At 34.5% G+C, this 72,089-nt stretch overlaps 3 protein-coding genes across 4 annotated transcripts; all 3 read left to right on the top strand.

Annotated features, from left to right (window-relative positions):
• Positions 1 to 11,131: 11,131 nt before the first annotated feature.
• LOC120150218 (MADS-box protein CMB1-like) lies at positions 11,132 to 13,715 on the top strand. The gene is made up of 8 exons (XM_039162909.1): positions 11,132 to 11,479; positions 12,303 to 12,381; positions 12,527 to 12,588; positions 12,701 to 12,800; positions 12,917 to 12,958; positions 13,145 to 13,186; positions 13,307 to 13,410; positions 13,484 to 13,715. Exons 1-8 carry the CDS (start codon positions 11,295 to 11,297, stop codon positions 13,563 to 13,565), a joined length of 696 nt encoding a protein of 231 aa, XP_039018840.1. The 5' UTR covers positions 11,132 to 11,294; the 3' UTR covers positions 13,566 to 13,715.
• Positions 13,716 to 35,481: 21,766 nt separating this feature from the next.
• LOC120150610 (agamous-like MADS-box protein AP1) lies at positions 35,482 to 42,081 on the top strand. Its single transcript, XM_039163258.1, has 5 exons — positions 35,482 to 35,690; positions 36,043 to 36,134; positions 36,218 to 36,309; positions 41,803 to 41,885; positions 41,988 to 42,081. Exons 1-5 carry the CDS (start codon positions 35,482 to 35,484, stop codon positions 42,079 to 42,081), a joined length of 570 nt encoding a protein of 189 aa, XP_039019189.1.
• Positions 42,082 to 49,240: 7,159 nt separating this feature from the next.
• Positions 49,241 to 56,169, top strand: LOC120150427 (nucleolar protein 14-like). Of its 2 annotated transcripts, XM_039163115.1 has the most exons (15): positions 49,241 to 49,501; positions 49,589 to 49,723; positions 49,992 to 50,133; positions 50,673 to 50,755; positions 51,375 to 51,434; positions 51,539 to 51,751; positions 52,092 to 52,220; positions 52,545 to 53,210; positions 53,461 to 53,653; positions 53,749 to 53,942; positions 54,329 to 54,433; positions 54,586 to 54,725; positions 54,893 to 55,171; positions 55,296 to 55,580; positions 56,158 to 56,169. In XM_039163115.1, the coding sequence occupies exons 1-14, from the start codon at positions 49,295 to 49,297 to the stop codon at positions 55,561 to 55,563; spliced, it is 2,814 nt and encodes a 937-aa protein (XP_039019046.1). In that variant the 5' UTR covers positions 49,241 to 49,294; the 3' UTR covers positions 55,564 to 55,580; positions 56,158 to 56,169. The 2 variants fall into 2 exon arrangements, with proteins under 2 accessions (XP_039019046.1, XP_039019045.1); XM_039163114.1 differs by lacking the exon at positions 56,158 to 56,169 and having other exon boundaries at positions 55,296 to 55,757.
• The last annotated feature ends 15,920 nt before the right edge of the window (positions 56,170 to 72,089 follow it).

Raw genomic sequence — 72,089 nt, 5'->3', positions numbered from 1 at the left:
ATTCGAGCGGGCGGGAAGAATAATTATCTTGATGATGTAGGAAAAGAAACCTATCACCATACCTTCTTTGAAATATTAGGGAACTGATCTTTTGTGGACTATTTCAAGAAAGAGGCAATTGAGTGGGTTTGGGAACTCCTCACTAAGGTATATATTTTATGTATTTTTTTGTTATTGTCATTGCAAAACATAAATAGTTTATGAATGTGTGTTTTTCATATCTTGGATAATATTCTGTTTGTATATCTAATTTGTTAATGATTTGATCAGTTTGGGTTTGGAATGTTGGGTGTTTGTTTGTATTGTTGATATGCTGATTTCCCCCCCCAATTTTCAAACTTGTTTGTGGAACTGTAGGTTTATGGCCTGCCTACAGATCGTATTTATGTCACTTTGGTGATGAAAAAGATGGTCTTCCTCCTGATAATGAAGTTAGAGATTTATGGCTTAAGTTTCTATCCCTGGACGTGTACTGCCGTTTGGTTGCAAAGTAAGTTTTCCCTCGAGTCTTTTTTCCCTTAATGTTTGTGCATGTGTGTGTGTGACGTGTGGCCATGATAAGTCTTAAATTTTCTAAATTTTCTGCCACATTAAGGGTATATTGAGAATCCTTCTTTACATTATTATATTTTATTCTTCTTTGCCAATAAACCAAACTATTCTTGGTGCGCCTTGTATACTTCAAAACTTATCCTGAATTTTAATTTGGATTTCATAAACCCTTATATACATATGTGTGTGTTTATGTTTTATTTGCCATGATCTTCTGCTTATTATGAAACATTAATTAATTTTTTTAATGGTCTATAACACTGAAACTGTAGGAATTTCAAAACGTGTTAGTTTTTAGAGAGTATTTATCCTATAACTTTCTTCTGCCTTGGTAATTGCATATTTGTTTTTTCTCCTTAATCCTTAGGTCATGCTCAAAGAAATAGACTTGATAGAAGTTTTGAGTGACTAGCCTCATCTAATTCTACGATCTTAGCAATGTGCAACGCATGTTTGAGATGTCTTTTGTCACAATGCCTTCAACGTTTTACATCAATTACTAGTATGGTGCATTTATGGTTAGAAATAATAAATGTTATTGTTTTCAATTTGATGGCTTGAAACAAATTATGGATGGTTACACATGCATACACTCATATATTATATTACACGAGTTGGGGCCTGATGAGAGATTAAGTTGGAAAGTGACATGTATAATTCAAAAGTTAGCATGTTATTCTAACAATCACACGTTTGCTTGCTAACTCAGCATATTACAGTGACATCTGTGTATAATTCAATTGCTTTCTAACTCTTTGATAGTAATATACTTCACTTTAAATAAGTATAAATTATATACTTATTTCATATTTTTTACTTAAGTTGGTGTTGAGAAAGAAGAATACACGGATGATGACATTGATGATATTCGCAAAGAATGGGTATCTTATGTGGCAAACTTTATTATGCCGTGATATTTTGTATCGACATATGATTACAATATTTTTAATAACTTAATGTTAATATATTGTATGCAAATGGATTGCTTATATATAATATGATATATATATTTAGTATTATGAGGCATTAAATGTGATTTAGTTTGATTATTTGTCAATCTACAATATATATATATATATATATAATTTATGACATACAATCACGACACACGAATGTGTGTCATCATTTTTAATGACGTGTGCTTCAATGACTCGCAATGCGCGTCATAAATGCGAGTCATAAATGTGTGTTATAAATGTGCGTCATAGATTTATGACACACAATTGCGTGTCATCTGAAATTTATGTCGGTGGCTTCAATGACGTGTATTTGTGCGTCATCTGCACCCATAGATGACGCGCAATGTGCGTCATTAAAGGGGTTTTTCTAGTAGTGTCGTTAAGTCTATAGATAGATATTTAGTGATGGAATTTGTTTATAATAATAAGTTTATTATGTTGATTGCGAGTTACGTAATTTTTTATTTGAACAGAGAATTATAATTGACGAGAAAGCGATTGTTAGTCGGTTTTTTATGTGAAAAAGATATCATAAGAAAGAAGATGAAGGAGATGTAAATTATGAAAGGTTCAACCCATTTTTCAGTCTTAATAAGGATATTTATAGTGATTTGTATGTCAATCGTATGGTCATTATGCTATTTGCAGACTAACGAGATAGACATATCTAATTGTCAGATCATAATTTACATTATGATAAGTCACGTGGACATATTAGATGTCTTGTTTATATATATGTGGTTGACTAGGAAGCTTGTATTTGAAATAAGTGGGCTTGTTGGAGGTTCTAATAGGTAGAAGATGGGTATGTTTGGGGACCTTAACTAACATAGTGCTGACAGTTTCAACGAGTACGATCTTACAAAAACTTGATGATTTCCGAAGACCATCTATAACGATACAAGATAAAATAATATAGTTTAGGAATCAATTGTTAAAAGTAATTTTAACTATGGTTTAATTTATCAGAATATGTGTTTATATGTGATTTTATGGGATAAATGCATGTAGTTAAACATTTTAAGGGATTAAGTGTAACACCCCCAACCCGTATCCGACCCGGATACGAGTCCGAAGTGTCACATTGACTTTTTAAACATTCATTCGTATAAAATAGTGGGTAATTTAAAACTTTGATAACATTTAATTTATTTCAAAGCGTTTACAACAGATATCAGAGTTCATACCATTTATATCTTTAGACTACATGCCAACTACACTCTGTAAACAGTACATACATTTTCTGATCTGACATTTGGTAAGGAAAACTGACCTGTCTTGCTCCGCATTACTCTTTACTCTTCTCGAAACCTACGCGTGAAACAATCACACGCTAAGTCGAAGACTTAGTGAGGCATAACGACTTATAATGCACTTCATAACATATATCAATACATGCATGTTCTGTTCTATCATGTTATACCAATTTCATGCATTCTTCGTATCATATCAGATTAATTACAGTAAATACATACAGACACATAATTCATCATTAACAGTTTATCATGTAATCACATACTCTTATTGTTAACAATTTTCAATCAAACACTATACACACACAACATCATATGATTCACATAACACATTTCAAACCACTTATAAACCCATCGTATACATATCACATTCAGTATGCTTGTTTAATCACTTTATTAGCCCATGTACACTAGTGAGAACTTAAGGTATGTGAGTACATTGAGGTTGTGCACACATATGCTGTCACCACAGCTCGATCAATGTCCCGAAGGACCAGTCCATAGATTCCGAAGAACCTAGGTAATCAGTCCATATGTCCCGAAGGACATAGGTAAACAGTCCGTATGTTCCGAAGAACATAGGTAATCAGTCCATATGTCCCGAAGAACATAGGTAAACAGTCCATATGTCCAGAAGAACATAGGTAAACCCTCGACCCTTGGCATGCCAACTATACCCCTAGCTCTCATATCACATAACATGGGCATTATCATTTATAACAGTTCACATTACTTATTCATATTCTTTCTCTTATAACCACTTATCCTTTCTTTTCAGTCACGTATCACATGTACGTGTAATCATTGATCTCATAACATATACTTGTTTTCATATATATTTCATATCATTTCACATATACACTTTCATATCACATGCCATATAAGCTCATAGCTTCTTTCACATTCTCATAGGATCACATAGTTCATATCTTATACTTTGTTTTCTCATATTCACATATATCATGTCATATGGCTCATATCTTTCTCATGCAGTCACATAGTTCAGTTTCACCTATGTTCATATATATACATTACATAGCACATACTTCTCATAACATTACATTCAAAAGCATGTTAACACATATAATCATGCATACATACAATTCATGTCATTCATATACGTATAATCATATATTCATGCATTCTAACAGAGGAAATAGACTTGTCGCAAGTCTTGTTTCCATTTAGCACCATAAACTAATTAATATGCACTCACCTGGCCTCACTAGTCAATTCAAATCTCTTATCTTTCCCCTTGATCAATCTTACTTGCCAAACGTTCCGGAATTCTTTATGCGTAGAATCTACATAAATGTACATTTCGAGATAATCATTAGGTACCTACACCTTGTAATTTGATACTAGCAACTTAAACTAACTTATTAAACCCATATTCACAATTTTCCTTTAGGGGGAATCGGTTCCCCCCCTATGGGGTATCGATTCCCTCCAGACATTCTGGAATTCTGTCGTTTGAAGGGGTATCGGTTCCCCTTGAATGGGTACCGATTCCCCTTGCCCAGAAATCAAATTTTCAACCCGAAAATTACTTCATTTTCCCTCAAACACTTCATATATCATCTCCTTTCCATTCTTAACTCTAGTACACATACTTAAACCAATCTATATTCATTTATTTCGTCTTAAACCTCAAAATCCTATCTTCCATATGAGATTCAAAAATCATACCAAATTTTCAATGTGTTCTAATTCCAATTCTAACACTCCAAATCTCTTAATTTAACCATTGACAAGTCAAATTTAACTTCAAATTCTACTTATCAATTCCTTTCCAAAATTTCATATAAAAACTCCAAATCTTTAATCTCTCTTAACCTCTCCATCATTTGTTTTTAAGATGATTTAAGCTTTCCTTAAGCTTAGTTATCATCTAATAATCAAAACCCAACCTTAAAATCAACAATTCATTTACAAACAAAGAACTTACCTTTTGAAGCTAGCCCCACGTGAAGAAGAGAAGGCAAGAAGAAGAAAGCTTCCAGATAGCTCTCTTCCCACGTGTATATAATTCCTTAAATGATCAAATGACCATTTTACCCTTTATTTCCTTTAACAATTACAAAATAACCTTCATCATATGCATCTAATAATCATAGAGCTATTTCATTCTTCTATTTTAGTCATCAAATTATGAAACTTTACAATTTGATCACTAACCCGGTATTGAGGATGTTACAAATCTCCCCTCCTTATAAGAAAATTTGTCCTCGAATTTTCACTGCACATCTTAATAGGAACATATCTTCTAATGTTCTTATGTTGCTTCCCTGACTTATTCTTTCTTGTCATCATCAAAAACTTACTTTTCAATCCCTTAGTTTTTCGACTATCTTTTTCGTTTATACCTTCATCTTCTGTTGTTTATCATATAAGCAATAACCAGTAATACCAATCCATTGTTGTCTTTTCTCTCATTCGATTATGCATTTTTCCTTTGATCTTTCTAAAATTCCATATAATGTCACTCATCACGTTGACAATAACATTCATCTCATCACTCTATATCAAAACTGTCCTCTGTACTTCCATATTTATCGTATCTGATTCTTTTAAATCAATCCCTTTCATTTCTTATACTTGTATTTTCCTTCCTGAAGGTTCCATGCAAATACTTATCTCTGTTTCTACATTATAGCTATTTGCTCAGAATATACAATTATATTCAAATTCATATCATAATCAATTAACTCAACTTTATCTTTCCTCCAATCTTATAACTCTAGCACCTTTACTCTGACAGCTAGATAATAACTTTGGTTCAGTCTAGGGCACAAGCCCTCTTATACCAATCATATACATTCTTTTCAATCTAAATTATCTTAACATTCGCTTACTCAACTTATCAATTTCACCTCTATTCTCATACATCCTGAAATTTCTTTTACTCAAACTCAACATTCTGACTTCCTGTGTCCTATAATCTGATCATCGATATACATATTCTCAAACTCTTCTTATCAATCCTCAGCTTTACTTAAATATACAAATTCTTACTTCCTTTTCCTTTACTATACCACATTACTATGATCCAAATATGCAACTGTATCCAGATCCATTACGGATTTGGTTCTCATATCCTGACAATATCTTATAATCTTATAATTCCAGTACATTCCCATCGCATATTCTCGTTAGCTAACGCTAACTTTTCCGTCTTAACTGCAAACCCTTATCATATAAACGCTCTTGCTTATACACAATGTTATTCCTTCATTTTGAACTTATAAGCTCTGACTTATACATCTTATACACTTGTCACTGATGCACTTATCCTTAAGTTCTTCTATACGTACTCATCACGTCCTTAGATCTTTTTAACATTCTTATGGTGACACCCGTTCACCATATTCTATCTTATCCACATAATAACTCTATATCGTTTTTCCGATTTCAAACGATGAAAACTTTCTATCATTATTCAGATATGATTTCAGCTTTCTGAAATCAACTTTTGATCTTACTAGGCATTTCCTGAGGTGTACGCTCTTCATCCTGCCTGGCCAGGGCAAGTGAATAGCTATCACAATCAGGAATATCACCTTTCACTTACTTTGAAATTATTACGATCGGATTTCTACTGTATTAAACTATTCTTATTCTATTAGCAAGACAACATACTCCTTACACAATCAGATCAGAAATTTTTCAATCTATGTTGGCATGTACACCTTTTATGACACTTTGGACTTCGGTTTATGCCGAGAATCGGCTAAACCTTGGCTCTGATACCATTAAATGTAACACCCCCAACCCGTATCCGACCCGGATACGAGTCCGAAGTGTCACATTGACTTTTTAAACATTCATTCGTATAAAATAGTGGGTAATTTAAAACTTTGATAACATTTAATTTATTTCAAAGCGTTTACAACAGATATCAGAGTTCATACCATTTATATCTTTAGACTACATGCCAACTACACTCTGTAAACAGTACATACATTTTCTGATCTGACATTTGGTAAGGAAAACTGACCTGTCTTGCTCCGCATTACTCTTTACTCTTCTCGAAACCTACGCGTGAAACAATCACACGCTAAGTCGAAGACTTAGTGAGGCATAACGACTTATAATGCACTTCATAACATATATCAATATATGCATGTTCTGTTCTATCATGTTATACCAATTTCATGCATTCTTCGTATCATATAAGATCATATCAGATTAATTACAGTAAATACATACAGACACATAATTCATCATTAACAGTTTATCATGTAATCACATACTCTTATTGTTAACAATTTTCAATCAAACACTATACACACACAACATCATATGATTCACATAACACATTTCAAACCACTTATAAACCCATCGTATACATATCACATTCAGTATGCTTGTTTAATCACTTTATTAGCCCATGTACACTAGTGAGAACTTAAGGTATGTGAGTACATTGAGGTTGTGCACACATATGCTGTCACCACAGCTCGATCAATGTCCCGAAGGACCAGTCCATAGATTCCGAAGAACCTAGGTAATCAGTCCATATGTCCCGAAGGACATAGGTAAACAGTCCGTATGTTCCGAAGAACATAGGTAATCAGTCCATATGTCCCGAAGAACATAGGTAAACAGTCCATATGTCCAGAAGAACATAGGTAAACCCTCGACCCTTGGCATGCCAACTATACCCCTAGCTCTCATATCACATAACATGGGCATTATCATTTATAACAGTTCACATTACTTATTCATATTCTTTCTCTTATAACCACTTATCATTTCTTTTCAGTCACGTATCACATGTACGTGTAATCATTGATCTCATAACATATACTTGTTTTCACATATATATTTCATATCATTTCACATATACACTTTCATATCACATGCCATATAAGCTCATAGCTTCTTTCACATTCTCATAGGATCACATAGTTCATATCTTATACTTTGTTTTCTCATATTCACATATATCATGTCATATGGCTCATATCTTTCTCATGCAGTCACATAGTTCAGTTTCACCTATGTTCATATATATACATTACATAGCACATACTTCTCATAACATTACATTCAAAAGCATGTTAACACATATAATCATGCATACATACAATTCATGTCATTCATATACGTATAATCATATATTCATGCATTCTAACAGAGGAAATAGACTTGTCGCAAGTCTTGTTTCCATTTAGCACCATAAACTAATTAATATGCACTCACCTGGCCTCACTAGTCAATTCAAATCTCTTATCTTTCCCCTTGATCAATCTTACTTGCCAAACGTTCCGGAATTCTTTATGCGTAGAATCTACATAAATGTACATTTCGAGATAATCATTAGGTACCTACACCTTGTAATTTGATACTAGCAACTTAAACTAACTTATTAAACCCATATTCACAATTTTCCTTTAGGGGGAATCGGTTCCCCCCCTATGGGGTATCGATTCCCTCCAGACATTCTGGAATTCTGTCGTTTGAAGGGGTATCGGTTCCCCTTGAATGGGTACCGATTCCCCTTGCCCAGAAATCATATTTTCAACCCGAAAATTACTTCATTTTCCCTCAAACACTTCATATATCATCTCCTTTCCATTCTTAACTCTAGTACACATACTTAAACCAATCTATATTCATTTATTTCGTCTTAAACCTCAAAATCCTATCTTCCATATGAGATTCAAAAATCATACCAAATTTTCAATGTGTTCTAATTCCAATTCTAACACTCCAAATCTCTTAATTTAACCATTGACAAGTCAAATTTAACTTCAAATTCTACTTATCAATTCCTTTCCAAAATTTCATATAAAAACTCCAAATCTTTAATCTCTCTTAACCTCTCCATCATTTGTTTTTAAGATGATTTAAGCTTTCCTTAAGCTTAGTTATCATCTAATAATCAAAACCCAACCTTAAAATCAACAATTCATTTACAAACAAAGAACTTACCTTTTGAAGCTAGCCCCACGTGAAGAAGAGAAGGCAAGAAGAAGAAAGCTTCCAGATAGCTCTCTTCCCACGTGTATATAATTCCTTAAATGATCAAATGACCATTTTACCCTTTATTTCCTTTAACAATTACAAAATAACCTTCATCATATGCATCTAATAATCATAGAGCTATTTCATTCTTCTATTTTAGTCATCAAATTATGAAACTTTACAATTTGATCACTAACCCGGTATTGAGGATGTTACATTAAGTATATTTTTAATTTTGTTTAAAGAGACCTAATAATTATTAGGGTAAGCTACCTTATATAACACTCAATTTTACTCGTTGACTAGTTTATACCACTGAACTTTTAATTTTATCAGTTATAATACTAAACTCTAGTTATACATTCAATTATGCTGTCGTTAAATCACTAAACGGAATAATAATATGATTAACATTTGTTGACGTGACATATCACACTAAAACGATGCCCTATCATTTTTTGTATTTTACTCACAGTTGCAACAATTACTCAAGATATTGAATGTAGTAACTTCAAACAGTAACACAAAACAAATAAAACAATAGTGATGGAGATTGGATACAATAGATAAAAGTTAAACAAACATCATGATATTATAAATTAAATATAAATCTTAATTAGACAGAACAGATACGAAAATTGTCCGTATTGAAACATCCTTTGGCTACCTTGCTCTTGTCTTTCCTGTTCTTTGACATGATTCCGTGATCCCTTCCCCATGTTGCAACATTTTCAGAACCAAATTCTTCTTTTCTTTACCCAAATTCACATTTCTAACCCCTACTCCTTACAACCATGTCCATGGATGATAGGGATATTACTGTTACATAATTTCCAAACAAAACCAGTGTTTCTCATGTTGTCACGACACGTAGATTCCCTTAAAAGTATGAAATCTTAATTAAGATTGATGTTGACGTCATGTAGTCAACTCAAACTAAAATCCACAAAAATTACTATTTATTTTTCATTTATTTTATTCGGGGATAAAAAGGCAATTTTACCAAATATCACCTCAGACCTATTAATTACATGTTAGGCATCATCTCTCTTAATATTATCAATCTAGCACTCTTTCCGACAAAACGCAAATAACTATATGTACCTTCGTTGGGTTCTGTCCGAGCTGACGTCATGTAAGGAAAAGCGCGGATCGTTATCCGCACATTCGCTGAACCTCTGATATATATGGAAGGCGCGGATCATGAAGCGCACCTTCCATGGGAAATGTTGACATGACGCAACATCAGAAGGCACGTTCAAGGGGTATGCCTTCCAAGGTCCACATCATCCCTTAAAGCATTTTAAAAAATAATACAATAATGTATAAATAGATTCATTAGATATAGAAATAGAAAAAGTTAAGGAATACACCTTTTAACTTTTATCCCACATCGTCAACAAACATAATTTAAATACTCTAATATGTTTATATAAGTTAACCCCATTAAACTCTTCAACTCATGAAACTAATATGTATTAAATTATGATGTTAGCCCCTATAGTTTTATTTTTTAAAACATTTTTATAAAAGGTTTTAAGGGATGATGTGAACCTTGGAATGCATGCCCCTTGAAATATACCTTTTGACGTGGCACCATGTCAACATTTCCCATGGAAGACGCGCTTCATGATCGGTTCCTTCCGTATATGTCAGAGATTCAACGAAGGTGTGGATGACGATCCGCGCCTTTCCTTATGTGGTGCCACCTTGGACAGAACCCCGCGAAGGTGCGGATGGTGATTTGTGCTTTGTCAGAAAGGGTGCTAGATCGGTAATATTAGGAGAGAGTGTGCCTAACAGTTAATTAATGGGTCTAAGAGTTGTATTTTGGTAAAAACACCCCAAAAATGTTATTGCAACCATTAAATAAATAATCATTATTTATTAAGATTACTACTTATTAACTATTATTCATAAAAATAAATAGGAAATAGGAAAGCAAATTTAAGGCCAATAGAAGAGAGGGAAAGATCGATTACGTTATCTAGATGATGATGTGCAGGGAATAAAAACGATTTTTTACGAGCAAAGAATAGTAAAATGCATAATCCATAATGACTGTCTCTTCTTGGATTATATCAATTATCATTAGAAGCCTATCGTTCATATCCACAAGAGTATGACTTTGTAAAAAACTTGGATGTTTTATTAACTATTTTTACTATATCGATATTATAAACCTCTACTTCAAGTTTCTGAATATTGAATCTTCAAGCAAGGATCTTAATTTCGTAGATTATCCATAGTTTAGTAAGAAAAACTGAGCACCTACCATGCTCTTTGTATATTTTTATATATTTAATAGATTAATTTTTTATCATATAATATATTAACTTTCCTTTCATCTTTTTTCATAAGAAAGGAGAATGAAAACCTAACAGCTAATATCATAGTACCCTAGCTATACACCACTAGTCATAAAAAGAAGAAGGGCTTCTTAGTTCTTACCCTAAGGGAAAAACATAAACTGGTTTCTCAAAATAACTCAAGTTTCCTTATTTTGTAAGAAAGAAATAGTAGAAAAAGGCATATAATACTAAAAAGGTCAGTTTGTGATATGGGAAGAGGAAGGGTTGAGTTGAAGAGGATCGAGAACAAGATAAATCGACAGGTTACCTTTTCTAAGAGAAGGAATGGTCTGCTGAAGAAAGCTTATGAGCTTTCCATTCTCTGTGATGCTGAGGTTGCTCTCATCATCTTCTCTAGCCCTGGCAAACTCTATGAATTTTCCAGCTCTAATAGGTAAATATATCTTTTTTTCTTTCTTTTTGGGTTTGGATTTTCTGGGGTTTTCAGAGATCTAATTAAGTCACTGCAAAACTTTGGATTTATATATCATGGTGATTCATTCTGTTCCTTATGTTAACAAACAAGATGTTCTTATCCCTATTTTTTGGATTTTTTTATGCTTCATATCTTTGATTTATTTTCACAGCTTTTGAGAACCCTAAAATAGGGTGTTTTTCTGGTAAAAATGTTATAATTGTAATTTTTTCCATAATTATAAAACTAAATATTTTATTTTTCCCCTTTACGTGTTCAGAGAGCTTAAATTACTTGTTAATGAATAACGATCTGTGCAGATTAATAAGTTTTCCTTACTTTTTTTATATGTTTTGTTTCATATTAAACACAGTTTAATGATAGTTTGAGAGCTATAATTAATTTATTAATTATGGTCTTGCAAATGTTGCCTTTAATGTCAATGTTTTTAGTCCAATTTGCATAAGCAAAACAATATATATGTATATTAATGTGATTATCCAGGGCAGCTTTCAAGTATGTTATCAATTGACACGCACATAAACGCACGATTAATCAGTGTTTGATCAATGAACTAATTGTCTCGTGTGTCTGGTGACTGTACAACTCAAAGTTCAGCTTTCTTCAAAAGCTTACTGCAAAATTTATGCTATTTTTTGGGTAGCCACTTAGGGCCACCCCTCCTCTCTCATATCTTTCCTTCATCAATGCTACAATAGAAAGAAAACAATTATGTGAATTTGCACACTTTAATTCACAGCTCTAATATTTTTTCTTTAATTCATTGTTTTTATGTTTGCAGCATTGGTACGACACTAGAGAGGTACAACAGGTGCACCTATGGAGCATTGGAGCCTGGTCAAACAGAAATGGACACACAGGTTGTTTACTTATGATTCTCCACATATTTTAAATCCATGCATTAACCTCTTTATTTATTTATATTTCTGATTTATCAGTATAAACACCAGTTTAGATATATATATGGATATGATTTTTTTTTAAGTGTTGTATGTCATCAAGCAGAGCAACTACCAAGAATATTTGAAGCTCAAAGCAAAAGTTGAGTCCCTTCAACGTTCACAGAGGTAATATCAACAAAACATAGTTTTAAAATTTCCCTAACATACATACATACATACATCTTCTGTATATTTGCCATTCCCGTGAATATACATGAATGTACTTGGTGTTTTATAGACTTTTTCTGGGGGAAGATTTAGGAGACCTGGGCTCTAAGGAACTGGAACAGCTTGAGCATCAGTTGGACTTGTCATTGAAGAAGATCAGGTCGATAAAGGTATCTAAATGTAATTAATGTATGCTGTTTTTGATGCTTCATGTTATGAATCTGGAAAATAGTTCTATTGCTTTCCTTTTGATTAATGGTGAAATTGTGCTTTTTAATTCATGCAGACGGATATTATGGTTGAGCAACTTTCTGAACTTCAAAGAAAGGTATAAAACAGCATTGCGAATTCATTTTATTTGATGTTTTTTGAGAAAATAATAATGACATCCTAATAAGTAATATCAAAATGAGTTTTAGATTGTTCGCCGGCATATAGTTGTGTTATATGTGTGTGTGTCTGCATAATATTATTGTGCTTTCTGATATCAACGTGGACCTACTTTTGTTTACAGGAAGAAATGCTACTGGAAAATAACAGAATCCTGCGAAAGAAGGTAAAAAAAAAAACTTCATTTCAGTCCTTGTTTTCATATAAGGCTTAACTATGTTAAGAGTATGAAATATGAGTATATGAAATCATTTTGCAAGTTTTATATACATTGATGGCCATGCAGTTGGATGAACATAGTTCCACAACATGGGAGGCATACAACCAGCAAGCTCCTCAGTCACAGGGATTTCTGGAGCCCTTACAAGGCACCACTTCTCTGCACATTGGGTAACTTATTTTGTAGAATTCAAGGACATTATCTCTTGCTATATATTCTCACTTTCAACTGTTGTTGCTGCAGTTACAATATCCAAGCTTTATCAGATCAGGCCACTGCTACAACTTCAGCACACAATGGATTCGTCCCCGATTGGATGCTTTGATTGTTTTCATATTTCAATAAATAAGGAAATTCTAACATATATTTTGCTGTGTTTAACTGTTCTATTATCAAGTGTGCTTGATGATTTGGGGTGAAGCTTGTAATAATACGGATTCAAACATTATTATGAACTCTACATGTTACTCGTAATGTATATGCTACCCTTTCGTATTAAATGTTTCAGTACTCATGAAATTTGAATATAAATATATATTATCTTTAATCTATAATTTTAGAAGAAAACATATGAATTAAATACAAATTTGTTGTGCATAATATATATTTTGTATTTATTCATAAAAAGGTGGGACAGGTATTTGTCTTTTCAAGCAGATGAGTATGTGAATAAAGTATGTGGCACGTTGAGAGCCACGTGGATACACCAATTACAAATTAATTGTCTTAAATCTCAATTATAATTTTTATTAAATTATTATTCGAATTAAATATTTAAGAGATTTATCCTTTTATATTAAAATTTAACAATTAATAAATTTTGACATTTAACATTTTAAATATTATTATAATTTGATCTTAACTTTTAAAAATTAACGCTCAAAACTATACTAATATATTTTTTCTAACCTATTTTCATCATTTTCTCCTTCACTATTATTCTCCATTTTCTCCATTATGGCATTGCTGCAAATATTTGGGTAAACTAAATGTTTAATATTTAAAATATAACTTTTGTTCTGTTTTAATAATTAAATTTTTATTTTTTTTAAATCACACCTAACATTGAATTTTTATGTCATTTTGGTACCTATCTATAAAAACTTAAGGAAAGAAAAATTAACGGAAGAGTTGACATGAAATTATTTTTATGTTTTTTATATTCTATGCGTGATTTAATGACGCTTCTTCGTCCTCTTCCTCTGTTACACCATGCAGAAGCAAAAACCATATTTTAGAATCAGATCACGTCAAATTCAACAACATTTGCTACAAATTTTACAACTTTGAATTAGTATTGTTCATTGATGGCAACACATAGAGCCACTATTACCTAGCTAGCTCTTCATTTTTCTTAGAAGCTCGTGTTCAACACATATATGGGTATTTGAATAGATGAAAAAAATATTCGAAAAACAAATGAACACATGCGTGTGTACAAAGCTAAGACCTTCACATTCTTTTTAGCAATAAAAGCAACAAAAAGAAAACATAATCTCAAACACTAAAGAAACTTTGATTCTTTCTCAGGACCCCCGTTATGGGGGAAACAAAAATCCCATGCAAAACCCAGTAAGCTGATCTAATTTGAAATAAACTAAAATTTCAAAAAAAAAAATGATGAAAAGATGGTGAGATAAAGCTAAGCAAAAATGATTTGAAATTGAAACTTGAAAAAGGAAAAAATTACATTTGATGGAAACAATCTTTGTATCTGTAAACAGAGAAAGTATACACAAATGTGGGAGGCTTGCCTTTAAAGCATATATGGTCTAAGAGAGGAAGATGAAGAAGCATTATTAAAACACACGTGGAATATAAAAAACATAAAAATAATTCTACGTCAATCTCGTTCAATTAAGTTGTTAACGGTGGGTATTAAAGTAAAAAAAATTAAATGTTAGATATAATTTAAAAAAATAAAAGTTTAAGTATTAAAACAAAATAAAAATAATAATTTAAATACTAAATTTGTACTTTACTCAAAATATTTCTACCATTGGAATACTATTTACGTATTTTATCTTAATCGTTTATGATGAATTTGGTATCCCAAAATTCGTTGGGTAGTCTTCGTCTTTTGTCTTTTGTCTTTTGATTCAAATGATGTGTCAAATCACTATAATTAGGTCAACAGTGCTTTGTGCATCATCATCCTCATATATTCCCTCTATTTTATAATTAATTATTTTAATTACTTTATATAATTTACAATAATATTTAAATAGAAAAAGTAAATTACAATGGAAGCCATTTTTATTCTATTTTTTATTTTGATCACTTAACGTTTAAGATTATATTTTCATCCCTTAAATTATCGATTTATCATATAATTATTCCTCAAATGTTAGTTTATGTTATATTAGTGATGTCACATTAGATTTCGGAGACTGTAACTCTGTGAGCGACTTTCGAAGCCTTTTCATATGTACCCAACAAAATGTAATATCAATTTAATACTTTTTATAATATCTTAATTATAATTTTAAAATACTTTCAAATATTCTAAAATCTTTAGCGAAAAGTTACTAAAAGTTATAAAAAATTATAAATTGTTAAACCACTCATGTTACATTGAATTTCAAAGAGCCAAACAAGCTTTGTACTGGGACGGAGAATTTTAAATATCATAGTAATTGCTTAAAATATGGTCACCTAACTATTTATATGTCCTAAATTCGTCATTTTCCCTTAAAAAATTGGTGGTCGTTGGCGATCGTCTAAGCTGTACGTTAATTTGTTAACTAATATATAATAAAATCTGATCCTAGAACTGTTTGAGCTATATTTTGTAGATCAACTTTCCATTTACATTATGTTGTCGAGCCAGTGCTTGAAACATTATACCATCGAGCCAATGTTTGAAAGCAACAACTATGCCAGTAGACATCGTTAAAATATGATTTTATCATATCCCAATCAGCATGTTTACGTCCAGCTCAGACGACCTTCAAATTTTTAACGGAAAAAGATGCATTCGGAACATATAAACAGTTAGATGATCTTTTTGTAATTTTTAATAGTAAAGGGATTCAACAAAATAACATCTTATAATCGAGGGACCATTTTGTAACTTTTAATAGTTTGGTGTACTCAATAAACCAACACTATATAATCGAATGACCCTTTGTATACTTTATCCAAAAATCACTAACAATATTTAAAATTCTAATCATAATATATGAGGATGTAAATTGGTTGGAATGGATATACATTAACCTCTTCAATAGAAACACTAGATCTTTTAAACAAACTCAGAGGTTTAAATTCTGGTATTTGTGAATGAAGTAAATTGAGGTTGTCATTGCCTCTGCCATACTCGATCTAAATTAATCGGTCAATAGATCAAATATTGGTGATTATACCAAAAAAAATGTCGCCTGCAAGACACTCTAATAAAGTAATTGACACTATAGGAAACTAATATTTTTGACATGGTTCAATTGTGGCAATCTTCTTTCATTCACGTGCCAACCTTTATCCGAAAAAGGTTTACCTTTCACTTAAAAGAATTGGTCATCCTTTTCGTTTTTCCTTTGTTAGCTAATAATATAAATCCATTGTATATAAAGAAGGAATACATGATGGTGCTCACTTCACTATCATTCCTTATATCAAACTATAAGTAAATACCTTTAAATTTTTATTGTATTTGTCGAATGAGTGTTGTTCACATGTTTTTTTTCAACATTGGGGTGTTCTAAAATTATTACATTAATCTTAAAATTCTACATTTGATACCATAAATTCAAATTTTGATCTATAATGTCAATGAATGACAATTTTATTACTTTGAAAAATCCTTTTTAAGGTAAAACCCCCCACTATTTTAGATGAAATTATTAGCGCTTCAATGATAGCTCAAGTTCAATCTCGGTAGAGTAAATTAGACATCATTAAATTATGTAAAAATTATTATTTTTATGAGTATTTTTTAAATATTACAAAGCAATCATTAAAGTTCTCAAACAATTATTAAACGGTTATTAAAATTTATCAAATTTTTACAAAATAATCATTAAACTCATCAAATTATTACAAAATAAACTTACGCTATCGAAATCCGTTGTTATTTTGACATTTAAAGGGAGCGTTTTGTAATCATATAGAAAATTTTAAATTTATTTTGTAACATTTAAAATGTCCCTGATCAAAAAGATTATTTTTATAATTTTCAATGACATCTCGTGCGTTTTACCCTAAATATTTGTTATGCTCTTTAATAGAAACTGAATTTTAACCTATCTTGATGGAAAAATCGCCGATATTTTTGTGAGCTCTTTTGCAATAAATAATTGAGGGCTCATGTAGTACATACCGAAATAATCGAAGGTCGGACTCATTAATTTTTTTGATATAATTACTGAATTTTGATTTATTAATCGATCAATTCAGATCGAATATCACAAAAATGAGGAAATATTCTCTTGGTTTCACCATTTTTGTTATATGGTCCCAATCATACCAAACTTTCTGCATCTTCAACAGAAAAAAGGAAAAAGGAAAAAGGAAATAATTGTGATTGGAATTGACAATGTTTTTGGCTACACCCAGAATTTGTATTAAAAAAATACAATTATATTATATGCTTTTTTAATGAAAAAAATGTGGCATTCCTTAGTAACTATACTTTGAATTAATGTACATACAAACTAAGGGATCTACGCGGTAAAAAAATTGTTTTTATTCAGGATCCGGGTTCAAGCACCATTGATGTCAGAGGTGAGAAGTTGAGAGTTATTTTTGAACATACCTTATACTTATCCAAATTAATAAAAAAATTAATGTACATTATTTAATTAAATCAAACTACAATAAGTATACTTATTAAGTGTAAAATACAGATATATTAAATCATAGTAATCTTAAATTAGAACTGTATCCCTAATATTATTTAGTACTTAATTAGTATTATACTATATACTAATTAAAATTAAGATTTATTATTATAAATATAAGCAATTGTATCCAAAATTTGAAGTATTTTTATTCAAGTAGCATATAGAGAAAATCATAGAAAAAAATTAACTTTAGTCTATTTGATACCTTTTGCTTTTATTATTGAAAAATGTCTATTTTTATTATTATTTGATATGTTTGAATTTTATTATTATTTGATGTTTTAATAATAAACTATAGTTATTTCAAATTTAAATATGAATTCATTTTCTATTTAGAATTTACTTCCTAATGAATTTTGAATAATTGACTTTCAAAAATCAATATTAGTATCTATTTGAAATCTATAATTACATTGTTCAAACCTCTAATATGTACATAGAGTTGTAAATGAGACGAGTCAGATCGCGAGTTAGTCGAGATCAACTCGATTAAAGCTCGATAAATTTTTAACTTGAATGGACCCAACTTGAACTCGAGATCTTAACGAGCTTAAATGATCGAGCTACTTGATACTTTACTTATTTAAAAAAATAAATTATTAATAATATTAATTTTTATGTGTTGATTTTTTTAAAAAAATATAGTATAAGGTTTTCATGTACTTAATATTCAGGTTTGAGTACGAGTTTGAGCTTTAACCAGGTTAAGTTTAAGATTTATTTTTATTTTGGAGTTTTTTTTAGTTTTTTCGAGCTTTAATTCATGATTTCAAGTTCGAGTCTAACTTGAAAATTTAAGACTTGCAAATTTTTAAATCCAGTCAAACTTCATTTTAGAGCTTTCGAATCGAGTCGAGCTCCACAGTATTCAAGCTCGACTCGATTTGTTTACAACGCTATGTACACCATTTGTTACCATTTCACTGTCTTGAAGAGTAGCTCCGCCGACGACAAGAAGTGTGTGACAGTACGGGGGTCCGTCTGAATCCTATTATAGGTTATTAGCATCCATTACCCTATATAACAAAGCAAAGAAAACCCTATCTTTTAGAAAAGAAAAAAAATTACGACTACACAACAATATCAACCAATGGGAACCCGACAGCACATTTATGTAAAACCACTCTGGTTTTCCTAGAAACCCACTGTCCAGATTCCCTAAAACCACTACTTTTCGCTTTTATCCAATTCCATATATGTTTTCGTTTCCCAAACACTCTCTGCAAACATTTCATATTTAGCAAAATAGTAACAGGTTGAAACATAGAAAGAAAATCCCAACTTAGGTATAATATTTTTCACTTACTTGGATCTTGTCCAATGTTTCCTTTTAGTTTTTAAGATTCTGGGTTTTGCTTTTTTTTTCCAGCTATGGGGAGAGGTAGGTTCAGTTGAAAAGGATAGAAAACAAGATCAACCGACAGGTTACTTTCCCCAAAAGAAGAGGTGGTTTATTGAAGAAAGCTCATGAGATATCTGTTCTGTGTGATGCTGAAGTTGCTTTGGTTGTCTTCTCTCACAAGGGCAAACTTTTTGAGTACTCCACTGATTCCTGGTAAAAGGACTACACCATTTCTGGGATTTTTCTTTTAAACTTTGTTTCATTCATCTTTTTAATGCAAAGCTAACAGTTTAGCTAAAAGAAGGTGGACGTTCTCACAAAGAAACCATATGATCAGCGGGGTTTGTTTAGGGATACTAAAAGTAGCAAAAGAAAGGAAATTCTGGGGAAGAGTTTTCTCAAATCTGACTAATTAAAGAAGTTATTGACCAATGGAAGAACAATTAATTTTTTCCTTTTTTCAAATCTTTGTTTTCATCTCCAATGGTCTAACTTTCTAAATTAGGAGAAAATACAAAAAAAAAAACTTGAACTAATTTGTAAACCAAATACTTAAAACCCTATTTTCCTTTTTACGTTCTAGGGTTTATACTTATGTATTTTCTCCTTCAGCAGCTCATCAAATCCTGAACCCTCCCTGGGTTTCCAAGAACTCTCAAATCTAAACGAAAAACCCTAACAGATGATTTATATTCTTGATAGTTCAAGTCTCATCAAGTGTAGTTTTATCTAATTATTTTTTGATTTATTTAGAGATTATTTCGTTGGTGACTGATAAAGATTATTTGATTATAACAGTAATTTTTACAAATACATGCAAAATAATTACCAAAAACAATATGCATTTTGAGGATTGTTTGATTCATGCATTTTATATAGGTTCCTTTCTTTCCAATATCAATTTTTTTAATAATACACATAGAGCCTTTAGGATTAAAGAATTTTGCATCTTGTGTAGTTAATAAATTTTAATTCATAATGATTTATTATTGTATTTTATATTTAAAAGAGCACTTTTACTAATTTTTACTATTTTATTAACCATATAATTTAGTTTTAGTAACATATTATTTTAAAATTCAAGATTAGACTCACTTGGTGAAATATTTAGTAATAACTATTTTAATTTAGATTAATCGATCAATAGATCTACTTTTTTTTGGGTTGAGAAACGAGGATACTGTCAGCCTAGTTGACCGATTTATCTATTCTCAGCATGTTCTCCATCTCCTTTGGGGGAGCTTGCAGAAAGAAATCATCTTCCTAGCGAACCCACACCTGCTTTGCAACAATATTTGCAACTCTATTGCCCTCTCTAGGGATATGCTTTATTTCAACCATCCAATTTTTCCTTAACAATTTCTCAATATGCTAAAATCGTTAGCTGCTTTATTTCCATTGATATTTCCTTAATTAGATTAATAGTTTCCTTGTTATCTGTTTCAAGAACTATCACTCTTTCACCAATCCTCCAAGCTACGCTTAAACCCTCATGGATGCCCCACAACTCTACTTCAAGAATAGAGTAAATCCCTACCTTTCTGACATATCCCCATCGCCAATCTCCATTATGGTCCCGCACAACAACCCCACAAGTTGCTTCTCTAGTGCTCTGACATCTGGTGCCATCGATATTTAACTTACACCAGTTTGGTTCAGGTTTCTGCCACTTACTCCGGTTATTAATCCTGCTGTGAGCACCACCGACAAGCGTTGTTTCAGCAAATTGTATCTCCTACGTTTGGTGAACAACTCGTTTGATGACTGAATCTCTTTCTATCATTTCTGGGTCGAAAATAGTCTGGTTTCTTCTTTTCCAAATATTCCATACCGTTGAGCTGAAGAAGGTAGGCCAATTTTCAACTTTTGGTGATGGGGACTGGGTTGATTCTAGATTGTCAAAAATCCAAGCATTAATATTATTGCTTAGGAATTGCTCCAAACTCTCCGGTTCTAACAGGTCTGCCCATACTGTTAAAGCTGTTCGACAACTTCTCAGCGCGTGATTAATATTTTCAGTCTCATATCCGCGCATGGAGCAACTTTCGTCAAACGTCATATGTCTTCGTGCTCTCTTCGAGTTGGTCAGTAATTTCCTTCTTTCAATAAGCCATAAGAAAGTCTTAACCTAGGAAGGTTTTTGTGCTTTACCTTTACATTCTCTTCATCTGCACCATTGTTGTTTGAAATAATATTGTACGTAGATTTGATCGAAAACACCATTTTCTCTGAGGATAACCAGCCAGGTGAATCCAAAAGGTTATTCTCCACCAGAGGTGGCGTAGCCTTCAACGTGCTAATTATTTGATAAGGAAATAATGGAGTTAACTTGTTCCAATCCCAGCTTCCGCTCGGAGTAACAAGGTCTTTGACTTTTGATTTGTCGTTCTTAACTAAAATCGGTTGATTGCATCGCTTGGAAATAGATCCCATATTTTCTAACCATTCATCCTACTAGAATTCCACTTGGTTCCCATTTCGAATGTTCCAACATATTTTCTTCTTGAATCTGGTCCATATCGAGAAAATGTTGTTCCATAAATGAGATTATCCCTGTTTTTGCAGTTCATCCAGTAGTAACATGTTCATCTTGTATTTGTTATGCACAACTTGAACCCTCAAAAGATCACTTATATTAGCAAGTTTATATGCAAGTTTAAAGAGGAAAGCCTCGTTTTGGATCCTTAGATGCTTTAGGCCTTGTCTACCTCCTTTGACCGAGTTACAGAGAACATCCCAGCTAATGAGGTGGATACCATTCTTATCATTCGTGTGGCTCTAAAGAAAATTCCTAGTCAGCCTTTCAAGCTCATTATAGGTTCCTTTGGGGAGCAGGGTTGACTACATGGTATAGAATAGGATAGAAGTGAGAACATACTTTGCAATCAAAATTCTCCCCGCTAGAATTAGCTACTTAGCCTTCCATCCAGTGAGGCTATCTCTTAATTTTTGAATAATGTTGCTATAAGTATCCTTGGTAACCCTACTTTGGAAGAGAGGTGTTGAGAAATAAAACAAGTACGAGTAATTTCCCTATAATCAGATTAGTGAGAATGCGAAATAAAAGCGGAAAAATAATACCCAAAATTGATAACGGAGTTCAGCCAATTGTGCCTACGTTTCCAGACTGCTGTAGATATTTTACTAAAGAGAAAATTTACAGGTGTTTACAAAACACTCACTACTCATAAGAAAACTCTCTAGTATTGGGAGAAAGAAATGATTTGGGATTTTGGGATGATTTTGAAGCTAAATGAGCTAGGGTATTTATAGTTAAAACTTAAGGACTAATATTGTAATTAACCCTATTTCTATTTTAATTAAAAATTGGGGCACAGAATGTGCCCCCTTTGTTGAATAACCCATGCACCTGTGCCCCCCATTTCTTCTGCCAGCAAATCCCACTGAAAAAATGCTCGCTTCTTTTGACTTTTCTTAAACAATCTCCCACTTGAAGATTGATTTTAATCTATCTTCACACATCGATTGATGCAACAATATTTCTGGTCTTGTTATTCTAGCATGCCAACTGAAGCTGAACAAAACTTCAGTTTGTCCGTAGTTACTGTCTTTGTCAACATGTCTGCCGGATTTTGAGCTTAACTAATCTTTTCAAGTTTCAAATCCAATCTTCCAGAAGAGACCATATAAAGTGATATCGCAATTGTATGTGCTTCGTCCTGGAATGAAAAGATAGATTCTTTGCTAGATGGATAGCAATTTGACTATCGCAATACAAGACATTGTTTTCTTGTTTCTTGTCTAACTCTTCCAAGAAACTTTGGAGCCAAACCATCTCCTTGCTGGCTTCCGTAACAACAACATATTCTGCTTCAGTTGTGGAGAGAGCAATTATCTTCTGTAGTTGAGAAACCCAACTCACTGCAGTTCCTCCTAGAGTATAGACATACCATGTAGTGCTCCTTTTGATGTCAACATTTTCGACTAAGTCAGCATCTACATAGTCTGTCAGTATCGTATCTCTACCTTTGAAACAAAGTGCTTTGTTTGTGGTATCCCGCAGATATCTGAGGATCCATTTGACTGCTTCCAGTGTACCTTGCCTGGATTATTCATGTACCTGCTAATAGCTCCCACTGCATAAGCAATATCTGGTCTGGTACAAATCATAGCATATATCAGACTTCCAATTGCTGAGGCATACGGTACCTTCACCATGTGTGCACGTTCTTCCTCCGTCTTTGGTGAATGTTCTTTGGAGAGTCTGAAGTGAACACCTAAAGGTGTACTTATTGGTTTAGCATCTTGCATGTTGAACCTGGAGAGTATTTTGTTGATGTACTCAGCCTGTGATAATACCAAAGCCCTCGACTTTGTGTCTCTCTTGATCCTTATCCCAATAATCTGCTTTGCAGCACCTAGATCCTTCATAGCAAACTGCTTCGACAATATTTGCTTCAAGTTTATAATCTATTGCATGTCTAAGCCTGCAACGAGCATGTCATCAACGTAAAACAATAAAATAATAAAGTTATTATCGAACCTCTTGATGTAGCAACAATGATCTGCTTGGCATCTGGTAAAACCATTGCTACTCATGAAACTATAGAACTTCTTGTACCACTGTCTAATAGCTTATTTTAAACCATACAAGCTTTTCTTCAATCTGCATACCAAGTTTTTCTTGCTTGCCTCTATGAAGCCTTTTGGCTGCCTCATATAGATTTCTTCCTCCAAATCACCATGAAGGAAAGCTGTCTTCACATCTAACTGCTCAAGATGTAAATTTTCTGCAGCTACAATTTTCAACACCAGTCTAATTGTAGATAGCTTCATGACTGGAGAGAAAATTTCATTGAAGTCAATACCTTCTTTTTGCTGAAAGCCTTTGACAACCAATCTTGCTTTGTAGCGTTTACTCCCATCGTGCTCTTCTTTGATCCTGTAAATCCACTTGTTATGGAGTGTTTTCTTGGCTGGTGGTAATTCAACTAATTCCTACGTTAGTTTGACATAAGCGAGTCCATCTCATCTTTAATAGAAGACTCCTACTTGACTGAATCCTCTACCTGCATTGCTTCATCATAGCACTCTGGTTCACCATTATCAGTCAGCAACAAGTAGTGTAAAGAAGGAGAATAACGCTGGGTTGGTTTAGGAATTCTGGAGGAGCGTCTCAGTTCTGGTGTGTCTGGTTTTTCTTTAACTTCTTCAGGATTGATCTTAACATCATTTTTAGAAATTTCCTCGAACTCAGTAAATTCCTTTGTTTCAGCTTCGATATTGGAGCTACTTGATTCTACAGTTGACCTGTCTTTGTACATCACATTCTTATTCAAAATGACATCTCTGCTTCTGATGATCTTTCGATTTTCGTAGTCCCAAAATCGGTAACCAAACTCATCATCACCATAACCAACAAAGGCGCATTTGTTGGACTTGGCATCAAGTTTACTTCTTTCAGCAGAATCTATGTATACATAAGAAATACAAATAAACACTCTTAAGTGTGAAATGTTTATTTCTTTTTTGCTCCAAACTTCCTCTGGTATTCTGCCATCCAAAGGAACTGAGGGCCCACGGTTGATCAGGTAAGCTGCAGTGTTGATAGCTTCAGCCCATAGAAATTTGGGTAATCCGAAATGTATCCTTATGCTTCTGGCACGTTCATTCAGAGTTCTGTTCATGCGCTATGCTACGCCATTCTGCTGCGGTGTCATAGAAACTGTTGTCTCCATCTTGATCTCATTGTTTGCGCAAAAATCTCTGAATCTACGATTTATGTACTCTCCTCCATTGTCAGACCTCAACCGCTTGACTTTCAGACCAGTCTCATTTTCCACCATGGCCTTCCATTTTCTGAAGGTATCAAAGACTTTTGATTTCTTCTTCAGAAAATAAACCCACACCTTCCTTGTAGAATCATCGATGAAGGTGACATAATATAATGAACCTGCAAGAGATAAAACTGGAGATGGTCCCCATAAATTTGAGGTTACATAGAGAGTACCAGTCTCCTTACCACGAGCAATGACGAGTGCTCCTTTGATAATCTTTCATTCACAGCCTGAAAAAGTTGTGCTATATCATTCTCTATCAAGATGTCCTACATAAATCAAATTTCTTTTGAGGCCAGGAATATGTCTTACTCCTTTTAGCATCTAGGTGGTCTGGTTTGGCAACTTTAATCAGATGTCTTATTTTCCGACGATCTTCAAGGTTTAATCATCAGCTAGATGAACCTTCCCAAAATCACCATTGACGTAGTTCTCCATGATTTCTCGGCATGGGGTAGAGTGGAAAGATGCCCCTGAATCCAAGATCCATGATTCAATCAGACTGTTGACGCTTAGAATCATGACATTACCTGTCTCCTCTGTTACGTTGGCAGAATCCTGTGCGTTGGTATTTTTCTTCGGTGCTCGATAATCTCTTTTAAAGTGACCCTTCTTGGCGCAGTTATAACTGGTAAAATCTTTCTTTCCCGTTCTTGATTTTCCTGTTATGGATTTCAATCTGCCTCGATTTGAATTTCTTTCTAAAGTTCTCCCTTTAGACTCCGTGTGCAAGGCTGAGGAGGTTGATGCTTCACCTGATTCTCTTCGTCGAATTTCTTCACTCAATACAAGATCCCGAACATCGTCGAATTTTAATTTATTGTTCCCCGACGAGCTGTTGACTGCTGTAATAATAACATTTCAACTGTCCGGTAGAGATGACAAGAGAATTAAAACTCGAACTTCATCATCGAATTCAATTTCCACTAAACTCAACTGGGTTGTGATTGTGTTGAGTTCATTTAGGTGTTGTGTCATCGATTCCCCTTCCGTCATCCGCAAATTAAATAATCGCCTCATCAAATGAACTTTCTTTGAGGTCGATGACTTCTCATACATTCTGGAGAGAGCCGCTATAAGACCCGCCATGGTCTTTTCCTTTGCTATGTTGAAAGCAACATTGTGGGATAACGTCAGTCGGATAACTCCGAGGGCTTCTCTGTCGAGAAGAGCCTAATCTTCATTCTTCATGCCCTCTGGTTGCTTTTCTAAGAGTGGTTGATATAGAGTTTTCTAGTTCAAAAAATCTTCGATCTGCATCTTACAAAAACCAAATTCCGCACCATCGAATTTTTCAATTTTCATATTTCCTTCGTCTCCAGCCATCGCTCCCACTCGAATCTGGCTTCTTTGGATCATTTCTGATAATTTCCGCGAACCGTCGTGTATTAGAACACCTCCATCGACAATTTCGTATCGCCGACAAAATTTTTACTATTACAAAATTTATATTCAAGTGAATAGTAATAAATAGTAACCTCGCAAAAAATTGACAAAATTCACAACCAAGCTCTAATTACCAGTTGTTGGGAAATAAAACAAGTACGAGTAATTTCTCTATAACCAGATTAGTGAGAATGCGAAATAAAAGCGGAAAAATAATACCCGAAATTGATAACGGAGTTCAGCCAATTGTGCCTACATCTCTGGACTGCTGCATATCTTTTACTAAATAGAAAATTTACAGGTGTTTACAAAACACTCATTACTCACAAGAAAGCTCTCTAGTATTGGGAGAAAGAAATGATTTGGGATTTTGGGATAATTTTGAAGCTAAATGAGCTAGGGTATTTATAATTGAAACTTAGGGACTAATATTGTAATCAACCCTATTTCTATTTAAATTAAAAATTACGGCACCGAATCGGTGCCCCCCTTTATTAAAAAAACCCATGCACCTGTGCCCCCCATTTCTTCTACCAGCAAAACCCACCGAAAAAATTCTCACTTATTTTGACTTTTCTCCAACAAGAAGGACCCCAAGGTAATTCCCAAAATTCTCAACCTCATTAATAGTAAACGCATTGGTAAGGATTTCCCTAGTCTGCGGTCTAATATTGATGGAGTAAAAATTATTAGTCTTCTGAAAGTTAACTTTTTTGCCAGAACTATTACATAAACTTTTGAAAATGCTCATAATAACATCTGTTAGGAAATAAACTGAGTACGTGCAATTTCCCTATAATCAGATTAGTGAGAATACGAAATAAAAGCGGAAAAATAATACCCGAAATTGATAACGGAGTTCAGCTAATTTTGCCTACGTCTCCGGACTGCTGCAGATCTTTTACTATGAGCGAAAATTTACAGATGTTTACAAATCACTCACCACTCACAAGAAAGCTCTCTAGTATTGGGAGAAAGAAATAATTTGAGATTTTAGGATGATTTTGAAACTAAATGGTTTAGGGTATTTATATTTGAAGCTTAGGGACTAATATTTGAAAATACCCTAAAGTGCAATGACTAAAGTGTAATTAACCTATTTATATTTTAATTAAAAAATTGGGGCATCGAATTCGGTGCCCCCTTTATTGAAAAAGGCTGTTGGCTTTGTAGAAAAACCATGTGCCCCCGCCCACTTTTTTTGACTTTATAATCTCCCACTTGAAGACTAATTTTAATCTGTCTTCACACCTTGATCGATGCATCAGCATTTCTTCCCTTGTTATTGTAGCATGCCAACTGAAGCTGAACATAACTTCAGTTTGTCTGTGGTTACCATCTTTGTCAACATGACTGCCGGATTTTGAACTCCACTAATCTTTTCAAGTTTCAAAATCCCATCTTCCAGAAGAGACCGTATAAAATGATATCGTAATTGTATGTGCTTCGTCCTATAATGAAAAGACGGATTCTTTGCTAGATGGATAACACTTTGACTATCGCAATACAAGCCATTATTTTCTTGTTTCTTGCCTAACTTTTCCAAGAAACTTTGGAGCCAGACCATCTCCTTGCTGGCTTCCGTAACAGCGACATATTCTGCTTGTGTTGTGGAGAGAGCAACTATCTTTTGTAGTTGAGAAACCCAACTCACTGCAGTACCTCCTAGAGTATAGACATACCATGTAGTGTTCTTTCTGATGTCAATAGTTCTGGCTAAGTCAACATCTACATATACTGTCAGTATCGTATCTCTAGTTTGTGGTTCTTCGCAGATATCTGAGGATCCATTTAACTGCTTCCTAGTGTACCTTGCTCAGATTATTCATTTACCTGCCAACAACTCCCACTGCATGAGCAATATCTGGTATGGTACAAACCATGGCATACATCAGACTTCCAATTGCTGAAGCATACGACACCTTCATCATGTGTTTACGTTCTTCCTCCGTCTTTGGTGAATGTTCTTTGGAGAGTCTAAAATAAACACCTAAAGGTGTACTTACTGATTTAGCATCTTGCATGTTGAACCTGGAGAGTACTTTTTTGATGTACTCAGCCTGTGATAACATCAAAGTCCCCGACTTTGTGTCTCTCTTGATCCTCATCCCAAGAATCTGCTTTGCAGCGCCCAAATCTTTCATTGCAAACTGCTTTGACAATTTTTGCTTCAAGTTTATAATCTCTTGCATGTCTGAACCTGCAACGAGCATGTCATCAACGTACAACAATAAAATAATGAAGCTGTTGTCGAACCTCTTGATGTAGCAACAATAACCTACTTGGCATCTGGTAAAACCACTGCTACTAATGAAGTTATCAAACTTCTTATACCACTGTCTTGGAGCTTGTTTTAAACCATACAAACTCTTCTTCAACCTTCATACCAGGTTTTTTTTATCTGTCTTTATAAAGCCTTCTGGCTGCCTTATATAGATTTCTTCCTCCAAATCACCGTGAAGGAAAGTTGTTTTCACATCTAACTGCTTAAGATGTAAATTCTCTGCAGCTACAATTTTCAACACCAGTCTGATTGTAGACAGTTTTACGACTGGAGATAAAATTTCATTGTAGTAAATACCTTCTTTCTGTTGAATACCTTTGACAACCAATCTTGCTTTGTAGCGTTTTCTCCCATCGTGCTCTTATTTGATCCTGTAAATCCACTTGTTGTGGAGCGTTTTCTTGCCTGGTGGTAATTCGCTAATTCTCACGTCTGATTTGACATAAGCGAGTCCATCTCATCTTTCATGGAAGACTCCCACTTGACTGAATCCTCCACTTACATTGCTTCATCATAACACTCTGGTTCACCATTGTCAGTCAGCAACAAGTAGTGAAAAGAAGGAGAATATTGTTTGGTTGGTTTAGGAATTCTGGAGGAGCGTCTTAGTTTTGGTGTGACTAGTTCTTTTTGAACTGCTTCAGGAGAGATCTGAACTTCATTTCCAGAAATCTCCTCAAACTCAACAAATTCCTTTGTTTCAGCTTCGGTGTTGGAGCTACTTGATTTCATGGTTGACATGTCTTTGTACATCACATTCTTATTAAAAATGACATCTCTGCTTCTGAATATCTTCCGATTTTCATAGTCCCAAAACCGATAACCGAACTTATCACCACCATAACCAATAAAGACGTATTTGTTGGACTTGGCATCAAGTTTACTTCTTTCAGTAGAATCTATGTGTACATAAGAAATACAACCAAACACTCTTAAGTGTGAAAGGTTTATTTATTTCTTGCTCCAAACTTCCTCTGGTATTCTACCATCCAAAGGAACTGAGGGTCCACGGTTGATCAGGTAAGCTGCAGTGTTGATAGCTTCAGCCCATAGAAATTTGGGCACTCTGGCATGTATCCTCATGCTTCTGGCACGTTTATTCAAAGTTCTGTTCATGTGCTCTGCTACGCCATTCTGCTATGGTGTCATGGGAACTGTTGTTTCCATCTTTATCCCATTGTTTGCGCAGAAATCTCTGAATCTTCTATTTTTGTACTCTCTTCCGTTATCAGACCTCAACCCCTTAACTTTCAAACCGGTCTCATTTTCCACCATGACTTTCCATTTTCTGAAGGTATCAAAGACTTCTAATTTCTTCTTCAGAAAATAAACCCACACCTTCCTCGTAGAATCATCGATGAATGTGACATAATATAATGAGCCTGCAAGAGATGGAACTGGAGATGGTCCCCATACATCAGTATGAACCAACTTTAACTTTTTAGCCTTGGGTGTCTTGTCAATCTTTGCAAAACTCATTTTCTTTTGTTTGCCAAAGATGTAATCCTCGCATAGTCAGACATCTACACTCTTTAGATCCGGCAACTTCCCTTTTGACAAAAGTGTCTTCATCCATTTCTCGCTCATATGGCCAAGCCTTTGGTGCAATAGGTTTGATTTTCCATCATCATATGCTGTTGTAATGATATTCTCTAAATTTGAGGTTACATAGAGAGTATCAGTCTTCTTACCACGAGCAATGATGAGTGCTCTTTTGGTAATCTTCCATCCACAGCCTGAAAAGGTTGTTCTATAACCTTCTCCATTAAGCTGTCCTACAGAAATCAAATTTCTTTTGAGGCTAGGAATATGTCTCACTCCTTTCAGCTTCCAGGTGGTCTGGTTTGGCAACTTTAATCGGATGTCTCTTTTTCCGACGATCTTCAAGGTTTCATCATCAGCTAGATGAACCTTCCCAAAATCACCACTGACATAATTCTCCATGATTTCTCGGCATGGGGTGGAGTGGAAAGATGCCCATGAATCCAATATCCATGATTCAATCGGACTGTTGACGCTTAGAATCATAGCATCACCTATCTTCTTTATCATGTGGGCATATTCCTGTGCGTCAGTATTTTTCTTCGGTGCTCGGCAATCTCTTTTAAAGTGACCCTTTTTGCCGCAGTTATAACAAGTAAAATCTTTATTTCCCGTTCTTGATTTTCCCCTTCTGGATTTGGATCTGCCACGATTTGAATATCTTTCTGAAGTTCTTCCTCTGGACTCTGTGTGCAAGGCTAAGGAAGTTGATGGTTCACCCGATTCTCTCCGTCGAATTTCTTCGCTCAATACCAGATCCTGAACATCGTCGAATTTTAATTTGTTGTTTCCCGACGAGCTGCTAAGTGCCGTAACAATATCATTCCAACTGTCTGGTAGAGATGATAAGATAATTAAAGCTCGAACTTCATCATCGAATTCAATTTCCATGGAACTCAACTGGGTTGTAATTGTGTTGAGTTTATTTAGGTGTTTAGCCACTGATGCCCCTTCCGCCATCCGCAAATTGAATAATCGTCTCATCAAGTGCACTTTGTTTGAGGCCGATGGCTTCTCATACATACTGGAGGGAGCTGCCATAAGACCCTCCGTAGTATTTTCCTTTGCTATGTTGAAAGCAACATTGCAGGATAACGTTAGTCGGATAACTTTGAGGGCTTGTCTGTCGAGAAGAGCCTAGTCTTCATTCTTCATGCCCTCTGGTTGCTTTCCTGAGAGAGGTTGATATAGATTTTTTTGGTACAGAAAATCTTCAATCTGCATCTTCCAAAAGCCAAAGTCTGCAGCCATCGCTCCCAATCGAATCTGGCTTCGTTTGGATCGTTTTTTAAAATTCTTTTGAACCACCGTGTATTAGAATACCTCCGTCGACAAATTTGTATCGTCGACAAAATTTCACTATTCACGAAATTCACTATTCATATGAATAGTAATAAATAGTAACCTCGCAAAAAAATAACAAAATTCACAACCAAAAGCTCTGATACCAGTTGTTGGGAAATAAACCGAATACGAGTAATTTTCTTATAATCAGATTAGTGAGAATGCGAAATAAAAGCGGAAAAATAATACCTGAAATTGATAATGGAGTTAAGCTAATTTTGCCTACGTCTCCGGACTGCTGCATATCTTTTACTATGAGAGAAAATTTATAGGTGTTTACAAAACACTCACTACTCACAAGAAAGCTCTCTAGTATTGGGAGAAAGAAATGATTTAGGATTTTGGGATGATTTTGAAGCTAAATGGGTTAGGGTATTTATAGTTGAAGCGTAGGGACTAATTTTTGAAAATACCCTAAAGTGCAATGACTAACGTGTAATTAACCAATTTACATTTTAATTAAAAAATTGGGGCACCGATCGGTGCCCCTTTGTTGAAAAAGGCTACTGGCTTTGTAGAAAAACCATACCCCCACCCACTTTTTTTGACTTTACAACATCGACTTGAGAAATATCAGCCTCCGTAAAGAGAATGAGATCATCGGCGAAAAAGTGGTGTGATATGGCTGGGTCACTTGGAGTGAGTTTGATCGGTTTCCATATTCCTTGTTCCACTTCCAATGAGATAACTTGAGCTAACCTCTCCATGCGGAGCACGAAAAGGTAAGGCGAAATTGGGTCACCCTACCTAAAACCCCTAGATGGTCTGAAAGAATCAGTAAACTCCTCATTCCAAGTTATTTGGGTCGAAGTAGTGCTGATGCATTCCATAATTGCACGCCTAAGCTTGTAAGGCAGCCCCAATAGTATATATCAGGATAGGACTGTGATTAGATCCAAGACGATCTAGGTGGTGCACCCTAGTATCCGGGTATAACTCCAACTACTTCGCATTCATAATACACCGATCTAGATGATGCTAGAGGTTACCCTGACGCCAAGTGAAATCCTCACCGCGATAACTAACATCCATCAAATCATTATCCAAAACATAATCCTGGAAAATTCTACTCCATCATCTATACAGTCTGCTTCCTCCAAGCCTATCTTCGGGCTTCAAAATACAGTTAAAATAACCCCCGAGGATCCAAGGATCACTGTTCTGAGGCTTAATCTTAGAGTGGCGCCCCCCATAGCTTACTACGAATGAAGGAATGAGGGCTGGCATATACCGTAGTGAAATAACTTCATCGGCTACTGTTCTTGAGTTTATATCTTACAAGGGCATACTGATTGGAGATATTTCGCATCTTAACCTCTACTTAATTGTCCTATAACACCCCAAATGCCTCTACTAAACCCCTAAGCTTCAATTCTGAATAAGTTGCTATACCCCAGATTATTGATAACCTTGTCTGTTTTCCTTCCACTTGTATGGGTTTCAAACAGAGTTATAATCTTAGGCTTGTGATTCTTCACAAAATCTCTGAAATATCTCCTAAATGAGGGTTTAATAACCCCTTGAGTGTTCCAGAACATAATATTCATTTTAATAGTTATTGAGGTTGTCTCTACTCATCATCCCCTATTCGACCATTTCATTTCCAAGGGTCTGTATCTAATCATTCTGCTCCACGGGCTGGTCTTGGCTTATACCTTGGCTCATACTATCGGGGGGGGGGGGGCAAATTCTCAGAATTCGTAGATTTACTTTGGAACCATTCTTATAAAAGAGGAACGTTAGACGTGATTGGCTCTTTAGTTTTTTTTAACTTTAAGACCTTTCTCGGTAATACGAGAGTTAAGGTTGGATTTCCTATTGATTCTCCATCTTGTGGCCTGGCTACGAATAATGTCATCATTTTGAATGAAGATTGCAGTGTGGGACCCAGTTCCCAAAGCTAACCTATGTTCACTAACCTAAGCAGCCTCACTAGCCGTAATTTGAACTTCTCCAATCCTGAGCATACTAGTATGATCATCTTTTTCCGCCGGTTCCCCATCCTCAATAGGGACATAAATCAAATTGGTATCCTCGTAAGAGACTTTTGCATTCCAGTACCACTAGTGGAATGTTGGTTTTTCTCGGTATTACCCTAGGGATCTTCTTCCATTGTTTTCCTCTTGAAGCGGTGTAAACCTAGAACCCTGGTTTGGTTTTCGCCCTTCTTCCTTGTTCTTGCTTTGGAGTTTATGGTTTCTTTCTTTCCTTACTCTTAGTTGCACAACCATCCAAGGACCAAAAGGGTTTTCTTTATTGTTCTCTAACACTGAATGTTCAACTTTTTATTGACTAGTGTTGGTCACTTCCATAGGTGCTTCCTCTTGGTTGGTTTTGCAAGTTTCTTTTGCATGACCATAAGTTTCGCATTTAAAACAAATTTGTTACAACCCCTTGTATTCGATCTTTGAACGAAGTCATCGATCCCCATGCACGGAACAAGAGGTTTATTCAAATCGATGACGACCACAATTCTATCGAACTTACCTCTCTCCCCGACTTTAGTATTGTAATCAATTTTGATAACTCTTCCAATAGAGTTAGCAATTGTCCTAATCGACATTTTAGAGTAATATCTATACGACAGACCAGGGAGGTGAATACAAGCAATAACCTGCGATGGGTGTTTTTCAGCGGTGGTGAAACCTTTCGACCATGGTTGCACTGCCAAGTAGCTCCCATATATCATCAATGGGCCATCAGTAAGCACTCTATTATAATCATCAAGATTCTCGAATTTCACTAAGAAATAATCGTTGTCAAGATCTATCAAATTGAAGTTGCCCACATAAGTCCATAACGTGTAAATTCTGTTTATGAGAGCTTTGTAGCCTATCTTTGTTCCTAACAGCCTAGTAATGATAACTTGTTTCATATTACAATCTACCAACTCATGTATCCTATTAAAGAATCTTATTTTAGGATATTCCAGCGGTCATTGCAACATAAGATAACTTCTCAGTAATCTTAGAGTAATATTTGTTCATGGCTGTTACACCCTGAACATCATCATCCGCTTGCATGCTCGCCGCAGATTGATCCGTTTCACTCTGTTCATTCTCTAACTCCCGATTCTTTACCTTCTTGGTAGCCCTTTGCTCCTCTGATTGAATTAGAACATCAATAAATCTACTTTAAATTAGAAGAATGATAACTTATTAGGGTTAAACTATATAATTTCTAATTAAATTATTATATATATACAATTGGTATTTTATTACCAATAAAACATCTCTATTATTAGTTTCAATATGAATACTTCTATTTTATTGGAGTTTATTGAAAAATGGTAAAAAAAAATCCCTTTACCAGATTTAAACGGTTGACTTACGTCATACCATAGTGTTACTCTTTCATTGAATTAAATAGGATTGATTCAATTAATTAATACATGACTAAGATCTATTTACAAATGTAAGTATATGTAGTAGACTCGTAACGAAGATTATATAAATTCTTTATTCTTTAAGAGAATTAAGTTTAATTCTAGTTATAAGTACATATTTTTGCATCTTATGAATAAATTAATAATGAATTTGGATATTTTAAAACATATTATTCGTAAGAGTAATAACAAATAGTTGTATACACAGAAAGAGTAAATCTTAATTAATTTGTTTATATTTTTCATGATATTATTTGATTAAAACAATCCAATAATTTTCTTTAATATTTACATTTGTATTTTCTGCACGTTATTCAGCATGGAGAAGATACTTGAACGCTATGAAAGATATTCTTATGCTGAGAGACAGCTTGTTGCTACGGAGTGTCAACCTCAGGTATTTATTTATGTGTATAGTAATTGGCAACAAAAAGGTGTTAATGTTGTGGCAACTGATCTGCAGGGCAACTGGTGCATGGAGTATAACAGACTTAAAGCTAAGGTTGAGCTCTTGCAGAAAAATCACAGGTACTACTTACATTATACATTATGTTATCAGAACTCGGGTTAGTGTTGGATTCGAATATATGTTTAACATAATTTTATTCAATTTGTTCTCTTTTTCCCATAATTTAGAAGAATGTATCATATATAAATTATTGCCTGAACAGTTGTGTTGGATACAATCATACAGATGAGAGATACTAATGTTTAAAAAAATGATAAACCCTAGAAACGTAAACCAATCATTTGTACGATATGAAATATTTTGAGTGTTGGACAGTGGGAGTAATATAGGATAATACATACATTAGTGAAAGAGCGATGGTTTCATTCTTAAAGATTGCTACTTCCATCTCAATTCTTAAAAACTGTTCAGGCACTATACGGGAGAAGATTTAGACTCAGTGAGTCTCAAGGAGCTACAGAACTTGGAACTGCAGCTTGATACTGCTCTTAAACACATTCGATGTGCCTTTCTAACACCTTTTGTCTTCTTGTTTTTGTTCCCTTCAATTGGAACTGTCTTATTGTTGTTCTAATAATGAAATTAGGGTTTTTGCAGAACCAACTCATCTGCGAGTCAATCTCGGATCCTCAGAGAAAAGTAAAGCCTCTCAATACATATGATTTGCTTGTCAATCATGTATCTATGTATTTATTCATTGACTTATATATACCATTACAAAAAAAAAAACTTTACTACAGGAGAAGGTGATACAGGAGCAAAACGCCATGCTAGCAAAGCAGGTGAATTTCATCTTTCTGGTCCCATACTTTGCTAGCAAAACTTATAGACACAGACACTGCATATTAGTATGTGAAGTTATACCTGTTACTGTGTGAATACATCAAATCAAATGTTAACCTATATGTGTTTGTTTTTGGAAATAATTCCAGAAAAATACAAAATTATATGTTGGAAATAAAACACTCACACAAACAACTTTTATTGAAACTCAAACAAATATTACAAGAGTACTCTCACTCAAAAACAAGAACTACAACTCACTCTTATAAGACTTTGCTTCTTCACTCACTTAGAAGCTCTTAATTTTTCTTGATGCTTAAAACTAAAATGGGAAGGGGTATTTATACTACTCAAGAACAATCCTACACCACACAAATAAACTAATTTAAACCATTACAAATTCAACAAATATCTAACTCTCACCTAACTAAATTGATGTAAGCAATGACATCATTAATTAAATGATGTAAGCAATGACATCTTTAATTAAATGATGTAAGTAATGACATCAATTTAGTTTGGGTTTGGGTTTAGGCTCCCATAATGGATCAAGTTTATGATCCAACACCCTCCCTTAAACTTGATCTCGTGACCCCTAGTAGGTTCCTTAATCTTAAGAAGTCTTCGCTGGTCAGAGGCTTGGTAAAAATATCAGCAACTTGATCTTGTGACTTCACATATTCAACTTCCACATCTTTTCTTGCAACACACTCCCTTATATAGTGGTAGCGAATATCAATGTGCTTGCTTCGATCATGGAATACTGGATTCTTCGCTAAGGCAATGGCTGACTTGTTGTCGACACAAACCTTGGTAGGCTCTTCTTGTATCAAACCAATCTCCTTCAATAGATTTCTAAGCCAAATTGCATGACAAACACATGAGGTAGCAGCAACATATTCCGCTTCACAAGTGGATAATGTGACAATCGGTTGTTTTTTGACATCCATGTGAATGCAATATCTCCCATGAAAAATACGAATCCAGTAGTGCTCCTTCGATTATCTATGTCTCCACCCCAATCACTGTCGCTATATCCAACAAGCTTGTAATCATTAGAAACTGAATAGAACAAGCCAAAGTCAATTGTACCTTTCAGATAGCGAAGAATTCTCTTTGCGGCTTTAAATGGGTGGTTGTTGGGGATTCCATGTAGCGACTAACCAATCCAACTGCGTGAAGAATATCGGGTCTCGTGCAAGTTAGATAGCGTAGACTTCCTACCAAACTTTTGAAGAATGTTGGATCTACACTTTCGCCTTCTTCATGTTTGGTCATCTTGATCCCGTATTCTGCCGGTGTGCTTATTGGCTTACAGTTCTCCATCTTGAACTTCTTCAGTATCTCCTTTGCATAGCTTTCCTGTGAAATGAAAATTCCATCATTTTGTTGCTTAACTTCAATGCCAAGGTAGTACGCCATGAGCCCCATGTCTGTCATCTCGAATTCTTTCATCATCACATCCTTGAATTCATTAAACATGCTTGGGTTGCTTCCAGTGAAGATCAAATCGTCCACGTAGAGGCACACGATCAAAATATCTTCATCTTTGATCTTGATATATAGAGCATGCTCGTAGGGACATTTGTTGAAGCCATTCTCTTGGAAGTACTTGTCGATTCGGCTATTCCATGCCCTTGGTGCTTGTTTTAGCCCGTAAAGAGTCTTCTTCAACTTCAACACCTTGTCTTCATGCCCTTTGACTTCATAGCCTGATGGTTGCTGAATGTAAAGTTCCTCTTCAAGAACTCCATTTAGGAAGGCGGACTTTACATCCATCTGTTGTATCTTCCACTTGTTTTGAGCTGCCAAAGAAATGATTAGTCTGATAGTCTCCAATCGAGCAACAGGAGCAAATACCTCATCATAGTCAATTCCAGCCTTTTGACTATAGCCTTTAGCAACTAGCCTCGCCTTGTGCCTTTCAATCTCTCCTTTGGCGTTTTGCTTTGTTTTGTACACCCATTTGACACCTATCGCCTTATGTCCCTTGGGAAGTGAGGTAAGTTCCCATGTGTCATTCTTCTCGATGGCCTTGATTTCTTCGTCCATCGCATCTCTCCATTTCTTTTCTTGTACCGCTTCTTGAAAGCTCACTGGTTCACAATCGGCAAACAGACAAAATAATGTAAGATTATCTTGTCGTTCAGTTACCTCATAGAGATCTCTAAGGCTTCTTGTGCGTTGCATAACTCTTTCACTTTGACTCCCACTTGACGATGATGAAGGTGATGAGTCTCCTTGAGTGGTTGATGTTGGTGAAGTGGGTGGAGTTTCAAGCTCTTGTTGAGATTCATCTAGTTGCTCCCTCATTGTCTGCTCATCTTCTTCAAACTGAGGAAAGAAATTGAAGTCATCTGTATGGGAGTTAAAATCCCATTCTCCTTCTTCGTTGAAGACCACATCTCGACTAATCACAAACTTCTTATTGTCTGGATTGTACAACTTGTAGCCCTTCGAATTAGCATCATAGCCGATGAAGATAAAACTCTCGCTTTTATCATCAGGCTTCGTTCTTCTCTCGTCTGGTACGTGAACATGGGCTATACTTCCAAAGGTTCTCAAGTGGGAAATGCCAGGCTTTCTTCCACTCCATGCCTCTTGCGGTGTCTTTCCCCATACACTTCTTGTTGGAGATCGATTTGACAAGTAGACTGCACACGATACTGCTTCCGCCCAAAATTCTTTGGGTAGTTTCTTGCTTTTGAGCATGCTTCGTGCCATGTCGAGGATTGTTCTATTCTTTCTTTCTGCCACACCATTTTGCTGGGGGGATCTAGGAACTGTCATTGGTCGACGAATTCCATTTGCTTCACAGAACTCTTGAAACTCCCTGGAAGTAAATTCTCCACCTCGATCGGATCTCATGGCTTTGATCTTTCTACCACTTTCTCTCTCCACTGCTGCTTTGAACTTCTTGAATACTTCAAAACTTCTGACTTCTGTTTCAAGAAATATACCCAGGTTTTTCTTGAAAAATCATCAATGAAGAGAAGAAAATAGTTATTGTTACCGAGAGAACTTGGCTTGATCGGTCCACACACATCGGTATGGATGAGCTCAAGTGGCTTCTTAGCTCTTGTCTCTGACTCCTTTGGAAAGCTTTTCCTGAATTGTTTTCCGACTAGACACCCTTCACAGAGTTGGTCAGGATGGTTGATGTGAGGTAGTCCTTTCACCATCTCCTTCTTAGATAATAGCTCTAGACCTCCAAAATTGAGATGCCCAAATCGAAGATGCCAAAGCCATGATGCATCTTTGTAGCAAGCTTTCAGGCACTTTGCAACATCATTTGTATGTTGATCAAGAACATTCTATTCTTTGACATCGGCACTTTAGCAATGAAGTTATTCTTATCATCTTTTATAGAAAGATTATAATTATTCATATGAATATCATAACCTTTCTCTACCAGTTGCCCTAAACTTAAAATGTTACTTTTCATATTGGGCACATAGTAGACATTTGAAATAAATTGATGTCTCCCATCTTTCAAACGGATAAGAATGTTACCTCTCCCTTTCACTGCTATTGTGGAATCATCTCCAAACGAAACATTTCCACTTACTGACTCGTCTAGCTTCACAAACATGTCTTTCCTTCCACACATGTGATTGCTTGCACCACTGTCAAGATACCAGGAATTTGCTTGGCCACCATCAGTTTCCTTTCGTGCTAGAAGAAGAGTTTCTTTGCCATCTGTCTTTTCCTCCACGTAATTGACCTTCTCCTCAATTTTGTTGTTGGGAGCTCTACATTCTGAAGCATAATGCCCAAATTTTTGACAATTATAACATCGAATTTGAGATTTGTCATACTTTGAGTTTGGATTAATTCTTCCACGGCCTCGTGTTGAGCTTTCTCCTTTCTCATAGTTGTTGTTGGAATTGTTATTGTTGTAATTCCAGCCTCGTCCACGACCTCGACTTCCACCTCGTCCATGGCCTCTACCTCTGCCTTGGCCACGTTGGTTTCTATCATTGTGTTGGCTCTCATGAATATCCTTGAGTTGCAGCTTGAGGAGTTGCTCAGTAAACTCATGCTTCTTTTTATGCTTCTCTTCGTATGCTTGCAATGATCCTTGGAGCTGTTCGATCTTCATTTCTTCCAAGTCTTTAGTTTCTTCAATCGTCACGACGATGTGCTCAAATTTGGGATCCAACGAACGGAGTATCTTCTCTATTATCCTCACATCGTCTAACTTTTCACCATTTCTTTTTAATTGATTAGAAACAGCTACTACTCTTGAGAAATAATCTGAAATAGACTCAGATGCTTTCATGTTTAAGGATTCGAATTCACCTCTTAATGTTTGGAGACGAACCTTCTTCACTTGCTCGGATCCTTTGTAAGAGGTTTGCAGCTTCTCCCACGCTTCCTTGCTAGAGCTTGCACTTGAAATCTTTTCAAAACCATCATCATCTAATGCTTGATAGATGAGGTAGAGAGCCTTCTTGTCTCTCTTTCTTGAATCCTTCAAAGTTGTCTTTTGATCTGGTGTAAGAGTAGCAAAAACATCATCATCCGCAGGCTCATTATAGCCTTTCTCTATGATATCCCACATCTTGTGATCCAAGAAGTGCCTTCATTTGATACTCCAATTGTCGTAGTTGTTGTTGTTGAGTGTCGGAACTTGGAATGGTGCCATACCATTTGCCATATCTCTCAATATAATGAGATTTTGTAAAATCCGATTGCAGGGATGAATCCGGAACGATGAAAAAAAACTTTGGAGGGACTTGGACAACTCGGTCAAGGGCTCCAACTCGGCTGAATCGGCTCAACTCGGTGAGTCAACTCGATTTTTTTTTGGCAGCAGTCTTCCGGCGGTGCGTGGCGGTGCGTCAGAACTCAGATTGAGAAAATTCTGGCGGCGTCGTATTCCTCTTGTCGAGACCTTCGATCTTTCCAACTCGCTCTGATACCACTATGTTGGAAATAAAACACTCACACAAACAACTTTTATTGAAACTCAAACAAATATTACAAGAGTACTCTCACTCAAAAACAAGAACTACAACTCACTCTTATAAGACTTTGCTTCTTCACTCACTTAGAAGCTCTTAATTTTTCTTGATGCTTAAAACTAAAATGGGAAGGGGTATTTATACTACTCAAGAACAATCCTACACCACACAAATAAACTAATTTAAACCATTACAAATTCAACAAATATCTAACTCTCACCTAACTAAATTGATGTAAGCAATGACATCATTAATTAAATGATGTAAGCAATGACATCTTTAATTAAATGATGTAAGTAATGACATCAATTTAGTTTGGGTTTGGGTTTAGGCTCCCATAATGGATCAAGTTTATGATCCAACATTATATGCATATATTTAAGAGCAGATATAAATAAAGAGTTTGTGATGGAAATTGCAGATAAAGAAGAGCGAGCAGCAAGATCATGGGCTCAACACATCATCTTTTCTGCTGCCTCAGCCGCATCCTTGTCGGAATATCGGGTAACACTTGTTCTATCTCATAAAGCTATGCCTCCAATGTGTTATCTTTAAAACACAAAAGTAGAGTCAGATGGTGACCGCTTCTACAATTTTGCGATGCAGAAGCACGTACCAGGAAGAAGCAACTCGTGTGAGGAGGAATCAACTTGACCTTACCCTTCAACCTATTTACCATCTAGGATTCTTTGCTGCTTGAAAATGCTACTATATATGTATGTATGTATGTATAAGAATGCTTTGTTTTAGCGGCTAATTATCAAGTTTTGGATTGTGTGAACAGGGGCAGTCCCTTTGGGGTTTATTTTTTACTCAAACTAACTCAAATTATTAAGTTTGGATTGATAGTTCAACTAATGCCCCGTATGGATCAAGTATTTAATAACTCATTGCAAGCATATTTTTTTTCAGATTAAGTACCCATATTTGGTTGGGTAAGATTCACAATGAGGGTAATATTTCTTTCCCAACGATAAATATTGTGTTTATTCCTGGGAATGTTATTCTCACACACATGTTAGGTATTCTTTTATTCCCGTGTGCTAAAGGCTAAAATATCATTCTTTTCCCGTTTGCCTTTGCGATATCTTCTTTTTCCTATGAGATTGCCTCTGCGAAAAATTTACACAAAACTCCTGATAAGATTTCTTCTCCTCTCCCTTTCTTTACAATTTTTTACTTGTTTAATTTTTTCAGAAAAATGATTTCAGGTAAGGGTTTATTTTAATCTAGTATTATTTGGTCGAACCCATTTTTTTAGAAAAATACTTTCAAGTTAGGGTTCTTATACATCCCCTTTATCGTTCTTCTATCACCGTCTTGCCTTTCACTTCCAAATAGAGAAATGGGGAAGCAAAGCAAATCCAAGAAGCCAGAGAATCTGGGTAAAGGGAAAGTCACTCTAGTCCAAGTCGCATTCATCGTCGATCGTTACCTTTCCGATAACAACTACTCCGACACTTGTTCCACTTTCAGAAACAAAGCTTCTTCTCTCATCTCCAAATCCCCTGTTCGAGAGGTAGACACCCAATTAGTCGAATTCATTAATTTTAAAAATTGTTGTTTATATACTTAATTTTTAATTATTATTCTCTTTCTTTTTTTGCTATAGGCGCCGAAGAGTTTGCTAAGTTTAGGGGCGATGTTAGACGAGTATATTTGTTTGAAAGAACAAAAGGTTCTTGTAGAGCAGGAAAGAGCTTGTTTGGAGTAAGAAAAATGCAGGGTTCAGTCTCTTTTGCAAGGAATGCAAAGTGTAATGAACGCTTACAATGCGAGTGCCATTGCATCAATGCCTATGATCCCTCATGCTAATGCAACTAAAACAGTAGCCGTGGCTCCTCGATCAGATCCATGTGCAAGATCTCCCCCTGGTACAAATATCGAGCACTGAGTGGTTAATTGCTTTAGGATTGATCACCTTATATTAACTCTTACTTTAGCCTCTATTGATGTGTTGAAAAATGTGAAACCTTTGAAGATTGAAATGTTTATCAAACGTAGACAAGTTTGTCTCTGAATTATAGTTTGATTTAGATGTATGTAGAGTTAGTATGTGGATTGTTTGGAATTGGTTGTCTGACAATTTGTTGTTGATAAATATTTAAGTTTTCAATTGAAATTTTTAGGCCTTAAGAGTACCCTGTGAGATTTTATAGTTGCACACCTCTTATGATCTAAATATTGGTATGCGCACCTCTTATGTTCTATGCTATTGTTTTAGGCCCTCCTGTGTATAGTACACCAACTGTTATTCCAGTATCTGGTCTTTCTAATTCCAGAATGGAGATAAATAATTACTTTACACCAACTGTTGGAGCTGCTCTTTTAGGGTATTGGTTCTACTTCAATCAAATTGCATACTTTGAACATTAGTTTCTCCACGTATTTATTTACTAGTTTCAGGTAGTTATTTTTCACGATCTTTATATTCATTCATGCCTCACAGGTCATCTAATGACTCGGGGGATGACAATCTGGGGCCTAATCAAGTCATGTCAAAGTTTTCATCTACTGTAACAGAAGTGTTTTCGGAGAATAACATGAATATGGTCCCAACTTTTTTGTGTAGCTTAGCCAAGTATATGTCAATCTTTTGACTTAAAGAATTTTTTGTGTATATAATATAGCCAACATATATGATTACGTTTAGAATGTCATGGCTATTATCTTTTGTAAGTCTGAACATTGTATAAACTTTTGATGGTTAATGTTATACTTATTTTTTTTATGTAGTATATGACTTGCAAGTAATGTGCTAGTTTTCGAATATGTTTATTACTTTTGATAGTTTTTGTTATGTAGTAAAAACCTTGTCTTTAATAGTTAACAGTTATCGCTTTCATGTGTGTCGCAACTTATCGGTAACAGTGCTGTAAATGAAACGAGACAGATCGCGAGCTACTCGAGATCGACTCGATCAAGGCTCGATAAATACTCTGATCGAATGGACTCGACTCGAGCTCGACTCGAGTTCTTAACGAGCCGAAACGAGCTACTCGATATTCGACTCGAAAAGTTCGTGAGAAGCTCGAAAAAAATGTTATATTATAATTTTAGATTTTTTAAAATTACATTATTAAAAATATATTAAAAATACATTATTGATAATTATAAAATTTTAAAAATATATTAAAAATTCTATAATACAACTAAACCATATTGTAATGCATTTAATATCAAGATATTATATTGTACTTACGTCATAAATCGGTACCAATTCGATTAAATGATGTATTTGTAATGAATCTTAAACCCTAAACTCTAAATCCTAAACTATAAACCCTAAATCTGATTATGTGATAGGGGTTAAGTTATGCACATGAAGGTAACATACAAATTATGCAAAATGATGTTATGTGACTACTACATAAATCATTTGCATACTTATACATAAACATATCAACATGCAAAATAAATATACACAACTTGCTGATTGAGACATGATTTTATCATATCTTAATGATGACTATCGACACTGTCATTGCTTTCAAGCACTAACTCACCAACATAATATTTCAAGAACTGACTCGACGACATAATGTAAACGGAGATTTGATGTACAAATACAACTAAAACGATGAGATCATATTTTATCATACCCTAGTAAACATGTTAACATCAATATCATACAATCACCAATTTTTTAATGAAAATGACGAGTTTGAATCATATGAATAGTCGAGGTAAATACATGATAGGATTATGATATATATAATTATAAACAATTAAAGCGTTTTAAAATGGAAGTGGAATTTGGGATAGTTATAAAGTAATTTATGTTTAAAATTTTCTTAATCAATTAACAATGCTCACACATCCTACGATGGTCCATCGTAGATGGTGGCTATTCGATTCCAAATTTCATGAGTCGTTTGTCTCGACCCCAAGTCTGAATCTAGTGGTTGTTTCACCATAAAATGTCTCAAAACCTATGCATATCAATTGAAATGTTTGGCCATACATTTGGATCCATGGATTTTGGTTTTAGTTCGGATCAATTTCTTAATTAAAGGTTGATTAAATTAGAGCATCTTCAAGACTAGAAACTATAACAAGCAATGGAATGGTGAGAACTCAAACAAAGAGTAGACAACGAAACCCAATTCAGTACAAAGGGAACACAATTCATTTATGCACAGAATTTTTATCCTTGTGGGACAGACATATTCACCTTTTCTAAAAGTTCAAACGTGAAAGAAAATATGGGAAAAGGGTTGCAAAAATTAGGGGATACAAAATCAGAACGACAGCTGTAATGTGTAAGCGGTCATGGCGAAACCCGAAATAGTTTTCAACCACAGAGGCCACTGTCATGGCTTCATTTCACCGAATACCATAATCTCATCGTTTACATCTCCATATTGTGAAGTGAGGAAACGATTCAATGTCCAAGATGTAGGCATTAGATAATACAACCAGAGCCACCACTTTGGGAGTTTCTGCAGATAAATAATAACATAACCAGCTACGTGAATACTACACCACAATTATACTAGGTATAATTCAACATATTCACTTTTCATCATACCAAATTATTTCTAATAGTAATAGCTTACCGGTTTAGACATCAGAAAGTTGGAGAAAAGATAAAGCAACAAATAGAAGAACGATGATAAAGCTCCAACTATTGTGACTTCCGGTGTCAATGACACAAACAACATTCCAAAGAAGGTGAAGTAGAGCTGTGTGCAGAAGATGGCATAGAAGTACCACAAACCTTATATGTTGATCCATAATAGCCAATCATGGGATATGCGATCATTTCAAACAACAAAGTTTGGATAAATAGATAGGGTACCTCAACTGTCACCTGTAGAATATTTACACCCTCCTTATTTACTATAAGCTTTATCGAGAACCCAGAAAACTAGCAACTTAGCTCAAAGAGAGAAAATAAAAAAGTTCATTTTAACTTATGATGCGTAAGAGAACGTACCTGTGCTAGTGCATAAGCCTAAGAAGAGTACATCCCTGCAAATCTTTCTCGGTACATAACATCCCTCTCTGTGGCAACAAATGGTTGGACAGATGAGCTGCTATTCATCCCCAGAAAGGACACAACAAAGTACATTGAACCAAAAATATGAACAAATCTTGCAGTCTATTTCTGGAAATTTAAAGAAGAAAAGAAGATAGAAAGATGATGTTGGCAAAGGGAAAGTAAAGCAGTTTTCCAGTGCTTGAGCTCACGGCGATGGAGAAGTGGGCCTAAAGCAAAGATCTTGGGGAGATGAATGTGTGGTTTCTTTTGAAGAAATCTATGGCTGCCCGATGATGAGGATGAAGAGTGGCCTTGCTTTGAAGGTAAGATAAGCTAAGATGAAAAGTTAATATCCCATATCGGTGGTTTTTGGGGAATAAGGGGTAAAGTCAGTGTATAAAAGGGGGAAGGGTTTCAGCAAATGAAATTAAAACCCGTCGAGCTTGAATCGAGCTCAAAATCGAGCTTGAATCGAGCTCAAAATCGAGCTTGAATCGAGCTTAAAATTGAGCTTGAATCGAGTTTAAAATCGAGATTCAGTCGAGTTTGAGTCTCGAGCTTCAATTGAGCTCTTAATATTTTTTGAATTTGAGCCTTTTCGAGTTCGAGTGGAGTTTCAATAATATATTCGAGTTCGAGCTGAGCTTGATAATTTTTAGCTCGCGAGTTTTCGAGTTCGAGTCAAGCTCAACAATACTCGAGCTCGACTCGGCTCGTTTACACCCGTAATCGGTAGTTGATATTGGAAGTCTGGATTTTATATATTATTGTATTTATGATTGCTTGCGATGATTCTCCTACCATATGTATCGCAACTTTGGATAAGGTGCTAGACTTGTAATGTTTAGGTTATTCATTAACACTTGTTTTTGGAAGACATTGCAAGGGTTTGTGTTGAGTTAATCGATCGACAAATTCTTGAGAACACTCTCTCCCAAAGAGAACAATACAAATTTCGCAAATTTACAGAAAAAACCTCACAAGACAAGATGTTTACACAATTCTAGAACAAAGAAAGAACACTCAATAATAATTTTATTGGGTTGCTTGCTTTTCGTAATCAAGAGTTAAGTATAAATCAGATTAGAACTGAGTATTAATAATTTTATTAAAATATTAGTAAAGATAATGATGGATGATAGTGAAATATAAAATTATAGACAATACGATTTTTAGTGTTATATTTTCTTACTTATTTGAATTATGTTTTTGTAATATAAATTCATGAGATAAATAATAATGATAAAGTATGCAGAATTAAGTATAAATATAAAAGATAAATAAATAAATTATTATATATAGAAGATATAATAAATAGTATATCTTCGATAACAAAAATAATTTACATCTTTTCACTATTATTAATGTCTATGAAGAATTTTCACAATGTAAACATTTAGTTAAATGTTGATGTAAAATTTTAATATATTTTACATAAATTATGTAAATTTTAATATTAATTAAAATTAAGATAATACATGATATATTTAAATACTCAAGTAATATTATCAACAAATAGAATTTTTATATAAATAATTTTTATTTAAATATTTTGAATTTCAATTGTTAAAAAATATAGAACAAGAACAATTTGGTAAAATATACATTCCAATAATCTTTTATTCCTTCAACCAAACACTGTAATCTTACATTCTTGCCAAACCAACAAAACACAGTAATGTAACATTCCAGTAATCCTATTCCCTGGTAATCTTTTATTTCAACTGGTAATCTTACATTCCGTGAACCAAACGTACCCTAAGCAAATTTATTTGTAATATTATTAAAAAAAATTAGAATATGGATATGCAGGTAATATTACTCAAATCTTTAGTAAAGTTATAAAAGAAACTCAAACCACAATTATAAAGTGTATAATTGTAAGGAGATATTTATTTTTACTATTTTTAATTAAATGGTTACTCAATTTAATAAAAAAAAAGTATATAACTAGAAAGGGAAGAGTGCTCAAAGGTTAGATTCCATTTTGTAAATACATCAATAACTTGGTTGGCAATTATCCATATTTTTAAATCATTGATAAGATTTTCTTTTTTTAAATCACACACACATATATATATATAGTCAGGATTCATTTACACATATATTTTTCTAGTTTTACACAGATCTAGGATCGTAGGATGATTAAAAATATATTACTAAGATTAACTCATTTTTCAGTAGATATCTTCTTATTTCCTACAGTTAATCTCAACCATATATTTTCATTCATCCAACAATCCTAAATTAATGTAAAACTAAAATAAAATTATAATGTGTAATTAAATATTATCTCGTATATATATTACATATATAATAAGATTGTGATACAACTTGAAGTAGAGATAAACAATGTTCAAAATGTGTAAGTAGCGCATAAAACTTTCAATTCTTTACGAGAGAACGTTATAATGGACTCGATTCTATCATTTCTTTAAGGTAATTGAAACTCAATCGGATAAATTTTAGATTTTCACAAAATACAAGGGATAAATTATGATAAATTAAAGTAGATCAGGTAATCGACAACAACTCATTGATTTGATAGGATGAGACATTAGATCTTTTAAACAATGTCAAGAGCTTAAATTTTGATGTTTGTGAATGAAGTTAACTGAGTTGAAAATGTTACTTTTACCTCTGTAGTATTCGATTCAGGTTAATGTACTAATAGATCAGATACCGATAATTATAGAAAAAGATAGATAACTTATTAATTTTAATACAATAAAAGAATAAATCAATAATTATAGCTAATAAAAGGTGGAGTGATATTAGATTATCAGTCGTAGCAAGGGCCCTGATAATGTCCCAGCCAAAGCCCATCACCATGAACCATATCTTACGAAACCCAAAACCTTAAGATGCAAAAACCCTGTCTTTGTTTCTTGACCTTGGCATTGAATTCCGACAGCCGAACGAGGGAGCTATGGCTAAGCATTCAAGTGCGGAAGCCAAAACCAAGAAGAAAGCCACCAAGAAGTCGGGTCCAGATGCCATCTCCATGAAGCTCAAGGCTCCAAAAGCCAACCCTTTCGAGACCATCTGGTCCCGCCGCAAGTTTGACATACTCGGCAAGAAACACAAAGGTGAAGAACGCCGCATCGGCCTTGCTCGATCCCTAGCCATCCAAAAGGTAAAAAGCTCTACCCCAGAAATCAAGCTCTTTTCCCAAATATTTGTTTACCTACTGTATTAATACGATTTATTGGGGCTGATTTAGAGGAAGAAAACGCTGTTGAAAGAGTACGAGCAAAGCACAAAGTCTTCTGTTTTTGTGGACAAGAGAATTGGGGAGCAAGATGATGACTTGGGAGAGTTTGAAAAGGGCATTTTGCGGTCTCAACGTGAGCGTCAGGTTGATTTCTATTTTAAATGTAATTTTTACTTGTAGCTGCTTTGGTTCTACCGTAGAGAACAACTGGTTGCACATGTGTGAGTGTGTGCATGTGTGTATTTTGATGGTGTTTAATAATCATTACCATCGTTACCGTCGCTTATAAAAGTTTGTGCCTTTTTGCTTGCTGCTCGGTGAAATATTGAAGCTCTTTGTTAATTATATAATTTTATACTATAGCTGATGGGGTTAAGTCTATATGATTTTGATATTTTATTTGATTCTGTAGTTAAAATTCGGCAAAAAGAGCAAGTTCAATTTATCAGATGGAGAAGAAGATGAGTTTGATGCTCAAGATCTTGGTTCCCTTCCAGAGAGAGATGATTTTGAGAATGAAATGCTGTCTGATGATGATAATGAAGATGATGAAAGTAAGATTTGACTTCTGCTTTCATTAAGATCATAATTTGCGATAATCCAATTTCCTAATAACTTTTTTTTCCCCAAACAATGTATCTTTCACTAATCTGCTTTTTCATATCAGTAAAAGTGAATAAAGTTCCTGCTTTTTTGTCTGTAAGACTTCAGCCTCAAGCAAAAATTTTGCTTTCTTCCTTAATGTAGACTAGTTCAATGTAAAAAAAACCAAGAAAAATGATCTTACTAACTTGGTTTCCAGCATTGATAAGCTTCAATCTAGCTTTTGTTATTGATGCGGGCAAGCACGGTAATTTAGTTTAGCATAAGCTTGTCATCTACTTAGTTCTTTTAGTATATTGCTTTATCATGTAACATCTGCGTATTCTGGTGGGTGTTCCATTTTGTGTATGCACATTCCAATCTTTATTCTTTATATGAATAATTTCCGACCAAGATTCTCTTCTTATTTCGATCTTCCCTGCATTTTCCCCTGTTTTTGATTGTTTTTGAACCTGTGTTGATGTACTGATGATTTGTTCCTCCTTTTTAGAACGGCCAGCCATCTTAAAGCAACTTAATGTTCATGGTGTGCAGAGTTTGTCGGAAGGGGGTTTGATGGAAGGAGAAGAAAATGTAAGACCTATCTTTCATTAAGTGACATTTATAGTTATGTTTTATGGCCAGTGTATCAATTTTTTATAAAAGAATTAAGTTTGTTTTAATTATTTTCATCCTGTAATCATGGTTATGGCATATTTTTTATACAAAGGAAGATTCAAATGCTCGTTCAGTTCTAGTCTAAAATCTTTGGTTAGCTGTTTGACCAGGCATTAGCCTTTAGTTATTGACTCTGGCATGTTGAAAAATCACAAAATTAGTGTTTTTCCAGTCTTATTTGGGACCTTTGGTCTTATCATCTTTAGGGTCATGTACGGCAATCTAATGTTATTCAATTTCTTGCAAGATGATATTCAAGCTACATCAACTTTAGTTTCTAAAGAATCCTTTTTCCTATGTCCTTCAATATTCACATTCTGTAATAACTTTTGTCTTAATATGATATGAAAAACTTTATTTGTTTGGGTAATTTTCCCTTTCGTAATAGGTGTGGTTTCTGTTTTCAGTGGTTGAGCTCTTAAAAGAGATTTATTTTGATTTTGCTCTCCACAATAATGGAGCAATAGGATTTATATGGAGCATGTTTCTTTGCAGTGTTAAAACATGGTTTAAATTGATGGTTTTCTTTCCACAGAAGCACAAATCCAAGAAGGAAATAATGGAGGAGGTTATTTTGAAGAGCAAGTTTTTCAAGGTTAAAATTCATATGCACCATAAATGTTGCTCTATTTTTTTCCTTATCGTTATTGAGTCTTAATTGCTGGTCTCTGATTTTCTATTGTTCTTCTGTCGTACCAGGCACAAAAAGCAAGAGATAAAGAAGAAAATGAACAGCTGATGGAAGAATTAGATAAGGACTTCACATCCCTAGTGCAGTCCAAGGTCTTATTGTCCCTCACCGAGCCAGCCAAGATGAATGCCTTGAAAGCTCTTTTGAACAAGAGCATTCCAGATGAGCATGTGAAAAAGGAAGAAATACCCGCTACACAGAGAGCTGAAACTTCTAAGCAGGTACTGAGTTATGATTCTAGATTGGCCCTTATTAAAGTAAAATAGCCATGCTAGATGAGTGCCATAGTCCATACAATGTTGTCCCCCCTCCAATTTATTTGCTCTTTTTTCCTCATATCTTACTTTAGCTTACAATTTTTCTTGACCGTTTAGGAAATACAATGACAATGTAGATTGGAGTTGCATAAACATCTACTGTTAATATTTACCACAACCACTAATATATTCTTGCTTTTAGTTTGAGGGAAAGGTTCTTCATTTTTCAAAATAAGATTAAGGCGTCTGTAGATGGAAATTCAAAATCAAGCATTAATTTCTTCTTCTTATTCTTTACTGTCAGGAACAACCTGATTCTTATGATAAACTTGTCAATGAGATGGTTTTGGATATGCGTGCTCGGCCATCAGACAGGACAAAGACATCTGAGGAGATTGCTCAAGAGGAGAGGGAGCGACTAGAGCGATTAGAGGTATCTCTGGTCAAAGCTCAACTACTTGTTTTGATTGTATTTGCTTTTGCGTGCTATAATTTTATTGGGTGAGCTATTCACTCTGTTACAGAGGATGAAGTTTCTCTGAGGAATGGAAATTCACATAAAGCATGGCTTTATATTGTGCTCTATTGGTTGGAAATAAGATTGTTATTTAAAACTTTTTTGCATTTTAAAGTTTTTTATTTGATTAGGTAACTATAGAATTTATCACCATCATCATTATTATACATTTCAATATACATTATATTCAATTTTACAAATGTTTGCTTAATAATTTATATGAGATTCCACAAATTTCAGGAAGAGCGTCAAAAGAGGATGTTATCAATGGATTACTCTAGTGATGAAGATGGTGAAAATGCTGTGAAAGATTCTGTGCAGAGGCCAAGGGCTATCTCGGGAGATGATCTTGGTGACTCCTTTGCACTAGATGAGGAGCCTGGTAGTAAAGGGGGTTGGGTTGATGAGATTCTTGGAAGAGAAGATGCAGACAATTTTGAGAATGAAGATGAGGATGCTTCTGAAGATTCAAGAGGTGCTGAAGATACAGATGAAGATGAAGGATCTGAAGAAGATGAAAATGAGTGTGAAAAGACTCTCTCTCTGAAGGACTGGGAGCAGAGTGACGATGATGATGTTGCTACAGATTTGGATGAGGATGAAGATAATGAAGAACATAACGAGGCCATTGGTGATGAAAATGTGGAGAAAAGAGGCCATAACAAATCAAACAAAAGTGAAAATAGTAAGGAAGACGAGTCTGTGGATGCAAAAAAAATCAAGTCTGGTGTCAAACATACTTCAACTAAAGCAGACATTCCCTTTATAATTGAAGCTCCAAAGAGCTTAGAGGAACTGTCTTCTTTATTGTTGAATTGTTCTAATAATGACGTTGTTGTGATCATCAATCGAATTCGGGCGAGCAATGCAATTAAGCTTGCTGCTGAAAATCGGAAGAAAATGCAAGTAAGCTGCGCATCACCCTTTGTGTGTGCGTGCATGTGTGTCTATGTTTGCATGTGCATCTTTGTAGACTTTAAAAGGACTAGATTTACAAAAACTGTTGAATTATGTTCTATTGTTATTTTTTTATTGCCTATAACCTATGTTTACAGTATGAACCTTAATTTCCTAGTAGTTATATGGTATTCTAATAAGCTACTAATTTTGTGATTGACACCATTCATTTAAAACTGATATATATTCTATTTACCAGGTTTTTTATGGTGTTCTTTTGCAATATTTTGCTGTGTTAGCAAATAAAAAGCCCTTGAATTTTGAGTTATCGAATTTGCTTGTCAAGCCGCTACTGGAGATGAGTATGGAGATTCCATTTTTCTCTGCAATATGTGCTCGTGAACGAATCTTACGAACTCGCATACAATTTTGTGAGGCTCTCAAGAACCAAGGTGTGTGATAGCTTGATTATTTGTCACTATCCTAACTTTATTATCTCTAGCTTAGTCTTTTTCAGATTTCCTAAAAGGATATATATATATTGCAGAAAGTGGATGCTGGCCTACCTTGAAAACATTGTTTCTCCTGAGGTTATGGTCCATGATTTTTCCATGCTCTGACTATCGTCATGTAGTCACAACTCCGGCACTATTACTGATGTGCGAGTATTTGATGCGTTGTCCCATAACTTTGGGTCGAGATGTCGTTATTGGTTCATTTTTATGTTCCATGATTCTCATGGTATGCACATGTTTATCCTTTTCACTCTATGTACGAACTTGTCTTGTAGGAAAAATGATAGCCTATGTTTTAATATTCATGATTCATTCTCTGTAAAGCAATTTATTAATGGCGTTACAAAAGTTTCTTCTAAGACATACCTTATGACATCCTAGATAGTGATCTCTTTTTGCTTCGTGAACTCATAAAAACCAGTTTTCACTTTAAAATCATGCTGATGTAATCTTGTGTTACGACGTACTTCTGTAATATTTATTCATATACGTTCATCTTAGCCTTTACTTATTTTCTTAAAATCCCTAACTTGTAAAGCAAGATTTGAACCAGGTCATTGCCACAACTATTATATCTGCACTTAATAACATGATAAATTTGGCATTTTTTAGTTCACCAAGCAATCTCGAAAGTTCTGTCCAGAAGCTATAATGTTCCTCCGAACTCTGTTGATGGCAACTACAGACCAAAAGCTAGCATCTGAGCAAGATTCACAGGTATTGTAACATCATGATTGCGGCTTAAGAATTAGACGACTTTGTACAAAAGAAAACAAAATTAGACAACAGTCTTTTCCCTTTTAATAAATATCCTTGCTCGTGCAGCTTATTGGACTAAGTTCTATTTATGTGGATTTCTTTGTTATCAGTTTTATCATCTTATGGAGCTGAAAACACTCAGGCCCCTGTTATGCATCCATGATGGTGTGGATGATATTAATCCTCTGAATTTGCTCATGGTAATGGAAATGTCTGATGACTCTCCATTTTTCAGCTCGGATAGTTTCAGGTCTGCAATCAATGCTGTTTTTCTTTTTTGTTTTGATGAATGATAATGAGATTACCACAATTTGTTGTTTTCTTTTCCCGTTTCATTAATTCTGCTGTATTGTGTGGAAATTTGCTTTTGTCGGGGTTTTTGATAGAATCAAATAACAAATAAAATTTCATGTTCAGGGCTAGTGCACTGGTAACTGTTATTGAAACTTTGCGAGGATTTGTTGAGATCTATGACGGGTTGAGTTCCTTCCCTGAAATATTCTTGCCGATTGCAACATTGCTACAAGAAGTTTCACAGCAGAAACTCATGCCAGATGCATTGAAAGATAGATTTAATGATGTTTCTCAACTCATTAAGAAGAAAGCCGGGGAAACTCAAACGCTGCGTAGACCACTTCAGCTGCGCAAGCAGAAGCCATTGCCTATCAAATTAGTTAATCCAAAATTTGAGGAGAAGTAAGCCGCATTTTTCGTCTCTAATGTCAAATTTTTAATTTTACAGCCTCGTATACATTGGTGCTATCTTGAGTCTGGTTGAGAGACTGCGAGTAATGGTCTTATTTGCCATGTTACACTGCAGCTTTGTTAAAGGTAGAGACTACGATCCTGATCGAGAACGAGCTGAGAGAAAAAAGTTACAAAAACTGATAAAACGCGAAGCAAAAGGTGCAGCTCGAGAGTTGCGTAAGGATAACCATTTCTTATACGAAGCAAAACAAAGAGCCAAGGAATTACTGGAACAGGAAAGAGCAGCAAACTATGGAAAGGCCATAGCTTTTCTCCAAGACCAAGAACACGCCTTCAAATCTGGACAATTGGGTAAAGGTAGTAGGAAGAGAAAGAGATGAAGCTATAAGGAAAACTTGTGAAGCTAGTTTTCCCCGAATTACGTCATCAAATTTATATAAACATAAAATTTTGGAATTCTTGAGCATTGTTTAGTGGATTGACATACAAGCAACAAGACCCGACAGTTTGTGTGATTTTGATATTGACATTTGTCCAATTTTTGACAAGCTAATAATTTGTATAACTTTTCCTATCCCATTTCTATATTTGAGTAGAAGCGTTCGATGCGGGTATACATGAGCTCTTCCATGTTTCGTATTGGCTTCCATCAATGAACTCGAAGCTCCAAGTCTCACGATACCCTCCCCTTCTCTGCCAAACACTTTGTTGTTATAGCTGTAAATGTCTTGAAAATTCAGGGTTGATCTTTTTTTATTGTTAAAATGTATGTATTATATTCAAAAGAAGCAGGAAGCCAGCAAGTAAGCTGCCACGAAATCACAAAGAGTAACAAATAAATCAACCCCAGTCCGCCACTCTATACAAATTTGTGTCTAAATCCATGTCTCATACCAAATCCATTTCATTTTCAAATGACTCAGATCAATCCCAATAACCACCATCAGTTCTCGTGCAACACCTCTAAGGGAGAGGATTCCCTTAAACTAAAACATTTCTTAGGTTGTAACCTCCAAATGTCCTCCCCATTTATTACATACGCCCTAACCCAAGCTACCCACAAAGACTCCTCATTTGCAAAGAGTTTTCTCAATAATTGAATTAAACAAGCTATGTTCCAACAAGCAAGGTTCTTGAGCCCCAACCCCTCATCGGACTCGAGAGTATAGATCTGACTCCAACTTACTCTAGCCCCAATTATAGGGGTGTCTGCGCCTTTCCAAAAAATCTCATGCATAATTATCCAATCCTCCTAACAACGATCTTAGGAATAACAAGCTGCCAACTCCAAGAGTTTGCGATGCTAAACAAAACGGACTGAATCAGCTGCCTACTCCCAACATAGTTAAGCTTACTGTTCGTCCAATGCCCCTATCACCTCTCAATGCATTCCAACAAACTGACAGTCCTTTTCGGATAGTTTCCGAGTAATCAATGGCACCCCTAAGTAACGAACCAATAAGGTTCCAATCTTAAACCCCAATCTCTCTTGAATCTTACCAACTCATTCCCTGGAGCACCACATGCAAGTAGCTCGCATTTGGCTGCATTAATATTCAAACTCGATATTCTATAAAACTGCTCTCGCACATTCCCAACATAGAATCCAACGACCCTTTGGCAAAGACGAGACATCCGCAAAACAAAGATGTGTCATCCGTATCATTTTGCATTTTGGATGAAATCGAAAAATCACATTATCTAAGAGTGTTCAAACGGTTAATTTATCAAAACCGAATTACTATTAACTGAATTTTTTTCCTTAACTGTTAACCGAATTGAATTTTTTGTTGTTGAAAATATTAACCGAACCGAACTTTGTTCGATTAATTCGATTGGTTACCAAATCTTTGTTTGATCATTGGTGTAGGGGGAGAGCAAAACTTGACTCAGCTCGAAAAAACTTGACACAAATTGATTTCGAGTTGTAATTTCATAAACTCGACTCTACTCGAAAATTTCAAGCTCAAATCAATTATAAAATATAATTAGAATAACTCGAATAATTCAATATTTTTTGTAACATCCTCAATACCTGGTTAGTGACTAAATTGGAAAATTTCAGAATTTGGTGATAAAAGTAGAATAGTTGAATAGTTCAATGATTTATGTGGAGATATTTCTTGAAAGTTATTAGTAATTATTAAATGAAGTGAAGGGCAAAACAGTCATTTGACTTAGAAATTAATTAAGAGAAAATAACCTCAGTAACAAAAAATCCCATATAATATACGATTTTAACCAACTTTTTTCGGATTTGCCAAAATGACCAACAAAATCGCAATGCGATCGCTAATTCGCAACGCGATCTCCATTATCGCAAATCAGTTTCTAGATTCGCAACGCGATTATTACTATCGCAATGCGATTTTCCAATTTCGCGTTGCGATTTTCCCAATTCGCAATGCGAATTAGTAAATCGCAATGCAAATTTGAAAAATCGCAATGCGATACTGACTATCGCAATGCAATTTTCCTAATTCGCATTGCGATTTACGTATTCGCGTTGCGATTTTCATAATTCGCAATGCGAATACGTAAATCGCAACGCGATTAAGTAAATCGCAATGCGAATTAGGAAAATCGCAATGCGAATACGTAAATCGCAATGCAAATCTGACTATCGCAATGCGATTTACATAGCGCCATTCGTATTAACGCGTATTTTTTTTTTTCAAATTCCAAACACGAATTTTTTCTTAATATATCGGAAACTGAACCGTCCACAGTAATCGCAAATTATAACCTCAAACCTAAAATCACAACACTCAGTCCCATCTCCATCTCTCACTCTCTACGGCAAAATCCGTCCCCATCTCCGAAGATTTCCGTCCCCATCGCCAGCGAAATCCCTCATAACCATTCACGGTCAGAAATCCCTCACAATCATTCAGAAATAGAAAATCAACCTCCGAGGGTTAGTTTTTTTAATTATTTTTATTTTGAAATTTTGCATTATTTTAGGTTTTTCATATTGAATTTGATAATAAGTTTACTGGTAATTTCAATAATAGATTAACCATTTCACTTAGATTTCTTATTAAATTCATTTGATTGCTGCCAATACTGCTAAACTGTTTAGTATTTAACCCTGTGAAGTTAGTATTTGTCTTTGTTTTGTCTTTTGGTTGAAGTAATGCAGAAGAAGAATAGTTTCGAGAATGAAAATCACAACGCGGAAATGACTATCGCAACGAGATAATCGCAACGCGTTGCGATTCTCTCGTTGCGATTTTCATTTCGCGTTGCGATTCTCTCGTTGCGATAGTCATTTCCGCGTTGCGATTTTCATTCTCTCGTTGCGATTTTCATTTCAACCAAAAGACAAAACAGTGTTGCAAATTTTAGTTTCAAGAATAAACTACTATTTATGTTTATTGTTTTTGGTATATCTTCACAGTGTAGTTTTTCGTATATCTAACTTGGTATGTTTATTGTTTTTGTAGAAAATTTTTTCGGCTTCATTGACATTAAGGAATAAAGTTAGCCTAGCCACTACAATTGCTTCGAAGCTTTCACCTGCACAAAGAAATTTGTTTGAGGAAACCTGCTTCGGGCCATGGCTGAGAGTACAACATCCGGGTGGAGATGCTAATTTGACCCATTTGTGGCTTCAGACCATGACTAGCGATCTACCCGACAGTATACAACGTGGTGAGGAAGAGATATGGTTTCATTTTCCACCGGCGTATACTTGTTTTGGGCGGAAGGAGTTCTGCTTAATCACTGGTCTACGATTCGGACACGATGATGTAGGCCGGTATACTCGTCATATCACCCGCCCATCATGGTTATCCAGGGTTTTTCCTGATGAGTCAATAGAGAAGGCGAACTTACACGTCGACGACATGAAGAAATTGTTTAATAAGAAAGATGGTTTTACTCGGATGAATGACGTCGATGTTGTCCGAGTATACCTTCTACTACTTTTGTATGCCGACTTTTAGGCAGAGAGACCAGACAACCTATTCCTCAGGAGCTAATATTATTGGTAGAGGACCTAAATGCATGGAATCTGTTTCCGTGGGGTTCGTATATATGGAAAGCTACCTGGACTAAGTTGTCGTCTGCCTTTGATGACCGCAAAAGTTTGCGGGGAGATGGATTGAAATACACTTTGTCAGGCTTTGTTTGGGCCTTTAAGGTAAGAATTTCTATATAATGTTTTCAAAATTATAATTAATTATTTAACAATTACTAATGTTTGTTATTATATTGTTTGTAGATTTGAATATTCGAGGCTTTCCCCAGCATGCGGACATATGCATTAAAAACCTCAAATATTATTCCTAGGGCTATTTCCTGGAAGAGGAAACGTCTTTTGGATTGGGAAGACTTAATACCATATGCGACAATAAATAATGTAAGTTAACACAAATACTATCATATATAAACAAGTTATTAATAGTAGACGTTTAACTTTGTTTGAGTTTTTATATTTTTAGGAGGCCAACACTCCATTAATGAGACTGACACCCACGGAGGCTAAGCTTGCCACTGATTGGTGGCAAGCTAGTCAGCGTTTTCTTGATGGCACGAATGATGAGCAGCCTCCACTTCGAGAGCCATCACCTCACCCAGAGCCATCACCTGATCGACCCGACTATACACCTCTACAACGAGACACCTATCCCGTCACATCATTGAGCCTCTTCTCCACCATCACCTCATGATAGGCGACCGACAAAGATGTCACGACTTCTATCTCCCTGTTCTCCACCTCCACCTCCACGGGATGAGTCAAGGGAGTTACGTGATGAGGTCAATGCCTTGCGTGAGGAGATCGGTACTCTACGCGATAACGATGGTGCATGGCGTATGGAGGTGTCTACTTTACGTGGTGAGGTTGCCGCTCTACGTGAGATGGTAGTATCGTTGCAGAATGAGGTTCATACTCTACGCAACGAGGTAAGTTTAAGATTTTCCATATTTAACTTGATGATAAATTTACTCGTAATTTCACTTAGATTAACCATTTCACTTAGATTGCTTAGTAAATTTATTTGATTGCTGCCAATACTGCTAAACTGTTTATTAACACTATAAAGTTAGTATTTGTCTTTTGTTTTGTCTTTTGGTTGAAGTAAATTTATTCGGTTGCTGCCAATTCTGCTAAACTGTGTATTCTTTAACACTGTGAAGTTAGTATTTGTCTTTCTTTTGTCTTTTGGTTGAAAGTAAATTTGTTCGGTTGCTGCCGATTCTGCTAAACTGTGTATTCTTTAACACTGTGAAGTTAGTATTTGTCTTTGTTTTGTCTTTTGGTTGAAAGTAAATTTGTTCGTTTGCTGCCAATTGAAACTATTCTTCTTCTGAAAATTGAAACTTGAATGAATTGCATTACTTCAACCAATAGACAAAGACAAATACTAAGTTGACAGTGTTGCAAGTTTGAAACATATTTGTCTTTGTTATTTGATGCATTTTGTGAACTATGATAGAATAATGACTTGGGTGAATTCAATACAAGTTTGAAACATATTTGTCTTTGTTTTCACTGTTTAAATATCATGTCTGTTTATTTACTGATATTTGTATTTAATTATTTAGCGGACCGATAAGGTGGATGCTTTACGTTGGGTTTTTCTTGCACGACAGAGTTCACGCATCAGACGGCGTGCACGTGCTATTAAGTCTCCGTACACCCCAATAGTGCGAAGACACCGCAAGAAGAAGCCCGACTCGCCTGTCATCCCTCAAGAGTCCACTCCTATCATTGAAGAGGCCCCTATCATTCCTCGAGAGTCCCCTCCCACCGTTCAAAAGGCCACTGTCATCGTTGAAGAGGTCCCTCCCACCATTCAAGAGCCCGATTCACATGTCGTCATATGTAGGATTCTTGAGAAACCCTCTGACATGCCGGACATGATGGATTCAAGTTGGCTCTCGTATGAGTTACCGGCCAGTACCATACCGGTATCTGAAGTGGAGAGGAGACAACTACCAGACACAATTCTGGATAACACCCTTTGGGCTAAGACCGCAGTTGATTTTTATCTACATGAGCGGAGCCAGGGGTGTTTCACTGACATATGCAAGCTCAACGATGATATCTATTTGTTGCTTGATCGGTCTTGGTGGGGCGTATTATTAGGGTTCGAAGACAATGGCTATTTCGATGGAGGGGTAAGTCTTATATTTTTCTTATATTTTAATTTGATTATTTTTTTTAAATTTATGTAAGTTACTAATATATGTCTTTTTTTGTAAAACAGCATATCGATGCGTGGGTGTCACGTCTTCTAATAATTAGGAAACTTAAGGAAAATAAAAGAAATACACGATATACAATTATGCCGACGTCTTTTAACGCCGTTCACTTGAAGAATCAACGAGATGAATCATTTGCGTTGGGCAATGGACAAGCTAAACTTTATCCTGCATGGTGAGAGGTCAATAAGGTTAGTATTTATTTTAGATTGAGTTTAAAGGTATTCATAAATAAGTGTGCAAATGAATGAATTATTACTTATGATTGCAGGTGTTTATCCCTATTTTGGAACGTAAACATTGGCTTCTCGTCGAGCTTCAGCTCCCATCCCTTAAGGCAATAGTATATGACACCATGATAAATTACATATCATTGGCTGATTTAAGAGATATTATTAAGGGATGGAGCTCTCATTTGGCTAAATTCTTGGATGCGATAAATTATTGGACTCGTTCTGGAAACAAGAAGCCAAAGAAGCTCAATATTACAGTTAGCAGAGACGAGACCGCACCACAACAAACGAAAGGACCCAGAGGGGATTGTGGTCCTCTCGTATGCTTGGCGTTGGAGCGTTTGATCACAGGAAGTATAAAGTATCTACCTCCCACCGATAGAGATAGAGCTGCAGTAGGCTTGTGGTTTCGGCATTATATGGCTAGATCGATATACGAGACGCTGCCTACCTGCATCCGCATTATAAAAATGTCCATAAACAATTGGTAAGTTTATAGGCTTGTGGTTTGAAAATATTTGGTTAAGTACCTAGAATTCAATAATTTGCTGTTTGTAGGTTTTAGATGTGTAGAAAGTGTTGTTTGAGCAAATGTTTGGTTTATGCAGGTTAATCTCAGAAGTGAGCTGCGTGAAAATGATGTATGGCTGCAAAAGTTGATTCAATAGTAGATGAGGAAATAAGAATTATTGTTTATTTTTTGATTGTTTAATTGATTTGTAAAAGATGATTTGTAAAAGTTGATTTGTTTAATTGATGTGAACATAATTCTTATTTGTGCTTGTTTAATTGATTGAAATGTAATGGTTGATTTTGTTGATTTCAATCTGCATTATGTTGAAGGCAAAAATGACTATCGCAATGCGAAATGAAAATCGCAACGAGAGAATCACAACGCGAAATGAAAATCGCAATGACAAAATCGCAACGCGAAACTAAATTCGCGTTGCGATTTTCATTTCGCTTTGCGATTCCCTCGTTATGATTTTCATTTCGCATTGCGATTCTCTCGTTGCGATTTTCATTTCGCATTGCGATTCTCTCGTTGTGATTTTCATTTCGCATTGCGATAGTCATTTCCGCGATGCGATAGACATTAAGATGATTGCGAACGTCATTTCCGTGTTGCGATAGTCAAATGATTGCCTAATAAGTGATAACAACTGAACAGATTATAGCAATTTTCAAACTCAAGTTACTAATACATGCCTAACTGAAAATGTTAAAAGTTCACACATAAAATCTACATAATACAACGTTTGCATTTAAAAATCACCTAAGTTAACAGTCCCAAAAGGTGAAGCCAGTTGTGATTGGGATTTTAAAGATGATTGCGATTTTGATTGCCTTTTTCTTGACACCATATGAGCTTTGGATTTTGATGAGGATCCATATTTTGGTAGAGGAAAAGATGATTGTGATGGCACTGGTGATCCACATGTCAACCTTGTATAACCACTTTCCTTGCACCGACTACATGTCGATCTCTTCTTCTCTTCACCCTTAGACGGTATACGATCGTGACTTTTTGGTCGGCCAGGTAGCCTTATGTTCATGGCTGGTGGCAAAACTGTTTGTAAGTCATTTGGTATGTCCCACTCAGAAGGATGTGGAATAGGGTAGACAATCTCGCCATAAGTCTGTCGATATACTTCTGTAGTGTAGCAATCCATAGCGTATGCGCTTGAATCATCTTGGTTTAGATGAAGAGAAACTTTTATAACATGGCCACACGGATAACCAGATGTTTGTCATTTCATACAACTACACGTCTTTGCATTTAGATCGACAAGCCCATTTAAGTTATTATCCAGTACTTTAAACAAAGTGTTTGAACATGGTTCAACTCTCCATGACGATGACTTCACAACACGTTTCGTTATCTTTTTTTCTGTCCATGGTGTAACACGATGTTCCAATGTTCCTGTAAATTTAAATAAATAATACTTAGTAAAATATATGATAAGTTACGAATTTAAAGAAATAATACATGCATGGTTTCTTTTCTTGTAGTACCACTGTTGAATAGAGGCTCGAAAAAACTCCATTAACATAGTAATGGGTAATTTCCGGGAATAACGACTTAGAGCGTTGATTGATTCTGCACTATTAGACGTCATGAAACCATATATTGCTCCAAGTTGATGTACTCTTGACCATCTTTCAAACCCGACATCTTCTAGTGTTTGAGCACACTGAGGCAAAACACGTCTTAAACAGTTTATATGCTTATTAAAATCCACTTCCCGATAAGCTCTTACAGCCTTCCAGTATGTCCATTTGTGATTTTTTATACCAGCAGACCTTGATTTTAGATTTCTATACAAATGAACACCACAAAGTCCATGAAAAGCATCTGGGAAACACCTTCTAACAGCGTTGTCAATTGAGTTTGCCCTATCGGATATGATTTTCATATTGCTAATAGGACCTATGCAATCCCTAAGATGCCCCATAAACCATGTCCATGAATCAGAGGTTTCAGATTTGCCAACCCCGTAAGCTATTGATAATATCCCATTGTTAGCATCCATGGCTACTGCTAATAAGTTTACTCCAAGTAATAAACGAACGAATCTACAAAATAATATACACAAGAAATATAATCATTTAAATGTGAAATGCATGTAACTAACAAAAATGAGTCAACAGAATTATATTGATTTACTAACCGCAGAACCAATGGCGATAAACAGCAACTCAAAGCGTCCATCTCTATCTGTTTTTATATGAGTTACCGACCCATGATTTTTCAGCTTTAAATTGTGACAATAAGCCGGCAGATGGGCAAACGATGCTTCTGGCGACCCCCTCAACAATTCCAAGGCATAACATTTGGCTCTCCAAGCTTGAGAATATGATATACTAATCTTGAACCGAGCATTCATGTCAGTCATAATTTCATGTCCCCGATATACCCTGCCATTCAAAAACATTAACTCAGTCAGAAAACCACCCAACACCTTTTTGTTTGCCTGTCTATGGTGAGGAAAAACTTGGGTTCTTGAACATGTATGTTTATCAATAAAAGTCCTAACTTGAAACATTTCGCAATCTTTTATCCTCTTTGCAATCATACGCCACATACAGTTTTTGTCAATCATACACCTTGTTTCGAAACGATCTTTGCTTGATTTGTTAACTTTTAGTTGATAGCCATCTTCCACACATTTCGTATACAAAGCTATCTTCAAGTCTTCCTTTGTATCAAAACAATCATCTTTCTTGATAGGAATAACTTTTGTGTAACAATCAACTGCTTTCTTTACCAACTCTTCTTCCGGTAGCTGAAGTAATTCTGACATATTCCAGTTATACTCCCGTGGCATTTTCTTTTCTTCGGGGACTTTTTCTTCTTCTTTTTCTTCTTCAGGATTTTATGAATTACAGAATGGATGTTCAACATGTTCATTCACAGTCGTAACTTCCTCCTCATTATCATCAACAACATCTTCCTTGGCAACGGCTGTTTCATTATCAAAATTCGGGTATTGACTAATATCAAAATCATTACACGCAGGGTCTGTTTCTTCTTCTGAAACATCATCAAAATCCGAGTATTGACTAATATCAAAGTCCGGGTATTGACCAAGATCAAATTTCGAATACTGACTAGTACTCACAATTTTTTCTCTTGGCTCATCATCGTCTAATTGGTCAATACGAAAATCGGAATTTGGTGCTAAAAGTTGATTGGGATTTGGATTAGAGAAAGGTTGTGGGTTTTGAGAAAAACTTAGTTGATTACTACCCGCTACTGACCCAACAATACTACTTCTAGGTTCAACAACATACAATGTAACATCATCACTTGAAACACTAATGTAAGCAATGAATCGTTCAACATCTTTATTGTCGGTTAACAAATAAACTTTTCCATTTCTCTGATAAGATAGCCTAAATCCACTTAGGGGCTCTAAATTCAATTTCTTTGAAACACGTAACATTAGAGTTTCATAAGTTAACTTTTTTAATGACAGTTTTAGTTGAAGATTCAAGGGTAAAGGCATATATTGTAAAACACCATGAACATTCTCCCATGACCCTCCAAAACACAAATCTATCCAAACATGATCAACATTAGATGACTTCATGGTTGTAAATTAATTTACTAAACAAACGAGCTGCGAAACTAAGACCTGTTACCGGATGGGGAAGGATGTCGTTGGATATAGGAACGGATGTCGCCGGAGAGAGTGATAGATGGAGATGTAATGAGTTGCGATTTAGGGATTTAGGTTATGAGTTGTTGTTGCTGCGTAGATATATACACAAAAAATTTGTGTTGCGAAACTAAAACCTGTTGCGAACTTTGAAAATCGCATTGCGATTCTGTATTATCTCGTTGCGATAGTCAGAATCTCGTTGCGAAAGTCAGAATCGCGTTGCGATTTTGTATTATCGCGTTGCGATAGTCAGTATCGCATTGCAATTTTCCAAATTCGCATTGCGATTTTGTATTATCGCGTTGCGATAGTCAGTATCGCATTGCGATTTTCCAAATTCGCATTGCGATTTACTTATTCGCATTGCGAATTGGGAAATTCGCAACGCGAAATTGGAAAATCGCATTGCGATAGTAATAATCGCGTTGCGAATCTGAAAACTGATTTGCGATAATGGAGATCGCGTTGCGAATTAGCGATCACATTGCGATTTTGTTGGTCATTTTGGCAAATCCGAAAAAAGTTGGTTAAAATCGTATATTATATGGGATTTTTGGTCACTGAGGTTATTTTCTCATTAATTAAAAATGTGATTGATAAGGATATAAGGATAAGATGAAGGAGATATTTTCTCCAAAACTTCTTTTTATCTTCTTTCTTTCTTCTTCAACGTGGAGCATATAAGCAAAGGTGAGTTTCTTAATTAGTTGATTATTTGTTGATTTAAAGTTTGGGTTTTGATCATTAGATGATAACTAAGCTTAAGGAAAGATTAAGTTATCTTAAAATCAAAAGATAAAGGAGTTAAGAAAGATTAAAGAAAATGTGTTTTTAAGTGAAATTTTGAATAAGAAGTTTTAAATGAATTTGGAGGATGAATTTGACTTGTCATCTATGAGAATAAGAAGTTAGAAGCGTTAGAATTAAGTTTGGATAACATGGAAAATTTGGTATGATTCTTAGCCTTAAGAATTTGGATAAAATATGGGAGATTATAAAGTATTGGAATGATAGAAATTAGTTAAAGTTGTTATAGATGAGTTTAGTAGCATAATAAGGATTTTATACATAAAATTTGGTGAAATATTGATGAATTTCGGATGAATTAAGGGTGCATCGATGCATGGAAATTTCGAAGTTATTTTGGGTACCGATGCATACATAGTGCATCGTTACACTCCTAAAGGAAAAGTGAATTTTTTGGTTCATTAAATTAGCCTAAGTTATTAATACCGAGTTATAAGGTTTAGGATTATGAAAATCATCTCAAAATTTATGTATGTAGATATCAAGCCTAAAAGAGTTACGGAACAATCGAAGAGTTAGGATTGAATCAAAGCAAGCAAGGCTAAGGTGAGTGCAAATTTAATTTGTACTTATATTATTGATCAAACATTGGCTTGCGATGAACCAGTGACAGAGTTACTATGGTAAGAAGTGACTCCTAAAATGTTATTTAATTTACAATACATGCATAAGTTACATGTGTTTATATGATTTATATGTATGAATGAGTATATGTGTTAACATGTTATTATGTATGTTATATGATTTGTATAAATATATGTTAGTGTGATAAGTTATATGAAACAATACAAATTATCTATATGATGGTAAAAGAATATGAAATAAGTTATGTGATAAAGGCATAAGGAATGAAATGAACATGTGAATATAAGATAACCAAGTATAAGTTATACTATATGGTATAAGTGAGTACACGGGAAAGGTTATGAAATTCTATGAGAACAATATTTAAGTTAGGAGACATAGACATAAGTGATTATATGAATAGGTAAGATAAGTTATCTGGGAAATATATGTGAATGAGATATGATATATTTGTTTATGTAAAACCATGCAAAATGATACGAGCTATGTGATATATGAATATGAAATAATATGAAAAGTGACGTGAATTACATGAAAGTAAACTACGTGATTATATGCACATGTGATATGTATGTTACATGATATGAACCTATGTGATACATGTTATATGATATGAGATATATGTTCACACATACATGTGGTATGTGACAGAAGAGAAGGAACATGTGATTATAAGATCAATGATTACACATACATGTTATATGTGATAGAAAAGAAAATACATGTGTTTATAAGAGGAATGGTATGAATAATTGATGTGAATATGTGAACTGTTATAAATGATAATGCCTATGTTATGTGATATGAGACCTAGGGGTATAGTTGGCATGCCAAGGGTCGAGGGTTTACCTATGTTCTTCGGGACATATGGACTGTTTACCTAGGTTCTTTGGAATCTATGGACTGGTCCTTCGGGACATTTATACGAGCTGTGGTGACAGCATAATTGTGCACAACCTCAATGTACTCATATACCTTAAGTTCTCAAAAGTATACATAGGCTAATACATGGGATTTAAAGAGAGTAAATAAATTAATTGATATGATACTATGTGTGCTTTGTTGTGAAATGATATATGTGTTCCATGATGTGTATAAAATGTTTAGTATATGCTTATATGATAAAAATAGTTAGTGACATATGTACATGGGCTAATAAAGATACAATAACAAATACAATATATGTGATGCATATGCTTTTGATGATATGAAATATGTTACATTAATAATATGGTGTTATATGTGTTATATGATATACAGAAATGATAAGTACAAAATCATATGATAAATAGAGATTATGATGATGATGATATATGCATATGTATGCATTTTGTTATATGAAATGTTATATAGTTTTATTATATGTTTTATATGCCTCACTAAGTCAACGACTTAGGGTGTGATTGTTTCACACGTAGGTTTCGAGAAGAGAAAGATTGATAAAAGTTATGCAAGACAGGTCAGTTTCTCATTTCCAAAGATTAGATCAGAAAATAATTGAATAGTATGTATTTTGTAATAATGATAGTGGTTGGCATGTAAATAAAGATTTGAATCCGATATCTCTAATCGGTTTTGTAAAATTATATTATTGAATTTGTAATTTTTTAAAGTATATATGTACATGATAAATGTATAGTAATGAACAGTTAAATTTTTACGAGTTTTATGAACGTTTTACGAAAGTTACTGTAGCAGTGCATCGATACACAATTTATATTCGAATTTTTCACTGTTCACACCGTATAGTACTGTTCATAAATGCATATTTTTTTTCAAAATTTTATAATGAAGCATAATTTAATAGTATATTATTGTATTTTCTTAAAATAAGTTCAAATGTTTTGTTATCTGATAAGAACATTGTTTTAAAAAGTCAATGTGACATATCAAACTCGTATTCGGGTCGAATACAGGTTGGGTATTACATTTAATGGTATCAGAGCTACGGTTTAGCCGATTCTAAGCTAAAAACGAAGTCAAAAGTGTTTTAAAAAATATACATGCCAACACAAAGTGAATTTTTTTGATTTGATAATGTAAGGAGTATGATGTCTTGATAATAGAGTTAAAATGTTATGTTATATTAGATGTTTGATAATGAGAGTTTCCAAAGTGAAATACAAGGCGATAGACTGAAGGTAATAGCAATTCACCTGTCTTGGCCAGGCAGGGAGAAGAGCAAACACCTCAGGGAGTGTCTGTATAAGACTAGAGAATGTTTCACAATGATGAATAATATTTTAATGTATTTTTAATTTTATACTTCTTTAACTCATAGAATGAATGTATCGAAATAGTTCAAAAGGTTAAGAGCACCCGATTTCAAGGGTAAATTTGAGAAAAGTTCTGTTGTTACAGACCTTTGGATAAATGATACGAAGATAATGCTAGAAGGTGTTTATTTCTCCAAAGTGGAGAAATTAAATTGAGTAGTTTCGTTACTACTTGGGCAAGTGAGAATACGGTGGATAAATGTCACTCTGAGAATGTTAAAAGATCAAATGGCATGGTTATTATTTGTAGAATAGTTCGAGAATAAGTGCATCAGTGATACGTTTATAAGATGAATGAAATCATAGTTATGGATTTGAAACAAAGGGATAATATTGTGTATAAGCAAGAGTGTGGATATGATAAGGGTTTGTAATTAAGATGGAAAGAGTTAGCGTTGGCTAACCAGGATATAAGATGGAAATGTACTAGAATTATAAGATTATAAGATATTGTCAGGTTAAAATAACCAAATATGAAGTGGATTCGAATACATTTGTATATTTTGATCATAGTAATGTGATATAGTGAATGAAGTGAAGATAATGATTGATAGAGAAGTATAAAATAATATGAAAAGAGTAAGGGAATATGAAAGAAAAAACATGACTGATGTTATAAGAATATTTTAATTTATGGAAAGTAATGGAATAAGGAAAGAAAAGGATAGAGTTTACAATATTAGATATGACAAGGGTTATACAAGAAATATCGATTATAAGTTTGATATAGAAATAAGAAAAGTGCGTAAAGTAATATGAAAAGATCATGTGTATTAAAGTATAGACAAGGATTAAGAAATGATGAAAGGTCGGATGTATATGATTGGTTAATTAGGGTTTGTGCCCTAGATTGAACAATTGCTATTGATTATCCGTAATAGTAAAGGTGATAGAGTTGTAAGATTTGAAAAAGATATAATGTTAAGTTAATCAAGTATGATGAATCTAGATTTGGTTGTGTATTCTGATCATATAGATATGATGTAGACAAAGAAATAAGTATTTGTATAAGATTAAGGAAGAAATTATCAGTACAAGAGATGGTAAAAGAAGATGTTCTGTATAGATAAAGAGAATTATCAAAGTTACAAAGATGCGATGAAGATCGATAATCAGTGATAAGTATAAACGATATGAAAAGAGTATGAGAGCTTGAAGAAAATATATGATATATGTTACAAGGAGATTTTGATTTGTGGATGAGTAAAGAGATAAGAAATTAAATGAAAAATGAAATTAAAGGATTAAGTATGATAAAGGTTATATGGAAGTGTAAATGATAAGTTCAATATAGAAGTAAGAAAGGTGTGCAAGGTGATGTGAAAGATTGTTTGATTTCATAAAGTATATGTTAATCATAATTGAAGAATATTTAAGGTTACGTTCTTGGTCAAATGATGAAGGAATAAAAATTTGATATTGTGATAAGTTAATTAGAGATTAATAAAGAAATAGATTGATTTATGATATGGAGGGATGAGAATGAAGGTTACTATTTATATTCGAATTTTTTACTGTTTACGGTACTGTTCATACCATATATTATTGTTCATAAATACGTATTTTTTCAAATTTTTATAATGAAGCATAATTTAATAGTATATTATTGTATTTTCTTCAAATAAGTTCAAATGTTTTGTTATCTGATAAGAATATTGTTTTAAAAAGTCAATGTGACATCTCATACTTGTATTGGGGTCGAATACGGGTTGGGGTGTTACATTTTTAATAATTAGTTGATTGATTTTTAAGTTTGAGTCATGTGTAATACCCCAAATTTTGACCAGTGACTAAAATGTAAGTTTTGAAAGTTTAGTGGCTAAAGTATAAACTTTGAAAAGTGTAGGTATCGAAATTTGTAATTTTTAAAAGTTATATATTTTAGCTTGTAAATGAACAGTTTGGATTAAAACAAAGATTTTAGTGGAAATCAGATTGTTTTGTACGGGATTTGTGTTAAAAGCTATATAGTAGTAAAGTTCGGTATTGAAATCGAATATTCGGATCGAATCGAAATTTTACGAGAATTTGAAGGATGTTAGGAAATGGTGGTAAATATTATTTTAATATTTTAGATCAGAGAGGTTTGGCTCAGAATTGTGCAATTTTTCAGATTTGACCGAAATAGTGGAATTTTAATGACTGAAATGCAATTTTTTAAAATTGCATGGACAATTTCAAAAGTCAATGTCAAGTTGTATCATATTTGACCAAGGAATATTTTAATGGGAGATAATACAATGTCATTTGGTATTTTTCAAGATTTATTAAGGGTAATTTTGGTATTTGGCCCAAAAGGAATAAAAAATTATTTAATTAGTTTTAAAGGTAATTAATTGGAGATTTGTTTTTCTAGAATCATCGTGAACTCTTCTCTCTTCCAGCAAGCTGCTGAAACCCATAGCGAAGGTGAGAAGCTTTGTTTTTAATTTTTGGTCTATTTTTAATAGAATTTTAAGTTAGGTTATTAAGGATAAAATAACCTACGTGAAATTCTCTTTCATTTAGTATAAAAATCTTCATGTTTCATGCTCAAGTTGGAAAGATATTGATGAAGGGGAAGTGTGATTTTTATGATTAAAGATTGATTCTTAATATTAGAAATGTTGTAAGGATTGATGAAGAACTT

This window comes from Hibiscus syriacus, unplaced genomic scaffold (genome assembly GCF_006381635.1).
Source record: "Hibiscus syriacus cultivar Baekdansim isolate YM2019G1 unplaced genomic scaffold, ASM638163v2 tig00111022_pilon, whole genome shotgun sequence".
In the NCBI taxonomy this organism is placed as follows: Eukaryota; Viridiplantae; Streptophyta; class Magnoliopsida; order Malvales; family Malvaceae; genus Hibiscus; species Hibiscus syriacus.
Note: the sequence above shows the minus strand (reverse complement) of the source record. Positions and strands in the feature narration are given on the sequence as shown.

What these genes read in the sequence shown, in the direction of transcription:
- LOC120150427 (XM_039163115.1), top strand. Translation starts at nt 49,295, where the DNA reads ATGGCTAAGCATTCAAGTGCGGAAGCCAAAACCAAGAAGAAAGCCACC. An exon ending in GATCCCTAGCCATCCAAAAG is followed by an intron (nt 49,502 to 49,588) that starts GTAAAAAGCTCT and finishes GGGCTGATTTAG; the next exon opens with AGGAAGAAAACGCTGTTGAA. An exon ending in GAGCTGAAACTTCTAAGCAG is followed by an intron (nt 51,752 to 52,091) that starts GTACTGAGTTAT and finishes CTTTACTGTCAG; the next exon opens with GAACAACCTGATTCTTATGA.
- LOC120150610 (XM_039163258.1), top strand. Translation starts at nt 35,482, where the DNA reads ATGGAGAAGATACTTGAACGCTATGAAAGATATTCTTATGCTGAGAGA. An exon ending in ATGATTTGCTTGTCAATCAT is followed by an intron (nt 36,310 to 41,802) that starts GTATCTATGTAT and finishes TGGAAATTGCAG; the next exon opens with ATAAAGAAGAGCGAGCAGCA. An exon ending in CATCCTTGTCGGAATATCGG is followed by an intron (nt 41,886 to 41,987) that starts GTAACACTTGTT and finishes TTTGCGATGCAG; the next exon opens with AAGCACGTACCAGGAAGAAG.
- LOC120150218 (XM_039162909.1), top strand. Translation starts at nt 11,295, where the DNA reads ATGGGAAGAGGAAGGGTTGAGTTGAAGAGGATCGAGAACAAGATAAAT. An exon ending in GAATTTTCCAGCTCTAATAG is followed by an intron (nt 11,480 to 12,302) that starts GTAAATATATCT and finishes TTATGTTTGCAG; the next exon opens with CATTGGTACGACACTAGAGA. An exon ending in TTTCTGAACTTCAAAGAAAG is followed by an intron (nt 12,959 to 13,144) that starts GTATAAAACAGC and finishes TTTTGTTTACAG; the next exon opens with GAAGAAATGCTACTGGAAAA.